General features: G+C 36.0%; 2 protein-coding genes across 2 annotated transcripts; both read right to left on the reverse strand.

Annotated features, from left to right (window-relative positions):
• Positions 1 to 659: 659 nt before the first annotated feature.
• Positions 660 to 1,825, reverse strand: LOC117076743 (olfactory receptor 5K3). The gene has a single exon (XM_033200576.1). The coding sequence runs from the start codon at positions 1,629 to 1,631 to the stop codon at positions 660 to 662; it is 972 nt and encodes a 323-aa protein (XP_033056467.1). The 5' UTR covers positions 1,632 to 1,825.
• Positions 1,826 to 33,143: 31,318 nt separating this feature from the next.
• LOC117078351 (olfactory receptor 5K4) lies at positions 33,144 to 34,142 on the reverse strand. Its single transcript, XM_033201919.1, is given in 1 exon segment — positions 33,144 to 34,142. A coding segment is annotated over 1 exon segment (999 nt).
• Positions 34,143 to 72,089: the final 37,947 nt, after the last annotated feature.

A 72,089-nucleotide genomic window follows, 5' to 3' on the forward strand; every position in this document is an offset into this window, starting at 1 on the left:
GGATTACAGGCACAAGCCCAGATTACCACGCCAAGCCCAGAAATACATTTTTTAAATTATGACATTACATAAAGGGAAAAGAAATCAATGCAGTTACTGTGTTTCATAGAACTTGAGAATGTAAAATGACTAATGACTAGCACTAAATATGAAAATACTATTGATTAGAGAATACATATTCTGCATAAATAATTTTTCAAGCAATCTCTTGAAAGAACTCAAAAAAAGTTAGAATCAAATTCAAACAGACAATTTACTTCTCACAGATGATTCTGCTTAAAAAGGGACTAATGTTTGAGAACTTGGAATGTGCCTGAGTTTGTAAAATTGTGCTTTAGGATTCCAGAAATTTGCCAACAATAGTAAATGCACACTACCGTTATATATACTGACATTTATTCCTAGTATTTGTTGGATTTTCGGAAAATTATAACTAATTACACTCTGACACAATCTGAGACTTCATGAATAATTTAGTTCACTTTTGATGAATGCTAGTAGCTTAGATTTTGAAATATATTTTACAGGAATTTCTCCTTTCTGAATATTTTGAACTCATATATCATTATTTTAAAATAATTTAATATTTTATATTCAAAGTGACCTTGTCCACTTCCTCACTATCCCTTGATTTAAAATAAAGTATTATCAAGTTGAAATCAGTTTTCCAGAGGGGATGACACTTGTTTCAGAATGTTACAAAATTTTCTCTTCTTCACAATTTTTTTCATAACATTTATTACTTCCTTATTTCTTAGACTATAAATAAAAGGATTTAATAAAGGAATAACTAAAGTATAAAATATAGCAACAGGTATATCTTTATCTCCTTCATTAACTGCACCTGGTCGAGCATACATGAAGAGAAGGGAACCATAGAATATTGACACAGAGAGAAAGTGAGATGCACAAGTAGATAAAGCTTTGCCTCTTCCCTCCTTGGATTTCATTGTAAATATTGTGAAAAGGATGTAGAAATAAGAGACTAAGACTATAGTAATAGTAAAGATTTGAATGGACCCTGCCAAGATAAATAACACCAATTCATTGATGTAAGGGTCAACACAAGAAAGTCTATATAATGGAAGAACATCACAGAAAAAGTGATTGATTTGATGAGACCCACAGAAAGTTAACCTCAACAGAAACCCTACTTCAATCATGGGATGCAGGTTTCCAGCTATGTAGGCTCCTGCAGTCATCTGAATGCAGAGTGTCTTGGACATCATGGTGTGGTACTGCAGTGGGTTGCATATGGCCACATAGCGGTCATAGGCCATTGCCGCCAGAAGAAAGCAGTCTGTAGTTTCAGCAAGACAGAGAAAATAAAATTGTGCCATACATTCATACAGTGTAATCCTTTTGTCCTCAGAAAAGAAGTTCTCTAACATCTTGGGAGTAATAGCAGAGGAACAGCAGGAATCCAGCAGAGCCAGGTTGCCCAGAAAGATGTACATTGGTGTGTGAAGACGATGCTCTATATAAATCAGTGCCACCAAACCAGTGTTACCCACCATAGTGATCAGATAGATGGCAAAGAACACCACAAACAGAAGGGTCTTCAGCTTTGGATGATATGTAAATCCTGTGAGGATGAACTCAGCTGTCAAGGAATGATTCTTCTCATTCATCTCCACCTTGTCTGTTGAGAGATGAATGAGGGGTTATAATATTGTAATTGATTGTAATTGAGAGCATATTACTGTTCCTTCAATTTTTTTTTCCTTTTTACAACAGGTAGAGGAATTTCTTTGTCATATTTCCCCTGCTGTTTCTAAATACATCCTCATGTACTTCTAGGGGACATTTGTTCTTTTAAAGTGTCAGTGTTGGCCGGGCGCGGTGGCTCAAGCCTGTAATCCCAGCACTTTGGGAGGCCGAGACTGGCGGATCACGAGGTCAGGAGATCGAGACCATCCTGGCTAACACGGTGAAACCCCGTCTCTACTAAAAATACAAAAAACTAGCCGGGCAAGGTGGTGGGAGCCTGTAGTCCCAGCTACTCAGGAGGCTGAGACAGGAGAATGGCGTAAACCCGGGAGGCGGAGCTTGCAGTGAGCTGAGATCCGGCCGCTGCACTCCAGCCTGGGCGACAGAGCAAGACTCCGTCTCAAAAAAAAAAAAAAAAAAAATACAGTGTCAGTGTCTATGACCTCAAGCTCTGACCCTTAGGATTCACAAGGATATTTTGATAATTCCAGGGAAGATGCTTAAAGTGGAAATGATTAATCTTTATAAATTTATGCAAGGATAGCATAAAAAAGTAGGGGACACATACTGGTTCATTGTTCTCAAATAATTTTACTGTCAGTTTTGTATTGAAGATCCTCCTTAAAACAAATTTTTGATACATATATAATATATATCATATAATATAGAATATATATATATTATATAGGACTATATATACACACGCACACACATATATATCTCCAAGAAAATAATTGTTATATATTCTTCCAGCAGACTGAATGTCTAAAAAAAGCATATAACAGATATGTTAAATTTATATCTTAGGACTGCATAAAATTCGCTAAAACTGAGGAGGAAAATATTTATCTTTAAAGAAAATTATCTTGGAAATTTAAAGAAATAAACATCCACAGATTATCACTTCTCTCATCCCTTTCCCCAGTGTCACACCCATTTTCATCAACATTGACTCTGTCCATTCTATTATTCCTGTTGATTTTTTCTTAAATGCCTAAATCCTTCCTCCTTTTGATAAGGAATACTTTTTATATAATACTACTTAAAGATTTAACTATTGCCACAGGCCACACAGATTTCTATTTTCTGAATGGTAGAGCCTCTCTTATATACTCAACACAATTCAGAATTTCTTGCCTGTATATACGTTGCTTTTTAAAAATAAAAATCTATACAATTTTCTTATATTGTAAGCATTTTGAGATTAGTTGTGATTTACACTTCTGTGAAAAGAGCTGTAAAATACTATGGGGGAAAAGGTAGTATTAATTTCAATATTAGCTCCACCCTGATGACCTGGAAAGAGTAAAGTTGCTGTATGAATTCTACCAATGATCCTTAATGATTCTTTCGTTTCTGCAGACTATTAACTTTAAAGAAAAGTACAAAGAAATATATAAAATCATTACATAAAAATTTAGATGTCTTTTATCTAAATTGACTCTTTTCTACCATTTTTCTGTTTCTTCAGAAAATTATATAAGATTTTCTGAAGTATACTATAGCAGATTAAAAGCTACTAAGTAAAAGCAAACTTACCTTTATACTATAGCTTTCTAACACTTAGGAACAAAAAGAAAATCCTTTAAATCTTAATAGGATTTTTGAAGTCAAATTTCGTTTTGCTTTGAAAGGCTATTTCCTTTCCCTACATAGTGACTCATTAGGACGTACTGACTGATAATTCAACTCATATAAGTTCTATGGTCAAAATACACTTATATTTTTATAATCAAAATATTAAAACATAATGAAAATTAAAAAGCATGGGCTATTTTATTAATTTGTTTTGAAATAATAAATGTAAGCCATGTAGTCAGTTGTTAGCAATAACTTTCTATGCACATGCCTAAATTATTTAACAGAATTTCTTCATAACTTTACCTATGTGTTTTGAAATTCTATCTTACAATCAGAAAGTCAGACAAATTGCAGTACTGTGTTTCATGCTAGTTCTTCATAGCATTCGATTTTGAAAAGCGGTAGAAAGATTAGAAAAAAGCTGAAATTTAAGAATAATAAAAGCTACTAAATAATTCAGAGGTACTAAATAATTCAGAGATGTATGGTTGCTAAAATTAGAAGTAAAAATAAGTTAGCACACTTCTCTTACCTAGATTTTCCTGAGAAGAGCTTTGTAACAGCGCATTGTTTCCTTTATGATGTAGTTTTCATAAAATTAAAGAATATAAACCTTGGCCTCTAAAACATTTGGGATTAAAAGAATGAAAATCTAGGAGACTACTAGTAGGTCAGTGTTGATAATTATATCTGTTACACTGCAAAGTTAATGTTTTCCACCAAATCCTAAAGGGATTTCTCTGCACTGACATCAGTGTATTTCTGTGGACTAAGTCCTAGAAATTAATTAAAGATGCCCTGTGAGATAATGAGGTAAAAACAAATGACCTTCACTAAAGTCTGTTTGATGATCATCTTGCTGATTCATATGAAACCGATCTCATTTTTACAATTTTATTCACTGTTCTGAACATACAAGATAAAACAGGCAGAAAATACTCTCAGGCTGGTTTGACCTGTTACTGGGGGAAGTGTGACTAATATGCTTCGTAGAAAAAATTCATATTTAAAGAGGATCCAAGAAAGTGTAGAAAGTGCAGCCGAGGTCATCAACTTCTTCACTCTGTGAGGTGAATTTGTTGCCACATCCTACAATGCCCTCAGAGAAACTTTGATATTATTATGATTTGGTTCCCCATATGAATTACTGAAATTGCTCTACTGTCTTTTCTGCTCATACCAGCTGTCCTTTACCCTGTTGTTTCCTTCTTCACACTTTACTCTTCAATATACTATGTATTTGTTAGGACATTTATAATCGGTCACTCCTGTCCCATCACTATCATTAGCATATAGGCTTAAAGGGAAGGGGTTTCTTTGACACATTCAATCCTGTATTTGAAATATCTTCAATAGTGTCTGGAATTCTTTTTTTTTGAGTCTCGCTCTGTCTCCCAGGCTGGAGTGCAGTGGTGCGATCTCGGCTCACTGCCAGCTCCACCTCCCGGGTTCAAGTCATTCTCCTGCGTCAGCCTCCTGAGTAGCTGGGACTACAGGCGCCGGCCACCAAGGCTGGCTAATTTTTTGTTTTGTTAGTAGAGACAGGGTTTCACAGTGTTAGCCAGGATGGTCTTGATCTCCTGACCTCGTGATCCGCCCGCCTTGGCCTCCCAAAGTGCTGGGATTACAGGCGTGAGCCACCGTGCCTGGCTGTGTCTGGCACTCTAGTGCTAATTGAGCACTTGTTGAATGAAAGGGAGAAAAAATAATACTGTACTGCTCAAGAATTTGTAAAATTCTCCATTACTTTTCAAACCAAATCAATTTTTCTTATTTTGGTGTTCTAGATATCCCACCATTTTCTGTATCAACTTGTTTTCTCCTCCTCATCGCAGCAAACTTGGCCATGTGCTCCCTTCCCTGTTCCTTGTGCATTTGCTTCAATTAATTTGCTAGTAATGTTTCTCTTATCTAAAACAGCTTCTCCCTCTTTTCCATCTCAATAGTTGAGTTCAAAGAAGATCTTGCAGCTTTCCTAATCTTTGAAATCAAATTGATTTTTCCTCTTCTTGAAATACACAATACTTACCTGCTTTACAATATATTTCTCACTTAATAAGGTGTGAGGAGTATGTCCCATGATTGTGTAAATCTTGATTAAATATCTTCAAGTCACAGACCAATTTATAAATCTTTTGGGCACTTCGTAGCAAACTGAGCTAGATCCTCATATCCTCAATTCATACTTACTACCTTGATTGCTAAACTTTCAGTTTTATTTTCCCTTTATTAAGTATTTACAACATACAGTGTACTGGAAAAAAGACAACTGGCATAGGGGGACTAGGGTGTGAACAGGGTGGGGATAAGAACTTCTTAGATAAAAATGGCTCCTGACAAGAAGCTCATAATCTAGTTGGGAAGAAAGACACATAGATTGCTAACTAGAGGATAATTCAGACTGTGATATAAAAAAGGATAAATACTTTTTTTGTTTGTTTGTTTTTATTTTTATTTTTTTGAGATGAAGCCTTGCTCTGTCTCCCAGGCTGGATTGCTGTAGTGTGATCTCAGCTCACTGCAACCTCTGCCTCTTGGGTTTAAGCAATTCTCCTGCCTCAGCCTCCCAAATAGATGGGACTACAGCCATATGCCACCACACCTAGCTAATTTTTCTGTATTTTTAGTAGAGACAGGATTTCACCATGTTGGCCGGGCTGTTCTTGAACTCTTGACCTCAAATGATCCACCTGCCTCAGCTTCCCAAAGTGCTGGGATTACAGGTGTGAACCATCATGCCCAACCAAAAAAAGGGTAAATAAGTTTTATAAAAATACAAAGAAGAAAGTGCATAGTGACCCAAGGAATAAAGAAAGATTTCTCAATGGAAGTGTCATTTGAGATAAACTTTGCAAAATAAGTAGGATTATAATAGGCAGAGAGAATGAAGAAGAGCAGGAGGTGAGGGAATCATATCACAAAAGTCTGGAATTTTGAAAGCACAAGAGCTAATCAAAAAATGGTTTGTAAACTAGGGTGACTGAATCTTACAAGTATGTTATATAGAAGGGCTCATAAGCAATACAAGGGGAATGGGGAGTTAGATTAGAAGTTGTTCTACTTAGATCCCTCAAATTTATGGTTTCTGCCCTCACCATTTCACTAAATTTTTTCTCTGAGTAAGGTCACAATGAACTCTAAATGTCACCTTCAAAGAACATCTACCTATCTTCCTAACCAAGCTGTAGTGTTTGGTGCTATTGGAAGTCTCTTCACCTCTGGCTTCTGTGATCATACTCACCCGTTCTATCTTCCTTACTTTCTCATCTCAGTCTTTGATGCTGGGCCATATTTCTCTCTTTCCCCTTAATGATACTTCTATTCCGCTCTGTTGTATTCTTGGCCCACCACTTTTATTCTAGAATTCTCCCTAGATTGTCTCATTTACTCTTATTTTTTAACTGTTGTATACGCTTGTGGCTTCACTAGAGGGGGGATTTACAACCATTTTTATTGTACATTCATATCAGTAAAATCATTTGGAGTACACCTTAAATATATACATTCTTATGTAAATATTAAATAGATGTCACTGTACTAAATTATTATGTATAGTACAGCACCAAAAATACAAATTCAGAAAGTACAAGATTAAATAAAATAATTAAATTTTAAAATTTTATTTAGTAATGATACAAAATATTGTTTAATAAACACTATTATTAAAGTAATAATTTTATATTCAGCAAAATAAGTGTGATGATATGTGGCTTATTATTCTTAAAATCTTAGTCCAAAAGTGTAATGCAGTAATTTAAGGACTTACTTAAAAATTTTCCAAACTTTTCTTAATGTCTGACACAGTCGTAAAAATCCTACTCATAGACACCTCTGTCTAAATGGGAGAATAATGACAGTTTTGAGTGGGTTCCAGGACAGAAATGGGCTCTCCACGGTTCAAGCTGTGGCTTAAGCAGTCCTTACATTTGGGCAATATGACTTGGCAGACCTATGGTAGTAGAGATATATGAGGTCGAAAGAGATGTGGAATTCATGGAAAACTTTAAAAATTTAAATTGAGTCACATTCGTCCTTTTGAGTCTATTTGAACAAATTGCAATTTATGAATCTGGCATCATTCAACCAAGGATTGTGGTTGGGGCTCTACTGGGGACACTCAAAAGAGAAGTTTTATAGGATGAATAGAGAAGGAAAGAAAAAAAAAAAGAGATCAGTTTGTTACAGCAATATAATTGCCTTATTTGAATTACCTACGTGGACAATTCCTAGTTATGTAATTAGAGGTTATTTGATGGTTTCTGATTGGTTGAACTTAAGTTTTCCTTTCTCTAAGTTAGTCACTTAATGACAAACACATTCACATTAGATTTTGGTTTGCTTCCCTGGGAACCCAGGTCTCAGGGTCAACCTTAGGCTAAAGGCATCTTATTAAAATATTTTAATAAGCCCTCCCTTCTGATCAACCTCTTATTTATTAATGATTGGCAAAACTTGGGTGTGTGTGTGACTGTCACAATTGTGGCTGGTTGGCCTTTGTTTCAGCATGGAATTCATAAGTCATGATGTCAGGTTCATTGAGTAAACTTTTCTTGTGTTGTTTATCTTGTTTCTTGTTCTCACTATAACAAGATAATCCGGTATATTGTTGATGGTTATGAGCATGCATTTAATGTTCCTGAGAGGACACAGCATACCAGGGAGATTATAATGGTTACTATTAGGAGAATAATGCACAGCAACTAAAGCATGTTTCTTAGCCAAGCCCCCAAAGAACCAAACCAACTACCATCAAATACATCAAAGAATGAACTAGTGGAGGATTTAGCCTGTCTTAACTAGATGGCTTGTTTATTAATTTTTTTGTAATTGAATTTTTACAAAACCAGATGTGTTTATCCAGGTATAACAAGAAATATTAGACATTGCAGAGACGCCTCCTTGTTTAGCCAACAAATAATCTAAAGCAATTAAAAAACAACTTGAGCTAGAGACTTTAGAGATTTTTGTTTGTCAGCTATAGCCTTCGTTGTGGAATCAGTTGTACTACCTAATGTGAAAGACAAATTTTATTTATACTACTTGAAGCCATGGAAACACCCAGCAGGATTGATACCTGCTGATAAGTTCGTTTTTTATCTGTAGGTTAAATTTAGAGGAGTGGACCAATGCTTACTTTCTGATATGTTATGATGTGACAGTTCACTAGTCTGCATTGGTTTTTCATTCTCCATTTGTTAAGCCATGGAGTGGCCCATGCATATGATTGCTTATTAAAACTTACACAGATAAAAATGTGTACCCTGAAAGTGCTACTAGGAATTATTTATGGAGCCATTTGTTGGAAAAAGATGTTGGCAATTTTTAACCAAGGACTGATACTGAATTGTTACTTATTGAGAGGCTATCAAAATGCATCTCAATAGGTATTTTTGCAAAGAGTTTTATTTAAGCTTTCCTTTCTGTTGCGTATCTCCCTTAGACTATTGTCAGAGGATCTGGTATTTCAATTCTGGGTTATGACAACAAGTAAGAGTTCCTCTGGTACCAAAAACAGGCAGACACTATAAAAAAGTAGAAACGAATACCCCTGACGAAGATAGATTCAAAAATCCTCAACAAAATACTAGCATGACAAGTCTAACAATACGTCAAAAATATAATATACCATGATTAGGTGGGCCATAGCCCAGTGATGCAAAGATGTTTAACATATGCACATCATGGAACATGATACATCATATCAACAGAATAAAAGATAAAAAACATATGATCATTTTAATAGATGCCAAAAAGCATCTGGTAAAATTCAACATTTCTTCGAGATAAAAGTTCTTAGACATACAAGGGACATTACATCAACCTAATAAAGGCCATATGTGACAAATTCACACTTAATACACAGTTAACATTATACTGAATGGGGGAAAGCTGAAAGTCTTTCCTGTAACATCTGGAAAGGATGCCCACTTACACCACCCTTATTCAAATGTTGACAAGGATGCAGAGAAAAGTGAATTCTTTTACACTGTGGTAGAATGTAAATTAGTACATTCACATGAAATGTATGTGAAAAACAGTAGGAAGGCTTCTCAGAAAACAGTATTCCTACTACTGGATATTTCTTTAAAGGAAAAGAAATCAGCATACCAAAGGGATACTTGCACCCCCATGTTTATTGCAGCACTATTCATGATAGCCAAGATATGGATTCAACCTAAATGTCCATCAAGGGATGAATGGGTAAAGCAAATGTGGTACCTATACACAATGGAATACTATTCAGCCACTAAAAAGAAGGAAATCCTATCATTTGCAGCAACATGGATGGAATCAGAGGTCATTATGTTAAGTGAAATAATCCAGATGCAGAAAGACAAATATCACCTGTTCTCACTGATATGTAGAAGTTTAAAAAGTTCATTTTCATGGAAGTAGAGAGTAGAATGATAGCCACCAGAGACTGGGAAGAGTGGGCTGGAGGATAAAGAGAGGTTGGTTAATAGATACAAACATACAGTTAGACAGAAAAAAATGTTCTAGTGTTTTTTAGCACAATAGGGTGACTATAGTTAACAATAATTTTTATACATTTCAAAATAGTTAAAAGAGAAGATGACATGTTTGAATACAAAGAAATGATAAATACTCAAGGTGTTGGGCACCCAAATACCCTGGATTGATCATTACACAGTCTATGTGTGTAGCAAAATATCATATTTACCGCATAAATATGTACAATTATTAAGTATCAAGACATTTTTAAAAAGACTTAATGTGTCTTGAACTCTATAAAGTAGATCAGCAGTGCAATCTAAACAGATGGTCAAATTTGGGATTCTGGTAAAATCAGTTACAGAATGGACTAGAACATTCTTTTCCTCGTGTTTTGATTTGGATTTGGCATGGCAAACACAACATTCAGTTAAAATCTCTGCTATGAACTATAAAATTCCAATTATAGCATTATTTTGCAATGTACACATGGAAAGAAGCGAGAAGCAAAAGAGACAAGGAGACTGAGCTTCACGAGGGGCTAGGGAAGAGGTTTTTGATCCATGATCTTTAAAAATCTGTTCACCTCAAAGATGCCATCTTCTTTCGGGTCAGTTTTACGTTGAGATCTCCAGGCGGCATACAGTTCCAACAATCTCAAGGAACCCTTTTGAGTCGAGAGACTGGAACCCAAGTCTTGAGGTTCTGAAGCTTTACCGAAGTATGAGTGATGATAAGAACTTGTTATGGTTCATTCCAATGAGACTCAAGAGCAGTCTTTATTTGGTATCATTTGTAAAAGACCCAGTCTTCAGATTCTATATTGTGGAAGGCCTGGTCATCAGTCAATGGTCACAGAAAGCTTCCTTTACTTGGTGGAAATGTTCTTGGCCATAATGCATCAAGATGTTGCAATACCTACTCATACAGAGTTTAGAAGTATAAGAGACACATAAGGTTCTATAACTAAGGGCATAGGTCTTCCTGTTACTATTGTATAAGCTGTTAGCATGTGCTTTTCAGTACAGATCTGATTGCAACTAAGGCCAGTGGTAAAAGTTTTGGCCAAGGCAATCCAGATTATTTTGTTAGTTTAGGCAACTTAGATTTAAGATATAATTTTTTCATTCAATTTTTCCAGAAGACTAGGGATGATAAGGACAATGGTAGTGCCATCGTACTTGTAAAACTTTATTTCATTGTTTAATAATTTTTCCAGAAAAAGAGTGCCCTTATTGCTGGAAATTTCTCCAGGAATGCTCCATAAAGGCTATGTATTCCCCATAGTAATTTAATTTGCTACTGTTATGGAGCTGGTCTTTCTGCATGGAAAGGCTCAACTCATCCTGAGAACAAAATACAATTAAAAGACTGTATTGATAAACCATTGAGAGTGTCAACTGCATGAAATCCATCTGTAGATGTTGCACGGGTCTAGTGGGGGGTAGAGATGTTCCATCTGTAACTGGACTTTGGTTATAAACCAATTTTTCAATCCAAAAGCTATTATCACCTCACCAATACTCTTTTCACAATTTGGACCATTTTCTCCACACTATGGAGAGTTAAGGAGTATAGAGCTTTTAATAGCAGTAGTTTTAAAGACTTTGGGAGAACGAAGCAGTGGTTCAGGCTCTCAGTGAGTTCCTATATAATATTTAAATTTCTTCCTTTTAAGAGCCAGTTTTGTTTGTTTTGCTGATTCAGGTTCATAGCATTGTTTATTAAAGAAATTATCATAGAATTTGGATCATTTTGTGGAGTTCATTCGAATTGCTTTTCATTCAAACATCTCAGTGGTATCAGTACTAGTTTATTTAGTATGAAAGACTTCTAGGACATTTTCTCCTTATTCAGGTTCAGTTTTATGGGTGTGGCCTTCCATTTTAATAATAGCCATTTATGAAGGCAGCAAAATAGCAGAAAGACACTGATCTACTTGCCGTGCATTTTTGATGGAGGTTCCACCAGAGGTGAGAAACCCTCTTTCTTTTCATAGTATACTAAACTTATAAACCACACCAAACTATATCTCCTATCTGTAGAAATGGTGACTGATTTGCTCTTAGATATTTGACAGGCCCAAGTGAGAACTTACAGCTCTGCTGTTTGGGCTGATTTAAAGTGGGGAGACAGTTACATTTTCTATTAGTTCATGTTGAGTTGTCACAGCATACCCTGCTTGGTATTTTCCTTTTGCATTTTTGGCATAAGATCCATATTTTGTTTATGGATTAACGCAGGATTGTTTGATAAAATGTCTTGTAAATCAATGCAAGAGGTCAACAACTGCAATACCATATTTATACAATTATGGTCTTCATCATTGTCAGAAAAGGGTAACAGGGTAACAAGGTTAAATTGATTACAGCACTGAAGCAGATAATAGAAGATGACGGGAGCAAGTTTCATAAGATGTTAGTCTGCTCATAGAAAAATGTCATAAGAGCGTTAGTAGTTAACAGTTGTCAACCGAGTCCCTTGCTGGGAAACAGCCTGAGCTGAAGAGAGCTGTCTTATCAAAGTTGCATCTCTTCCTTGGGGACAGCTTGCAACCAATGACTATTCATGGGAGGTATAAATTCCAGAACTCCTACCCCTAATGCAAAGGGTCTCTGAAGGGACATCCAAAATCCTCACTTCCCCGCAGTAGCGGCTAAGGCTTTTGTTGTGACTACATTGAACTATTTTTTCCTTAATAAATATAAGGCTGAGGATAGTCCTCAACAAGTTTTTACATGTACATCTCCATCTCAGAGTCTGTTTCAGAGAGTCTGCAGATTAAACAATTTGCTACACCCAAAAGAGAAAATTGCAAGATCAGAAGATGCAAATTTATAACCCTCATATATAATCCATATATTAAAATATATCAAGTCGCTGTACCGGCAAAAGATACTGTCCCAAATTAATGGCTTTCAAAATATATTATTCCCTTATCCCTGATAGAATAAGCTATCACTATGATCCTAAGAAAAAAGGCATATCAAAACAAACAGAAAAATAACAGACTACATCCACACAAAAATAATATTAAAATAGAAAATAAAAATCAAAGTATTCCATTTGATAAAATTTTTTTAAAGAATCTAACCATAGAGAGAAAAACTGACAAATGCCATGAACTGAATTCATTGTACTTAAGCATGTACTTCCTGATATGTAAAATAATCTTTTATGTAATTTAAAAAATTAGAACAGAGATGGACAAGAAGAAATATATAAAGTGAGAACTGGCTAAATGTAAAGGATCAGTTGGAGAAACAGATGCAATTATTTAAAAAACTAATACTAAATTTTAAGATTTTCAAGGAGTAAGAGATTCTACAATTTATGTAAGGGTTGTTGAAGAGAGAAAATAAAACTACTAGGGGAATAAAAATAAACACAAAAAGTAGTAAAAATAATTAAAGTCAACCTGATCAGCCTATGAGATTAGCAAAGGTAATACACAACACATAAAACTGGAGTTTCCAAAAAAGAAGAAAATGGAGAAGAAATAATATTTTAAATGGTAATCTAAGAAACTTTGGGAAATAACAGAAGACGTGAATCTGCCTATTGAAATACACTTGTCATAAATCATCCAGAACAGTGAGCTCAAATATATATCCTAACAAAAGTGTTAGACTTTGAGATAAAGAAAAATCATCTGCACCTTCACATGGAAATACAAACTCACTTCCAAGGAAAGAAAATCAAATTGGTATCCGACTTCCTAACAGTAACATGCAAAGTAAGATAACTGCGGATCGATATTTTCAATGAACTCAAACACAATGTGTGTGCCAAGAGTTTTACACCTAGCAAAGCTATACTTTCCAATGTATACATATGGAAATGGAAAATAGCATTAGAGCATCACAGTTATAATTATTGCAAACAAGATCAGCCAGTGGAAAAAATTTTGAGAAACAGGATATCTATATAGTTTCAATGTATCTCCCCAATACGTTCATTAAATATTGATGTGCTGTTATAATTTTTTCACAAATTATTTGATAGTTCTATTTCTAGGTGATAGAGCATAGTTCCTATCTCCTTGAGTGCAGCCTGGAATTAGTGTCTTATATGTAATGAATGAAGTAGCAGACCCTTCTTTAACCAAGTGATACAGGCTAACAACACCGGTAATAAATCATGTTGATATCATGTACCCTCTGATATGGTACAGTGAGAAAGACACTTCCATTCTGTGATATTCTTCCCCTAAATCCCCAGTGAAAGACTAATCATGAACAAATATCAGACAAACCAAAACTAAAGGACAGTGTATGAAATATGTAGCCAGTACTCTTCAAAAGTGTTAAAGGCATGAATGACAAGAAAAGACAGAGAAACTGTCATAGTTTGGAGGAATTCAAGAAGAGTTGACAACTTTGGCTTCCTAATATGATCCCAAAATAGGAAAATGACTTTAGTGGAAAAATCTCAAGTTCAAAATAAAGCCTGTATTTTAGTTAATGGTACTACAACAATATTAACATCTTAATTTTGATAAATGTGTCATGATTATATAAGATGTTCAAATTAAGGAACTTGGATGAAGTCTAAATAAAAGCTCTCCATACCATCTTTGTGACTCCTCTGTAAATCTTAAAACTCTGTAAGTCATTCATCATAATAAAAAAGTAAATGAAAAGTAAAAACAAAATAAAAAGAGGTAAAGAGAGGAAGCTAAAATAGAACAATCTCAGTGATTATCATATAAGTACTAGTGGTAGTTAAAAATATTATTCAAAGCAGAGACACCAAAAATAGCATTATAAGTGCAGACACAGAAGACTGAGTATGTAATAAAGGTGTTAATATAAAGATAGCTAAAACAAAAATATCAACTGTCTGAAATACTAGGAGAAATAAAAATCATATAAAACAAGATACAAATAAACAGTAAATATAACATCATTGATAAATATTAAATGAGATAATATGATAGAATTTGGACCAAACATGTCAGTCACTGAAGTTAATAAAAATGAATTCAACTAAACTATTACAAGAAAGATATTTTCAGACTTGCTTGGAAAGAAAAAAACCCTTGTACAGCTGTATACTTTGTACAAGAGATGTGGCTAAAACAAAGGAGAGTCAAAAAGTTACAAATAAAGTGATGATTGAGATGTATCAGATAAAGTATTGAAAAGAACCTCTGTATCTATGGATATAAAAACACTTGAATAAATGCACTGTGGAGTACTATGTGAATGTTAAAAAGGAAAATATTAATACATACTGATATGTAACAATTTACAGGTTATGTTGTAAAGTAAAAAATAAAAATAAAGAGCAAAAACCAAAATCAAGGCACAATATATGTTTGGATGCACACACACACACACACACACACACACAAGAGTCTTATGAGTAAAAAAGAAGGGGAAATAAGAGTGTATATATTTGTGTTTGGAATGTTTGTTTCTTTTTAAAAAAAAAAGAAACAGAAATTGCAAACCAGAAAACTGTGAAAATTATTACCTATTGGCCCCTGCAAAAATATCTAATATCCCATTGTGAGGCAGAAAAAAAATACACATGAGTAGCCAAGACATTTTTTCTTTTTTTTTTTGAGACAGAGTCTCACTTTGTCAGCCTTGACATCTGCACCAGACAACAAGAAATCTATCAGAGACTACTAAGGTCATATCAGAAGGACTGAGAAACCAACATGGTATTTCGGATTTGAGCTCCTATCAGTCAAAGAATAATAATTATAGTTTATTAAGTTGATAATGTGTGTTAAAATCTATGCATTCATAGTGATAATTTTGAAAATATTAATAATCTTCATAGGCTATTAGGCAACACTTATTATTCTGAAACCTGACAGGTTTATTTATTCTGCTTTTTAATGTGGATTGTATCTATTTGGTGCTCTCAGGTTTATATTCATTGAGAAAATAAAACTGTGAATTTGTAAAGAGTAAGAGAGAAAGACAGGAGAAAAAGAGGAAAAGGAAAGACATGGAAAAGGAAAGAAAGAGTAAAAAAAGTAAAGACAAAACAGGAAAAAGTAGAGTTAGGCAGGGAAGGAGGACAGATGCAAGGAATCCAACACAATCTAGAAAAATTAATTTTTTAAATGCCAAAGATATTCATTCTGAGATGCCATTAAGCCTGGGATAAAGAAAATCTCCTTAATGTTTCCAGAGAGATAATCAAGAAATGGGAATGAGAATAACATGCAATTTCTCAAAAGCAACACATCATGCTAGACTAGGAAAGTGCCTTCAGAGTGCAGAAGAAAAATTATTTCAAATTTAGATTTCCACACAAATTAAAATATAAATCGTGTGTAAATAAAGACTCCCAAAGAGCCCGTCAAGATTTCTTAGTAAAATGATGGAATGAACCATGAAGAGGAAGGTGGAGAGTTTGGGAACAGAATATCTAACAGGGAAATCAGCAAAAGGGAAGTCTCTGCTGGAAGGCTGAGCATTGGGTCTAGAATGCAACCTGTCTGGACTGGAGCAAGAGGACTGATAATGAAGAAGGGGAGGTCATATTGAGCACCTTTTCTTTTCTTTTCTTTTTTCTCTTTTCTTTCTCTTTTCTTTCCTCCTTTCCTTTTTCTTTCCCCCTTTCTTTTCTATTCCTTTCCCCTTTCCTCCTTGCTTTCTTTCCCTTTCCCCTTCCCTTTCTTTCCTTGTCCCCTTCCCTCCCCTCTCCTCCCCTCCCCTCCCTCTCCTCCTCTCCTCTGCTCCCCTCCTCTTCCTCTCCTCCCCTCCCCTTCCTCTCTCCTCCCCTTCCTCTGCTCCCCTCCCTTTCCTCTCCTCCCCTCCTCTTCCCCTCCTCCCCCTCCCCTTCCTTTCTCCTTCCCCTCCCCTCCCCACACCTCCTCTCCCCTCCCCACGCCTCTCCTCCCCTCCCCTCCCCTCCCCTTCCTTTTGACCATGAGAATGCAGGTATTTCTTTACGATTTTAATTTTATTTCCTTTGAATAAATACCCAGAAGTGGGATTACTGGGTCATTCGGTAGTTCTATTTGTAATGTTGTAAGGAAATTTTTACTGTTTTACATAATGGCTGTACCGATTTTTATTTTCACTAACCCTGTGCAAAGGTTCTCCTTTCTCCTCATCTTCATCAACACTTGTTATCTTTTGTCTTTTTTATAATAGCAATTTTAACAGGTGTTAGGTGATGTCTCACTGTGGTTTTGATTTGCATTTCATTGACAGTTAGTGATATTGACAGACCACCCTTCCCTTCCCCCTTCCCTTTCCTTTCTTTTCCCTTCCCTTCCCGTTCCCCTTTCCCTGCCTTTCCTTTTTCCTCCTTTATTCCCTTCCTTCCTTCCTTCCTTCCTTCCTTCCTTTTCTTTCTTTCTTTCTTTCTTTCTTTCTTTCTTTCTTTCTTTCTTTCTTCTTTCTTTCTTTCCTTCCTTCCTTCCTTCCTCCTTCCTTCCTTCCTTCCTTCCTTCCTTTCTTTTCTTTCTTTTCTTTCTTTTTTCTCTTTTCTTTCTTTCTTCTTCTTTCTTCTCTTTCTTTCTTCTTTTTCTTTTTGAAATAGGCTCTTGCTCTGTCACCCAGGTTGAAGCAAAGTGGTGTAATTACAACTCATTGAAGCCTCAAACTCCTGGACTCAAGGGATCCTCCTGTCTCAGGCTATTGAATAGCTTGAGTAGCTGGAACTACAGGCACATCCAACCACACGCACTAATTTTTAAAATTTATTGTAGAGATGGGGTCTCACCATGTTGTCCAGGATGATCTTGAACTCCTAGCCTCAAGTAATGCTCCCCACTTGACCTCCCAAAGTGTTGGGATTATAGGTGTGAGCCACCACCCCCTGCACGAGCACCTTTTCATACACCTGGTGGACATTTGTATGTCCTCTTTGGAAAAATATCTTTGAAGGTCATTTTCCTATTTTTAAATTGGCTTGTTTATTTCCCATTGACTCGTATAATTACATATATATTTTCGACAATCTCTTGCTGAATCATGGTAGGCAAGTATTTTCTTCCACTTGGTAGTTTGCCTTTTCATTTTGTTAATCTTTTCTTTTTCTTTTTTTCCTTTTTTTTTTTTTTTGTGCTGTACAGACAGTTTTTAGTTTGATGTGTTCTGTTTGTTCACTTTATTTTCTTGCTAGAGATTTTGGTGTGATTTTTAAAAATAATCAAGGAGCTTATTTGTTATGTTTAAGGAGTTTTACAGTTTCAGGTTTTACATGTAAGTCTTTAATCCATTTTGGGCTGATTTTTGTGTATGATGTAACCTAAGAGTCCAATTTTATTCTTTTGCATGTGCATATCTACTTTTCCAAGCACTGATCATTGTATAGATTATCCTTTCCCCAGTGCATATTCTTCATGCCCGTGTGAAGATTTTTGATTATATATATATGCATGGTCTTATCTGTAGGCTTCTATTCTTTTCCATTGGTCTATGAGTCTATTTCTTTAATAATAAAAATAATGCTAGGGGATTCACATTTCCTGATTTCAAAATGAATAAACATCTATAATAACCAAAACAGTTTGGCACTGGTGTAAGGATGGAAGTATAAATCTGTGGGGAAAGAATAGTCTCCTCAGCTAATTGTGTGGAACAGGAGGGAATCTACATGTAAAAAATGAGTTTGGACCCTTATTTGTGAACACACAAAAATCAAATTTAAAATGGAGTAAAATTCCTAAGTGTAAAAGCTAAAACTATCATGTGTTAGAAGAAACACAGATATAAATATCTGTGGCCTTGGATTTTGCAACATTTTCTTAAATATGACACCAAGAACATAAGTGACATATCAAAAATGGACTAGACTTCATCAAAATTAGAAATTTTATCTCAGAGAATGCCATCAAGAAAATAAAAGACAACCAATGGAATAGGATAAAATATATGAAATTCATATGTTTGATAAGGGAATTATACCTATAATGAATAAACAACTCTTACCACTTAATAATAAAATCACAAGTTACTCCTTTATAAAAATGTCAAAGGATCTGAGTAATTGTTTTGCCAAAGAAGAGGTGTGAATAGCTACTAGTGCATGACAAGATGCTCAACATTATTAGCCATCAAGGAAATGCAAATCAAAACCACAATGAGATACCACTTACATAAACTCTAATGGCTATAATAAGAAAGACAATAACAGATGTCAAAGATGTGGCAAAATTGGAAGAATCATATATTGCTATTGGGAATATACAACACTGCAGCTACTTTGGAAAGCAGTCAAACATTTCCTCAAGAAGTAAACTGAGTGGACATATGACCCAGCAATTTACTTCTAGTATATACCCAAGGGAAATGAAAACACTCGCTCATACACAAAATTCTACACAAATGTTCAGAGTAGCATTATTCATAATTAAAAATATTATTCTAAAGTTTATATGAGAAAACAAAAGACTAGCATAGCCAACACAACACTGAAGAAGAACAAGGTTGGAACACTCACACTACCTGATCTCAAGACTTCTATAGAGCTAAGGTAATCAATACAGCATGGTATTATTAAAAGAATATACACAAGTTTAAGATAACAGAATAGACAGACCATAATAGGCCCACATACTTATAGTCAACTAATCTTTGACAGACTAACAAAGGCATTTCAATAAAGGGTGATCTTTACACAAATAGTGCTGGAACACTTGGATGTTCATATTCAAATAACATAAGCCTAGACATACACCATACATATTTCACAAGTGCTGACTCAAAGTGGATTATAAGTCTAAAATGTAAAACTAGGACTATAAAACTTCCAGAAGAAAACATAGGGGAAAATTTAGGTGCCCTTCAGTATGCTCATGAATTTTAGATACAACACCAACAGCATAATCTATAAAAGGAAAAAAGAGGCCGGGCGCGGTGGCTCAAGCGTGTAATCCCAGCACTTTGGGAGGCCGAGACGGGCGGATCACAAGGTCAGGAGATCGAGACCATCCTGGCTAACCCGGTGAAACCCCGTCTCTACTAAAAAATACAAAAAACTAGCCGGGCGAGGTGATGGGTGCCTGTAGTCCCAGCTACTCAGGAGGCTGAGACAGGAGAATGGCGTAAACCCAGGAGGCGGAACTTGCAGTGAGCTGAGATCCGGCCACTGCACTCCAGCCTGGGTGACAGAGCGAGACTCCGTCTCAAAAAAAAAAGAAAAAAGAAAAAAGAAAAAAATGGGTAAGTTTAAGTTATATTAAAATTTAAGACATCTTATCTGAGAAAGACACTTTTATGAGTATCAAAAGATAAGCCACAGACTCTATGTAAACTTTAACAAACACATTTCTGATGAAGGGTTTGTATACATAATATAAAGTTCAACAATAAGCAAAGAAACAATCCAATTTAAAAAAGGGTAAAAGATCTCAACAAATATCTGACCAAAGAAGGTATAAAGAAGGCAAATAAGAACATGAAAAGATGTTCAACATTATTTTTCATTAGGTAATTGCAAATTAAAACAATAAGTAGATACTTAGAATGGTTACAATAAAAAATTAAATATCAATTATTGTCAAGAATGTGGAGCAGCAAGAAGACACATATGTTCACTCTGCCAGCTGAGAGCATCTAGGAGCAATCATACTGTAGGAGGAGTCAGCACATCTATCACCCAGATCTGGTTTCTAGTACCATCCTCCAATTACAAAAATCCAGGGCTTCTCAAAGAAATTACTGATTATGGGAATACTGCAGGAAATATACGAGATATACTAGCAGTCAATAAAAAAGTGCTAAAAATAAATCAACAAAAACACATCCCATATACACAATTATGAGTGTTTGTCAAAAGCACACAGGAGGCGAGGGAAATAGCTTCAGTGGCCAAAGCTAGAATGATTTGAGCTACACAATCAATAAACTAAAAGTAGAAGGAGGTAGAGCAAGATGACCAAATAGAGTCCTCCAGTAACTGTCTCTCCACACGAACACTAAATTAAACAACTATCCACACAAGGAAGTACCTTCATAGGAACAAAAAATTGAGGGAGTGACCTCAGTACCTGGTTTAAACATAGTATTAAGAAAGGAGGCACTGAAGAACTTAGGAAGTAAAGACCTGCATTGTCTATACCACCCCTCCCTCAACGGCAGGCAGCATAGCATGGGAGAGAGAATCTGTGTGCTTGGGGGAGGGAGAGGGAAGTGATTGTGGAACTTTGCACTGGAATTCAGTGCTGCCCTGTCATAGTGGAACACAGCACAGGGCAGAATTCTGCCAGCTCACACAGAAGAAGCATTCTGACAAGCCCGGAACTAGAGGGAGATTCCCTGCTTCAGCGGTAAAAACTTAAGTTTGGGCTTCACCATGTGCTTGCTATGGTGGTCTGAAGTCTAGAAAAATTTGAGTGCTAGTCAGGCCACAAGATCTACAGTTTAGGGTAAGCTCTGGTGATAGACTTGTCTTGGAGGCAGTGGACATATGGTGTAACCAAGTGTGACACTAGCTGTAGTGGTCAAGGGCTCACCTGTACTACCTCTCCCCGACTCCAGAAAGTGCAGGTTCCAAGACAGACTCCTGCTTGGCGGATGGAGAGGAAAAGATGTGGAGGACTATGGCCTACAACATGGATAGCAGCTCAGCTCCAGTGAAATAAAGCACCAGGCAGATTCCGGAAGCCGTGATTTCTAGGGCTCTGCTCCTGAATGACATTTCTAGACCCACCCTAGGCCAGAAGAAAATTCACTGTCCTGATGGGATGAACCCAGTCCTGGCGGAATTCACCACCTGCTGACTAATGTGGTCTAGAGCCTTGAATAAATATCAGCTGAAGGCAGGTAGTAGTGGTTGCAGACCCAGGTGCAACCCTGCACAGTGCCAGTGTGCTGGCCACAAGGGTGCACCCATCACCCCTCCTCCAACTCTAGGTAGCCCAGTGTGAAGAGGTACTCCTTCTGATTGCAGAAAATAGAGAGAAGAGAGCAAGAGATGTTTCCTGGTAACCCAGCGGATGCTCCCTTATCTTACCTGCAAACCCCCAAAATGTGAGACAGGTCTCAGTTAATTTAGAAAGTTTATTTTTCCAAGGTTGAGGATGCACCCGTGACACAGCCTCAGGAAATTCTGATGACATGTACCCAAGATGGTCGGGGCACAGCTTGGTTTTATATATTTTAGGGAGACATAAGACAGCAATCAATATGTAAGAGTACATTAGTTCCATCCAGTAAGGCTGATACAGCTCAAAGCAAGCCCCCCACCCCCACCCGTGAACATTTTAGTTCTCCATAAGTCCCGACAGTTTTTCCTCTATTCTGATGTCACAATCTCCAAAGTCATCAGAAACCTGCATTTAAGAGCACCTGTTGGAGTTTTATAGCTGATTATAAAACTACCTTCTAAAGAGGACCAAAGCAAGACAATCATGTCAAGAGAACTCCAAGAATAATTGTCCATGGATAAAAAAAGTTGTAAGGTAGCCATAGTCAAAAGACACAATTGACAAGGAAATTTGTTACCTTTGTGGTTCACAATAATTTTAACATAATAATTATGATTATTACTGATAATGTACACTAAGTTACATCAGAATTACAGGAGTTTCCCATAAATTTTGGAACACATACTAATAACATATTTATACAAATACAGCCCAAAGAAAACCAAACACCATTTCATATTTGACAATGCTTCCTGTATAATTTTTATACCCAGTAAGCCAAACTATGTCATTTTTTTGGACTTTAAGGAACCTAATGTCTTAAAAGATTAATTAGGTTACAAAAATACATAATTTATAATTTTATTTTGGAAAGTTTGTCAAATATAAAAGGTTTTAAACACTGGATATTACAAAATAAGATTACAGGTCATTGTAAAGTAATTTAATCAAAGTGATATTCAAGGATTTCCAAAAAAGTGAAAACTTTCATTCTTTGAGCAAGAAGGCTTAATTTTCTAACTAAAAATTCTAATTAAAAACCGCATGAAGCCAATTACATTTGTTTTTCAAAATTTTCTAAACAACCAATAAAATTTAATTTTGATTATAAAATATAACTTCCATAAGCCTGTTATAACCTTTATTAAGGAGTTGGTTAGTGCTGCAAGAAAACCTTGTTCATCTGACATGGGAGTCCATATACTGGTTTTGCATCAGTGTGCCTTCTGTACTAATGATTGGTTTACAGAGAAATGGAACTTATTTTATCTTTCAAAATCGGTTCTTACAATCGTATGCTCCCACTTCCTCTGCAATAGTCCCTGGCCTGGGCCTTGAGGAATTAAATAGCTTAAATTATTTTGCCTTGTGTCTCAGGAATGCAGTTTATTTTGACTGGCATCTTCTACAGAGCCTGAAGATGAGGCTTTAATTGCTGTCAGTGTTTAAGATTTAGCAGGACTCTGTTTCCTTTTTAGACCCAGGAGTTAAAGCCCTGTAACTCAATGTTAAATTGGCTTAAAAGCACATGCAGGAAAATACATGGATGTAATAACCTTAATTTTAAAATTTTATCTCAGTTTTTGTTTTCCTAAGCAAAGCAAAACTGACCATACAACACTTTTTCTTATATAAAATTATTTTTCCTTAAGCATGCCTATAAGATTAAGAACATAGCCACAAAAGGATAAATCTAAGAGTTACTGGCCTTAAAGATGATGTAGAGAGAGAGATGGGGTAGAAAGTTTATTTAAAAAATAATAGCGAAAACTTTTCAAACTTAGAGAAAGACATGAATATCTAGGTACAACAAGGTTAAGGAACCTCAAAAGATTCATCCTAAATAAGACTACCTTAAGGCAGATGACAATCAAATTCTCAAAGATCTAGGATAAAGCAAAGACCTTAAAAACAGCAAGAGAAAAGAAGCAAATAAAATATAGAAGAGCTTTGATACATCTGGCATCAAGCCTCTCATAGGAAAGCTTACAGACTAGAAAGGAGTGGGATGGAATATTTAAAGTGATGAAAAAAAATTCCAACTTAGAATATTATGTTCATTAAATTATCATTCAAACATGAAGGAGAAATAAACCCTTTCCTAGACAAACAAAAGCTAAAATATTTTATCAATGCCAGACCTGTCTTATAAGAAATTTTAAAAGGAGTTCTTCAATCTAAACAAAAAGTACATTAACAAGCAACAATAAATCATCTGAAGGTATAAAACTCACAGGTAATAGTAACACATAGAAATACAGAATTCTCTAACACTGTAATTGTAATATGTAAAACTACGTATATCTGTAGTGGGAAGACTAAAAGACAAATCAATTAAAAAAAAACTACAACAACTTTTAAAGAGATAGACTAGATAAAAAGATATAAATAGAGATAACAAAAAGTCAAAAGGTGGGGGAAATGGAATTTAAGACGAATTATTTTTCTTTTTGTTTTTTGTTTGTAATCACAGTTAATTTGTCATGAGTTTGAAATAATTGGTTATAGAATGTTACTTGCAAGCCTCCTGGTAACATCCAAAAATACCTATAAAGGATATGAAAAAAATAAAAGCAAGAAATGTAAACATGTCACCTGAGAAAAATCACTTTTACACAAAGCAAAATAAGAATAAATAAATAAAAATGAGAGGACCAAAAAAACCCCCAAAAAACAAATAATAAAATAACCGTGTAATTCTTACTATTAATAATAAAATTGAGTATAAATAGTCTAAATTCTTCCAGAAAAAGATGTGACTGAATAAATAATAAAAAAAAAACCCAAAGCCCAACCATATGCTGCCTATGAGAAATTCACTGCACCTGTAAAGATACACATAGACTAAAATTTAAGAAATGGAAAAAGATATTTTATGAAATAGGATCCAATAAAAGCAGGAGTAGCTATATTTACATCAGATAAAATACATTTGAAGACAAAATCTATAAACAGAGACAAAGAAGGCTATTATTTAATGAGAAAAGGGTTAATTCATCAAGAGGATAAAACAATTGTAAATATATATGCACCCAATGCTGGAACATTAGAAGCAACAAAGAAGATATCATTCAAGCTAAAGACAGATATAATAATAGCTGGGACTTCAACGCCCTACCCACAGAATTGGACACACCATCTAAACATAAAATTAGCAAAGAAGTATCAGATTCAACTGCACTGTAGATCAAAAGGACTTAATAGACATTTACAGAATATTTTATCTAACAGCTTGCAGAATACATATTCTTCTCCTCAACACATGGAACATTCTCAGCTTAGACCACATGTTAGGCCAAAAAACAAGTCTCAATTTTTTTTAAAGAAATCATATTAAGTATATATTCTGACCACAATGGAATAAGACTAGAAATCAGTAAAAAGAGGAACTTTGGAAACTATACGAACAAATGAAAATGAAACAATGTGGTCCTAAACAACCATTGAGTGAATGAAGGAATTAAAAGGAAACAACTTAATGATGCATCTTAAAGACCTAGAAAAGCAACAGAAAATCAAACCAAAAATTATTAGAAGAAAAGAAATAAGATTGGAGCAAAATAAATGAATTTGACAATAAAAGAATAAAAAAGATTAATGAAACAAAAATTATCTTTTTTCTAAACTCCCAAGGATGTGAAGAAAAGACAATATTGACTCAAAGTCTACCTCTATCCAGAAGAGCTGAATGAATTTGGACAAGATACTCAGGATTTCAAGATATGAGATTTCTGCTGAGGAAATGTATAAGAATTAAGGCCCAATCGGTAGTTGATACATATAAAAAGTCTAGTAGTGCCTAGCAGATAGGTGTATAAGTTAGTTTTCTTTCATGTTTGTACTCTTAAGTGATGAATAAATATTTTTGTTTAGCTATTAGGAATTTCACTACTTTCTGCCTCACTTGTGCATGGCAAGCATCTCTGTCTTTCTGTGAATGTTTATGAACACAACAACAACATTCATTGAAATCACTGCATATTGGTAGAATTTCTAACAAATAAGACAAGAAATAATACTAGGGTGAAAAACAACTTCATTTAATCAATATAGTCAGAAAAATGCACTGTCATATATGATGAGCAATTAAGCAAACTACATGAAAAATTTAAATCCATAAGCATTTCAGTATAAATAGACTTATTTTCAACCAGAGATAGAAAAATCTCCATTGTATAGATACTCTATTTCTGAGAACTTGAGAGAAAAATTTTTAAAATTTTAATTAAAACATTTAAATTTAAAAATTAAAATTTCCAACACTAAATATAAAAATTTTCTTCATTAAAACATAAAAATCCCATGTGAATCCATATTCAATATAATCTTTTGAATGAATTCAAAGGAAGTTGAGAATAATATTTAAACATATGATTTACTTCTCACATATAGTGTTGATTTAAAAGGGATTAATAGTTTCAAACTTAGAATATGATTGATTTTGCAAGATTCCAGAAAATTTTCACAAATTTTGAATGGAATTAACTTATATATGCTGACTTCCATTCCAGTATTTGTTGAAAATTATAACTACTTACAATGTGACAACTATTTCCTAGGGTAAGTAATTGCACTCTGAATCCATTTGTAACCTCAAAGTAAGTATTTAGAAGCAAGATGGTGGAATAAGAGGCTTCCTTGATCATCATCCTTTCCCAAGGACACAAATTTAACAACTATCTAACAAAAAAGCACCTTCATTAGAACAAAAAATCAGGTGAGTATACACAGTACCTGGTTTTAACTTCATGCCACTGAAAGAGGCACTGAAGAGATAGAAAAAACACTCTTGAAGTGCCAATGCTACCCCTCCCCCCTCCACACCCCTCTCAAGGCAGTGGCCTGGTACAGAGAACATTGTTGTGTCTTGGGGAGAAGAGTGAAACTATTGGTAGGCATTGAACTCAGTGATGACCTGTTATAATAGAAAGCAAAACCAAATCAACTCAGCTGATGCCTGCCCACAGAGAGAGCATTTAAACGAGCACTAGCCAGAGGGGACTCGTGGATCCCAGTGGTCAGAACTTGAGTTCCCACAAGCCTTGCCACCACAGGCTAAAGTGCTATGGGGACCTTAATAAACTTGAAAGGATGTCTAGGTCACAAGGACTGAAACTTGAAGGCAAGTTCTAGTGCTGAACTTGGCCCAGAGCCAGTGGAATGGGCGGCGTCACACAACCTACTCAGACACCAGTCAGGATGGATAAGGGAGTGCTGACATCATCACCCCTCCAGTAACCCCAGGCAGCACAGCTCATGGCTCTAAAAGAGACTCCTTTCTTCCACTTGAGGAGAGGAGAGGGAAGAGTAAGTGGGACTTTGTCTTGCATCTTAAATACCAATCCAGCCACAACAAGTTAGTGCACTGGTTAGAGTCATGAGACCCTTTTTCCAGGGCCTGGTTCCTGGATGACATTCCTAGACACATCCTGGGCCAGAAGGGAATCCACTGCCTTTAAAGGAAGGATCCATCCCTGGTAGCATTCATCATCAACAAACTGAAGCGCAGTTGGGCCTAAATGCCAGCAGTGATACAAAGGTACACATCAAAGGCCTTGGGTGAGACTGTGAGACTTGCAGACTTCAGGTGAGACTCAATACATTTCCAGCTGTGGCAGCTATGGCAAGAGTTTTTCTGCTTGAGAAAAGCTGAGAGAAAAGTAAGGGGATTTGTCTTGCAGCTTAAGTGCCAGCTTGGTCACAGTGGAGCAAAGCATGAAGTGGACTCTTGGGGTCCCTGATTCTAGAACTTGGTTCTTGAATGGCATTTCCGGACCTGCCCTGGGCCAGAGAGGAGCCCAATGACCAGAAGGGTGAGTCCCAGACTAAGCAGCATTTACCACAAGGTGACTTAAAAGCCCTTGGTCCTTAAGAGAATATCAACAGTAGTCTGGCAGTATTCCCCATGGGCCTGTGGTGGTGGTAGCCACAGGGTGAGGCTCCTCTGCCTTTAAAAAGGGGACGGAAGAGTGAGAAGAACTGTATGTTGTGATCTGAGCGCCAGTTTAGCATCAGAACAACAGAATACCAGGTAGACTTCTAAAGTTGTTGACTCCAGTCCCTGACCTTTGAACAGCACCTCTCAACCCTCCCAGGGCCAGCACCTCTAAAACTCTGTAAGAGCCTAGGGGAACTCATCACCCTGAAGGGAAAGACACAGGCCTGGCTGGGGCTGCCATCTGCTGATTGTAGAACCCCAGGACCTTGAGCAAACAAAAGTGGTAGCCAAGGGGTTGTTACATCAGGCCTTGGGTGAGACCCAGAGCTGTGCCGGCTTTAGGTCTGACTCAGCACAGTCCTAGTGGTGATGGTCACAGGGGTTCTTGTGTCACCCTATCCCCAACTTCAAGTTCAGAACTGAGAAGGAGAGAGACTCCATCTGTTTGAGGAAAGCAAGGGAAGAGAACAAGAGTCTCTGCTTAGTAATTCAGAGAATTCTTCTGGATATTGTCCAAGACCATCAAGGTGGTGTCTCTACAAGTCTGCAAGAACCACAGCATTAGTGGGCTTAGGGTGTCCTCTAAAGCAGATAAAACTTATATCAAAACATCCATGTCCTCATGGATATCTGTAAAGCCTTTTCAAGGAGTACTGGTACCAAGAAGCCCAGACTTGTAAAGACTACAATATACCTAACTCTTCAATGCCCAGACACCGACAAACATCTAGTAGCATAAACACCATCCGGGAAATCATGACCCCACCAAATGAACAAAATAAGGCACCAGGGACCAGTCCTGGAGAAACAGAGATATGTGACCTTTCAGATGAGAATTCAAAGTAGCTGTGTTGAGGAAACACAAAGAAATGCAGGATAATGCAGAGAAGGAATTCAGAATTCTATCAGAAAAATTTAACAAACAGATTCAAATAATTTTAAAAAGCAGAAATTCTGAAGCTGAAAAATGCAATTGGCATGCTAAAAATGCATTAGAATCCTTTAACAGCAGAACTGATCAAGCAGAAGAAAGAATTAGTGAGCTTGAAGACAGGCCATTTAAAAATGTACAGAGGAGAGAAAAGTAAAAAAAATAAAAATAATGAAGTACACCAACAGGATCTGGAAAACAACTTCAAAAGGGCAAATCTAAGAGTTATTGACTTAAAAAGGAATAGAGAAAGAGATGGGGTGGATAGTTTATTCAAAAGGATAATAACAGAGAACATCTCAAACCTAGGGGAAAATATCAATATCTAATTACAAGAAGGTTATAGAACACCAAGCAGATTTAAATCAAACAAGATTACCTCAAAGCACTGAATAATCACATTCCCAAAGGTCAAGGATTAAAACAAAAGATCCTTAAAAGCAGCAAGCAAAAAGAAATGATAACATACAATGGAGATCCAGTAGGTGGTGCAACAGACTTTTCAGAGGAAATCTTAGGACCAGGAGAGAGTAGCATGACATATTTGAAGTGCTGAAGAAAAAATAATTTTACCCTGGAATAGTGTGTCCAGTAAAAATATCCTTCAAACATGAAGGAGAAATAAAAACTTTTCCAGAAAACAAAAACTGAGTTCATAATGGCAACTTTTAAAGTATTAATGTTTTTACAGTCATTAGGGAAACATTTATGATTCTGAAAACTGGTAATTTATTTATTCTCCTCCTTCTATGTAAATTGTATCTGTCTTGTACACTCAGAATTGCCTTAATTAAGGAAGTAAAGCTTTGAATTTTTAGGGAGGAAAAAAAGGGAGGGAGGAAGGGAGGAAAGAAAAGAGGGAGAGAAGACAAGGCAAGGGAAATGAAAAGACAGCTAAGCAGGGAAGAACGAGTGAAACAAGACTCCACCACTATCTAGAAAAACTGATGGCAACATTGCTAAATTTTGTCATTCTGATACTTGATAAAGTCAGAGATAAGGAAAACATTCTAAATATTTCCAGGTAAACAATAGAATGGGAATCAGAATAACATGCAATTTCTCCAAAGCAACAGATCATGCTAGAATATAAAGGAAACATAACTTCAGAGTTCAGAAGAAAAAATATTTATAACTTAGAATTTTAAATAAATCAAATTATTATCATATGTGGAAAAAAATTGCCAAATAACAGTCAGCAAAAAGAGGGAATGAACAATTAAGAGAAAGATGGAGAACTTGAATACTGAGTTATTTAACACAAGAAATCAAAAAATAAAAGTCTCAGTAGGACGGCTGAACATTGGGTCTAGAGACCAAATTGTCCAGACTGGAGCAGGAGGGTGGAGGCTACCAGAAAAGAAGTCTCCAGGGTAAAAAAAGAACTCATGATTATTTAATATGGTTGATCAATTTAATGGATACATAATGGATGTGAATTAGCAAATAGGAATATGAAGTTTTTATTAACTTTAAAAAAATTTACAGGTGTAAAGAAAATGAAATGTAAGCATGGTAAACTAGTTCTTCTATTTGCATGTCTCTCATAAAAAGTGGTTATTGAACTATAAAAGATTTTGTTGGGGCCGAGCACAGTGGCTCACGCCTGTAATGGCACTTTGGGAGGCTGAGGCAGGCAGATCACGAGGTCAGGAGTTCAAGACCAGCTTGGTCAACATGGTGAAACTCCCATCTCTAGAAACAAATACAAAAAATTAGCTGGGCACAGTGGTGCGTGCCTGTAGTCCCAGCTACTCAGGAGACTGAGGCAGGAGAATCACTTGAACCTGGGAGGCAGAGGTTGCAATGAGCCGATATCATGCCACTGCACTCCAGCCTGGCCAACAGAGTGACATTCCATCTCAAAAAAAAAAAAAAAAAAAAGTTATGTTATATCATCAAGGCTAAAGAGAATGGGAGGTGTTTAATAAATAACTTAATATTCATTTATCATAATGGAAAATTGATTAATATGACTAAAACTGATACTAAGAAATATAAGGATAAATTTTCAGAGAAATCATTTAAAAAATTAGAAGGTTGTTGTGGATGAAACACCTAAGTCATGGTGGGCAAGAAACTGTAGTTTCTGGAATTCACCTTTTAGTACTATTTTTAAATCATATTATAAACATATATTAGAAAACAAATATAAAGGAGCAAAAGCACAGAGACGAGTTTGAAGCTATTGATATTGTTCAGGTGAGAGATGAAATTATGTACAGGTGGTGTAAGTGGAGAGATTTGGCACATTTAAGATATACTTCAGAGACTAAGTTGACAGATATCATGAAAGCTTGGTTGTGATAGGAGAGAGAGTTGTATGGGGTTCTCTTAATTTCTGCCTTTCCCAACTGGTTAGAGGATGTGACCATCATAATGGAGAAGACCAGGGGAGGACCACGTTTAGTGGGAAATTCAAGACTTGTCCTTTCATCATGTTGAATTTGAGATGTCTTTGCAACATTCAAGTAATTATGTGAAGTAGGCAGTTGCACATATGAGTCTGGAGAGTAGGGCGGATATCAGAGCTGGAAATATACATTCTGAGCCATCTTCATATTGATGAAATTAAAAGCCAAAAAAAGATGAGGTCACATAGAAAGAAAGAATAGAGTGAACAGATATTTTATGTATAAGTATTGTATAACCCTAACAATAGACTTTAGGTAGAAGCAGAAGAGTCTTCCCCAAATATGGCTTATAGCTTTTTAGTTTGGTTGCCTTTAAAATGCCCATCTTCCCTCCTGAGACAGAAGTGTAGGAACTAGAACAGTCTTGTTTTTGTCGTACAAACGGGCTAGAAATAGACCTCTCTGTGTATGCATGTACAGGTGAATGTATGGATGTAAATGTACAAAAAGGAGGAATAAGGAATCAGTAAATGAAGAGTTTGTCAATAAATGCTTCTGGGACTACTGGTTAGCCATAAATCAAATTTTAATTCTCACTTTATAACATTATAAAATAAATTCCAGTTGGATACTGTATGTTAAAAATCAAACTATGAAAAATGAAGGAAATATAAATTTTGTCTATAAATATATATCTAAATGACAGGGAGATATAAATTTTAACACAAATGGAAGAGATAGTTACTCAGTTGACCCAGGACTATTAAACAATCCTTTATTTCCTTGTTACTTGTGGTGCTCTTCTTATTTTATATAGGAGCTTACTTTTGAACAATCTGATTTGTTCTTTTGGTTTGTTTATTGATTCTTGATTTAAAACCAAACTGTTATCATTACTGGAATTTTATCATATATTTTAATATATAACACACAAAGTCTATTTTTTTATTTTCTAGAAAAATATAGAATAGGAAAAAAATTTAAATTCATTTTTCCAGGTTCCCAAAGAAGTTCTCCTGAGTGTTTATTTGAATTGAATTAGTTTGTAAATAATTTTTAGAGAAATGGCCAAATAAAGTTATACTTTTAATATGCCATATACTAAATAAATTCCAGGAAGAATCAAGAGTCAAGTTGCAAAAATTTAGAATATTAAAAAAGGAAGGAGGAGGAAAATGAGGAGGAGGAAAATGAGGAGGAGGAAAATGAGGAGAAGGAGAAGAAGAGAAATAAGAAAAGGAGAAAAAGAGATATTGGTTAATAGTAGACTTTGGATTAAAAAAGAAATTCTGGATGAAATGCATGAAAGAGATCATGGAAAAAATAAGTAAATATGTGTGTATTAAATTAAAATGTTTATAAATATCAGAACTACTAACACTATCAACCCACAGAGGAATTATTTGCAACAAATAGTTGTGATGTCTTTTCTCTGAAAACAATGATATAAATAAGAAATAAAACAAAGCAAAAATGACAATTCATAAAAGTAAAAATGGTCAATAAACACATAAAATATTGGTACAGTTTACCATTACTCAAAAATAAAACAATGTCATTATCAATATGTTTTAAAATGTTTAATGAGTGTTTAACATGTAACCTGTGGTTTTATAATACATAGCAAAAAACATGGTTGATGCCTTCAAGAATGAAAAGGACCTTAATTATGCTTCTGGTTAAAGCAGACCTTAACCTACTCTGTCCAATTTGTTATAAGTCGCTGTTAATTATTCTGCAAAATAGAATACTTTGTGGGTGAGCCTCTTTGTGTGTGTGTATGTGTATGTCTGTGTCTGTGTATGCCTGTGTATGTGTGTGTGTGTTCCTTTTCATTTTATTTTTTTCACTCTTGGAATCTTATCTACATAAAACTTCATTATCTTAAATATAAATTACTGCAGTTAGTTTGCTTCTAGTCTTTTCCACTCTAAAGTAATACATATGTGTCTGTCAGGTCAGTTTTCTGAAATAAAACTACCATTTCACTTTTCTGCCAGGAAATTTTAAATGTTTCAAACATTCTACATATGATTGGATATAATGTCTTCCATTAACTAGGAAACATAATCAAAGAAGACTCTTCTACACATTTAAACATTTAACTTTCATGCTATGTTGATTAATTGAGGTCTAAGATAATACTCTCTGACAATTCCATGAGAGTCATGAAAGGTAGTAATAACAGTTACCAGTGAGTTTCCCCTGATTCATTCTGGTTGTGGAATTTGGATAAAGATTTGTCAAATAATTTTGAAATTCCATTGATATATTTTTTAAACAAACATAGCCTAATGATATAGAGGCTTACATTTTGTGTAAAATAACATATTAATTTTTCTGTCCCTGTTTATGAAAGCATTTTAATAAATTTAAAAATCAATTTGCTATAGAGCAAGTTTGTTCAAGAATGTTATAATTCTTCATAATTTTTTTAAGAACGTTTATCACCTCCTTATTTCTCAGACTATAAATAAAAGGGTTTAGTAATGGGATTACTATTGTATAAAATATTGCCACTGGTATATCTTTATCTCCTTCTTCAAATGGTCGAATATACATGAGAAGACAAATGTAAAATATTGAGACAGAGAGAAAGTGGGATGCACAGGTAGAAAATGCTTTACCTCTTCCCTCCTTGGATTTCATTTTGAAAATAGTCAAAAGGATGCATAGATAAGAGATCAAGACAGTAGCAATGGTAAAGATTTGAATTGGTATTGAAAAGATATATATCATTAGTTCATTAATAGAAGGATCAGTACAGGAGAGTCTATACAGTGGAAGAATATCACAAAAAAAGTGGTCAATTTTATTAGACCTGCAGAAAGTTAACCTTGATAGAAGCCCTACATGAATCATGGAATGCAGGTTTCCAGCTATGAAGGCCCCTGTGGTCATCTGAATGCAGAGTGTCTCGGACATCATGGTGTGGTACTGCAGTGGGTGGCATATGGCCACATAGCGGTCATAGGCCATTGCTGCCAGAAGAAAGCAGTTTGTGGTTTCAGCAAGACAGAGAAAATAAAATTGTGCCATACATTCATACAGGGAAATAATTCTATCCTCAGAAAAGAAATTCTCTAACATCTTGGGGGTAACAGCACAGGAACAGCAGGAATCCATCAGAGCCAGGTTGCCCAGAAAGATGTACATTGGTGTGTGAAGATGGCGCTCTACATAAATTAATGCCACCAGACCAAGATTCCCGACCATGGTGACCAGATAGATGGCAGAGAACACCACAAACAGAAGCATCTTCAGCTCCGGATAATTTGTAAATCCTATGAGGATAAACTCAGCTGCTAAGGAGTGATTTTCCTTAGCCATTCCTGACTTCTCTGCAGAGACATAAATTGTAAAGAAATTTAATTGAGATTCTAAAGCAGAATGTTTCTAATTTTCTCCCTGTAACTTCCCTGTATAAAAAAGGGAAGAAAGTCTTCTTCAAATCATCCTGTGCCTGAGAAAAAATATATCATGGATTGTGCACACAGGGCTTGTCTGAAAATATCTGTGTGAATTCCTAGAGCAGGAAAGCTTTATCTACATGAATTATCCTATGGTGATGTAAAAGTTATGGTCAGTACATATAATTTTCCATTTCCAAAATTAAAAGACATTCTCTTATGGTATCTTTTCCTCCAGGAAAAAAATAAACAAGTTTTAAATCATATCCTATTGGATCAATGTGATGCTTAAAATGAATTACTCTTTAGGCATTTTAAATGTCTACATTTTAAAAACTGCACACAAACACAGTGAGTTTGAAGAATGCTTTTGCTAGCTTAGTAACCCTTTCCAGATAAGGTCACCAATGCATATTTTTAGAAATATCAGGCTGGGCGTGGTGGCTTATGCCTGTAATCCCAGCACTTGGGGAGGCTGAGGCAGGAGGACCACGAGGTCAGGAGTTTGGGACAAGCCTGACCAACATGGTGAAATCCCATCTCTATTAAAAATACAAAAATTAGCTGGGTGTGTTGGTGCCCACCTGTAATCTCAGCTACTCACAAGGCTGATGCAGGAGAATCACTTGAACCTTGCGTTCAAGGTAGAGCTTCCAGTGAGTCGAGATCTTGCCACTGCACTCCAGCCTGGGCAACAGAGCAAGACTCCATCTCAAGAAAAAAAAAAAGAAGAAGAAGAAAAGAAAAAAAAAAAAGAAATATCTACTCATCCTTTTAGAGAGGATAAGAATATGAAGCATCTATAGGTGTTCTTAATAATTGTATTGGATAACATTTTTATGTTCACTTCAACATATTCTAGATACTATTCCAGTCTTGGTATGACAAATTTCTCAAGGAGCTATTACTCTTAATTACTCACTTATCCTAATACTTTCTGTATCTAGTTTTAAGAGTTTTACATGCATGTCTAACATTGTAAGATTTGGTTGCAAAGCCTCCACTCATAGTGTGAATATTCTTTATGGTAAATATCTATTTTGTCTTCACTCAAACATCTCTCATAGAAACTAATGTCTTCATTTTTGGTGAGTTCCATGGAGGCTCTCCATTTATTTACTTAAGCTTTAAATTTATTTAAATTTACAAACTCATTATCTACTCTTAACTGGCTATATATTTATTTGAGTTTATTGATCACCTGAATTTATTATATAGTCATTGTAATTCGGCAACTATAACATTAAAATATTTCAATTGCAGAAAAAATATGAGTTTTAAGGAATAATAAAGTTAACTCTCTTTTCTTCTAGAAGTTTCTAAAAGTCTTTAGCCACAGCATACTCCAAATAGACAATTTTGGAGAAAAGCCTACAATAGTTAATTCAAAGTGCATTTTTTTTTTTTTTTTTTTTTGAGATGAAATTTCACTCTTGTTGCCCAGGCTGGAGTGCAGTGGTGCAATCTCAGCTCACTGCAACCTCCACCTCCCGGGTTCAAGCAATTCTCCTGCCTCAGGCTCCTGAGTAGTTGGGATTACAGGCCTGAGCCACCATGCCCGGTTAATTTTGTATTTTTAGTAGAGACGGGGTTTCACCATGTTGGTCAGGCTGGTCTTGAACTCCTGACCTCAGGTGATCCACCCGCCTCGGCCTCCCAAAGTGTTGGGATTCCAGGCATGAGCCACTGCTCCTGGCCAATGCGTTGCTTTAGAAACATATTTTGGTTAGGTTTTCTCTGTTTCTTACTTTTGCTTACACCAAATTTAGAATTCTGGTTTTCTATTCACTCACATAATATAATGAGGTTTTCTGGAGTTTTGTCACTAGAGGCTTGTAATCAAAAGAATACAATAAAATGTCCTTTATATTTTAGGTAAATAACTCTTTTTAAAAATCCTTCAGAATTATATTTTGAAAAAAACTTTGTAAAAATATAAAATACTGCTCTTTATCATTATTTTAGTAATACCTAATGGAAAATCAACAGAAAATATTTATCATGTGGACTATGGAAAAATGGATTTTGTTATCAATAATTATTATTTTATATAGATGATATATCAGAATATAATGAGTAAAAACTCATTTTCTCTTCTCCAGTGTAAAATATAATTCTCAACTGAATAAAAAATTAATTCTACTATACATCCCAGAATTATTGTACAGGTCATTGTCAGCCTTATCTGTATATTTGCTGATAAAATTATGGTACTTTGAACAAAGAATAGGTCAGACGTATCCACTTACTGTGCGTCCTTATGGCTTTCTATAATGTCTTCACTTTAGAGACAAAGAAAGTTATTAAGTGGCTAAAATTTAAAAACAATGAAAATACTGAATATACATTTTTAGAAAATGTATATCCTGCATTTTAATACTATAATGTAAGTAAGTTAGAAATCAGTCCACGTATTTTGAGTTCACTGAGAAACATTTTATAGTAGCTGACTGGTCACCTGATGTTTTTTCTTTGTAGGGAAATTAAGAATAAAAATATTAGATTTTAAATCATTAGGGAATAAATTATAAAAATCTGGGACACTCCTACCAATAGGTCAGTGACAATAATTATGTGTCAGGCAAAGTTAAAGTTTTCTGTTCTAAAGGGAATTCCTCAGCCTTGGCATCAGAGTGTTTCAACAGCATGTAAAGATGGATGCATTTTGAGATTCGGAAGTCAAATCAAAATGGCTATCACTAAAAACAGCTTAAGTTTCATCTTGATTTTTTACATACTCGGAATCTCTTTCTTTCTCTTACACACACACACACACACACACACACCCCTACCTTGATTACCTGAAAACTATGATGGAGAGAAAAAGATTTACATTGATCACTTGGGGTAGAAGTTAAACAGAGATTTGAAGAGAGATTTGTATTTGCGGACAAGAGGCAAAATGTGGCAGGATCATCCAGGGTTGTGTTCCTTTCTTTTGCTCCCAAAATTAATCTGGCCAAATCTTGTATATTCATCCTCTGAAATAAATCTGACATTATGTTCTTTAGTTTCGCTTATGTGTCATAAGGTAACTTTAAAAAACCTAATTGAGGTATGAATAATGTACAAAAAGCTGTACACATATAATGTATACAACTAGACAAATTGGGACATAAGTATAGACCCACGAAACTATTACCAGAATCAATGCTGTCATCATAAGAACTTACTTGTTAACTGGCCTCCTAGCCCCATCTTTTCTCTAGTGTGTAGATATGCTCTTATGCATTAGAAATGTTTTTGGTTCCTCATTAGTCTTCAAACCAAGTTTTTGTCCTTTATCTTGGTATTCCAAAGGCTCCATACACAGGGCTTATATCACTTAAGACTTTATTTTCTACCATTCACCTTTAAAAATCCATCTCCAGAGACATGCCCATCACTTACTTACCTATTCCTTGATGCGCTAGAGTTTAACCTTGACCTCAGAATATTTACTCAGAATCTACTCTTCACATGAAATGCCCTCTTTAATTTATTCTTCTATCCAAATCCTACTCAATTTTTATGAGATCTGATTCCCATTATGAAGGCATCTTCAACTTTCTGATCTGCAAGATAATGACCGTTTGCGTGATGCAAAGAGTTCTTAATTGTGCTTCACTCCTATGCTCATTCAGCTGTTTTTCATGTGCAAGTTTTGTTTATTCTCAGATAGATTAATTTTCTTTTTCTTTTTTCTTTTTTTTTTTTTTGAGATGGAGTCTCACTCTGTCGCCCAGGCTGGAGTGCAGTGGCGCGATCTCGGCTCACTGCAAGCTCTGCCTCCCGGGTTCACGCCATTCTCCTGCCTCAGCCTCCCGAGTAGCTGGGACTACAGGCGCCCGCCACCTCGCCCGGCTAATTTTTTGTATTTTTAGTAGAGACGGAGTTTCACCGTGTTAGCCAGGATGGTCTCGATCTCCTGACCTCGTGATCCGCCCGCCTCAGCTTCCTAAAGTGCTGGGATTACAGGGTGAGCCAAGATTAATTTTCTTTTAGGTTTTCCACACTGCAAACCCCTCATAGTTCCAGATGATGTAGGCCCTAGGTGAATGCTTATTGAATTGCTTGCATAAATTTCAAGTAAATTAACTTCAACATTACAGAGTGACTACAACAAAGAAGTCATGGAGTCAGACTTTGGGCAAGGAGGGGTATGTGGTAGGAGTGAGGTTGGGCAGAAACCTGAATAGATAAATAAGAAATAATCCTGCCCTCAGGGAGCTCCCAATCTAGAGGGTAAAATCACTTATACAACGATATAATACAGAAACTCAGGCTGAGTTAAGTATTACAAACTTAACTATAAACAAGGTATATGGGAACACAAAGAAGGACTTAGAGAACTACGGGACGACCTTATACAAAAATGACATTTCTCATGATTCCTGAAGGATAAATTAAGTTTCAATAGGCAAGAAGATTGTGTGGCAAAGAATTACAGGTTGAAGGAGCAGCATGATTAAAAGTAAAAGCATGGAAACTTGAAAGCACAAAGCATATTTAGTGAATGGAGAGTGAACCAGAGTAGCCAGAGTCTGGGCTCATGACAGGAAGGAGTTGGAGGTTCTCATCGCCACTCTCTCACTAGGATCACTACTCAACTCCTAATTACCACACCTAAAGCATTTTTAAAATTATTATCTTAATTAATTAATTTTATGATTTGGCACCATTGACCACACTCTGAAGCATATTTGCTTTTCAGGCTTCTGTGATTTAACACATGTTTCTTGCCACATCTCTGGCTATTCTTTCTCCCTGTTTTCTCTTAGATCCTCTTTTATTCCTTTCCTCACACACACAAATTCCTTAAAATAAAAGTACACCCTTGGGTACTTTTACAAAAGTATGGCACTTTGTCACCCAGGCTGGAGTACAGTGGCGGGATCTCAGCTCACTGCAAGCTCCGCCTCCCGGGTTCACGCCATTCTCCTGCCTCAGCCTCCCGAGTAGCTGGGACTACAGGCGCCGGCCACCACGCCCGGCTATTTTTTGTATTTTTTAGTAGAGACGGGGTTTCACTGTGTTAGCCAGGATGGTCTCGATTTCCTGACCTCGTGATCCGCCCGTCTCGGCCTCCCAAAGTGCTGGGATTACAGGCTTGAGCCACCGCGCCCGGCCAGCACTTTGTTTTAAATACTAGTCACTAATTTAGAAAAGGCTTGCCTGATGTTTAGCCAGTAAATTACCATATACTCTGATGTCAATCAGTTGTTTTGTAAGCAAATTAAAAAGTGCTGAAGTTTTAAATGTGAAAAATAAGTTCAAATTTATCTTAAAATATGTGGAATATGTTTATGAAGGTGGAAACATTTTGTTTCCAAATTTTTTTAAAAATAAGCAAACATGAGAGTTTTCAGTATGTTATATAACTTTGCCCAGAGTATTATATGAGGATATATAGAAATATCCTAAACACGTTTTCAAGATTTTATCTGTGTTGCATGATTTCATATTGATAGTAGTTACAGTTCACTTAGTTAAATATCAAGCTGACATTAAAGGACAAAATAAAGGTTTTAGTCATTTAAAAATATGTGTTGAATAGCTACTTATCATCAGAGAATGGATTAGCACATTTAGAAAACCTATCTTTTATTAGAAGAAAAATATATAATTCATCCTAAATCCAGCAATTCTTTTAAGTGTTGACATGATTCCCAGGGAACCTCTGTGTGGCATGTGGTCACTCACTATAAGATATCATAAAGTTTCTAGTATTTAAAGATCCTATTTATTTTTTAAAACTAATCATATCAGTGACATGCATTTTATACTCTCCTGGTGTCAGTTTCTTTGCTGTAATACCTTGCCTATCAATGATGAAAGTAGTTATTTTCAAATGGAGTGATACCTCTACTTGTTCTATTCATTGATTCATCATGAAAGTTTTTTAATAATAAATAAACACATTTTACTTTGTTGCCACATTGCTTTTCTGCATTATTTCCACTATTTTTTAGTACAGTGTAGGTATTTTTACCGAGTAAGGAAGAATAAGCATTTCTCCAGTGATAAACTGCTTTAATTTTCACTTTTAACTGAATAACATGAGTTGTAACCATTTTAACTTAAAAATTTTAATTGATACATAATGTTTTTACATAGTTATGGGATACATGTGATATTTTCTTACATGCATAAAAAATACTTAATGATCAAGTCAAGATTTTTAGGCTATCCATCACCCTGAGCATTTATTTCAATGTGTTAAGAACACTTCAAGTCCTCATTTCTAGCTATTTTGAAATATGTAATACATTGTTGTCAACTATAGCCACCGTATTCTACTATTGAACATTAGAACTTATTCATTCTATCTAACCATATATTAGTATCCTTTAATCAACCTCTCTTCATCCCCTGCATTCCCCAATCTTTCCAGACTCTGATGACTACCATACTCTCTAGCTTTATCATATCAATGTTTTTTAGCTCCCACATATGAATAAGCACATGCAGTATTTCTTTTTCTGTGTCTGGTTTATTTTACTCAACATAATGAGCTCCAGTTCCATCCGTGTTACTGCAAAGAATAGAATTTCTTTCCCTTTTATGACCAAATAGTATTCCACTGTATAAATATACCACATTTTATTTAACCATTCAGCCATTAATGGACACTTAGGTTGATTCCATAGCTATTGTTAATAGTGCTGCAATACAAATGAGGGCATTGATATCCCTCTGATATACTGATTTTCTTTCTTTTGTAAAAATTCCCAGTAGTGGGATTCCTGGATTGTATGGTAATTATATTTTTAGTTTTTTGAGAAACCTCCATACTGTTTTCCATTATGGAAAACAGTTCTAATTTACATTCCCACTGACAGTGTATAAGACTTCCCTTTCTCTATATTTTTGCCAGTATCTGTTATTTTTGTCTTTTTGATGATGATTCTAGCTGGGATAAGATTATATCTCACTGTGGTTTTGATTTGAATTTCCTTGATGATCAGTGATGTTGAGTATTTCTTTTATATACCTCTTGGCCATTTGTACATCTCGTTTTAAGGATGTATTCAAATTCTTTGCCCATTTTTTAATGGGATTTTTTTGTAGGGTTGTTTGAGTTTCTTGAATATTCTGGATATTATTTCTTTGTTGGATAGTTTGCAAATATATTCTCCCATTCAACAGGTTATCTCTTCACTTTGTTGATTGGTTCCTTTGCTATGCAGAAGCTTTTTACTTGATGTGACTCATTTGTCTATTTTTGATTTTGTTGTCTGTGCTTTTGGGGTTTTGGCCATAAATCTTAACGTAGACCTCTGTCCTGGAGTGTTTTTACTTTGCTTTCTTCTATGTGTTACCTTTAAGTTTTTAATCAATTTTGAGTTGGCTTTTGTATATGATGAGAGATAGGGGTCTAGTTTCATTCCTCCGAATATGGATATCCAGTTTTCCCAGGACCGTTTATTGAAGAGGGTGTCCTTTTCCTAATGTATGTTCTTGGCACCTTTACTGCAAATCAATTGGCTGTAAATACATGAGTTTAATTCTGGTTCTCTAGTTGGTTCCATTCATCTATACATCTGTTTTTTATACCAATACCATGTTCTTTGGTTATGATAGCCTTGTAATATATTTTGAAGTCTGGTAATGTGATGCCTCCAGTTTTTACATTCTTTGCTCTCAGGATTGCTTTGGCTATTGGGACTCTCTTTTGGTTCCATACAAACTTTAGAATTTTTTTTCTATTTTTGTGAAAAATGTCATTGGTATTTTGATAGGAATTGCATTTAAGCTATGGATTGCTTTGGTTGTATGGTAATTTTTAACAATATTAGTTTTTTTAACCCATGAGCATGAGCATCTTTTCATTTGTTTGTGTCCTCTTTAATTTCTTTCATCAGTATTTTTTAGTTTTCTTTGTAGAAATCTTTTGCCTCCTTGGTTAAATGTATTCTTAGGTATTTTATGTTTCTTATAAGTATTGTTTATGAGATTCCCCTCTTGATTTCTTTTTCAGTTAGTTTGTTATTGGTGTATAGAAATGCTGCTAATTTTTGTCTGTTGAGTTTGTATCCTACAACTTTACCAAACTCATTGATCAGATCTAAGTGCTTTTTGGTGAAGTCTTCAGGGTTTTCTAAATATGAGATCCTGTCATCTACAAAGAAGGCCAATTTGACATCCTCTTTACAGTATGGATGCCTTGTATCTCCTTCTCTTGCCTTATTGTTCTGGCTAGGACTTCTAGTACTATGGGTTTTTAAACATTTTTAATTTTACTTTTTATTTTAAGTTCCAGGGTTCATGTGCTGGGCTTAGTATTATGTTAAATAGGAGTGCAGAAAATGAGCATCCTTATCTTGTTGCAGTTCTTAGGGGAAAGGCTTTCAGCTTTTTCCCATTCAGTATGATGTTAGCTGTGGGCTTGTCATATATGGCCTCTCCAGACAAAGCTGTTTGACTTGCTTCCCTCTCCTTTGGTACCTCATGTCTTTCCTCCTGTCACTTCTCTGCTGAATTCCAGCATTATGTCTCAGATATACTATTTGAAATGTAATTATCTACTCACTATTTTAGTTCTTTATTTTAAAGGAGGCTGCTGAGCGGTGCCTCCAGTCAGTCATTATGAAGTCCCTCCTGGGCTTCTTAACATTTTATCATTTAGTTAAATTAAATGTGTAAAATCATTAAATGAGTAGGGCATAATGATAATTGGCATTTATCAAACAGTTGTATTTCTCTAGGCACTCTTGTAAGAAATTAAGTTTACTAACTCATTAACCTTTATAATAGTCTGTATAGTAGGTTATATTCGAGTTCTGTAGATGAGGAAGGAAATGCACAGAGATGTTAAGAAACTACCTCAAGTTCCTTACCTACTAAGTGAAAAAAACTGTATTTGAACCCAGTGGGTTTTATTCCAGAGTCCAGAGTCTGTGCTCTTAAGCACTATAATATATTTTTTTTGTTAAATAGAATTCTGATTCTGAACCTACAGTAACCTTTCTAGGAAACCAACCTCTTGTCTACAATAAACAGCCTAGGAAGTCACCCAGCCATAAGTCAGACTGGCAGGAAACCAGATTACCATTTTTAGTAACAATTCAGGAAGCTACACAATAACTTCTGTAACGATCAGCTGGAAATGATCAGGATTGATTAATAAATGTCAGCTTTCTAATTTTTGTTTTCACTTCCAATTTAGGATGATCCGGACAATACCAAATATGCACCCCTCATCAGTCACATTACATATGCTGTCCCAATCTAGGTAGCATGGCTACAGCTTCCCCATGGCAACAGCCTCAAATCAAGGCACATATGAAATCTTCCTTTTTCTCCACTCCTCTGTCTGCATTTGAGTCTCTAGCAAGACACAAGTGATAGTGGCTGACTCTCTTGCTATAGCAAGCTATGAATATATAGCCTTTGTCTTCCTCATTTATTCAGTTTTTTAAATTACTTCCGTAGGACAATCACTAATGCTAGGAGACATCAGGAATCTACTTTGTATCTGGCCTAGGCAATACCCAGAGAATAAGTCCCATGACTAAATTTGGTTAACTAAAAATAATCAGTTGGACCTTATCTTAATTGATAAATGGTAACACTTTTCCTACATTTTCCACGTAGGCATCAATTACTGTCTTGCCTGGCCAGTAAATAGTTGAGACCTTTCTCTTATTTAGAACTCTTACAGCCAAGTCATGCTAGTCTCTACGTGTGTTGCATATGTCCTGGTAAATTATCACTTCAGGCCTCAGTAAAATATGAGTAACCAGAAGATTTGTTTTATATACATGGAAAGGCCAGGCAATATCAACAAAATAAACATTTTGCACTGGAAAGCATTGAAAGGCCATCTGATTACAGAAAGATATTGTTGTGGGTGTATTCTCAGAGGATAAACAAGTAACCCTTCGGTAGCGATTGCAGTCTGAATTTAATCAGTGAGTCTGATTTCTAAAATTATGCAAAAAAAAAATTGTCTCTGTTGAAGCATGTAGATGCCTTGGAGTTAATTCTTATTAGAAAGCACATGGGCTGGTAAACAAATCTGACAGATGAATAGATTAACAGCCACGGCAAATTTTAAAGAATGCAATTAATGAGTCCAAAGAGTTTAAAGAAATAAGGCAGCTTAGGGAAGATGAAAAAGCACTAGGAATTATTTTTGAGGCTTTACCGAGTTATAATTTATGAATAGTAAATTCATCCATCTTAAAAGCACAATTTGGTAAGTTTTAGAAACTGTGCGCAGTTGTGCCACTACCATAGTCAAACTTTAGGACATTTTAATAATCTCAAAAAGTTCTCAAGTGCCTCTTCGCCGTCAATCTCTGCCCCTAAGCTGGTTCCAGGCATCCATTAATCATGTCTGTCACTATATTTTTGCCTTTTCTAGAATTTTATAAAAATGGAAACATACGGTTTATAGTCGCTTGCATCTGGCTACTTTTATTTAGCCTAATCCTTTAAAATTCATCCATATTGCGGAATGTATCTGTAGCTTATTGCTTTTCGTTGCCGAGTATGACTATCCTTTATCAACCAGATTTGCTGGAGCTGGCCCCAGGAACACGTCTCCTTTTCTAGATGGCACCATGTTAAGCTTTGTCAGTAGAGGGCGCTGGAGGACAATACAGCACAATGGGGCTTCTCTAGTTTTCTCGCACTTCCTCTTCTTTTGCTCCAGTAACCGAACTACCTGTGGCACGCACGAGGAATACTCAGTGACACTCACCCTCCAACAAATGTTGTTGCTAAAATCAACTCCAATAGGCTTACCAATTGACAATCCTGGCCCACAGCGTCTTCTTTGCTTGCCTTTGCTTGCCTCAGCCAGCTAACTTTAGAAGAGCTCTGGCACAAGGGGGCCCAGCAAACTTCGCCATAGAGTAATCTGCAGGACCTGCTTTCTCCAATAAGGTCTGGATCTCAACGGTGGGAAGAAAGTTTTGCTTCTAAGTTTGTCTCTTCTTTGGGCACTTTTTCTCGACCGTAGACTGTTCTTTAGCGTTCTCTTTTAACTCCGTCCTATCTCCTGACTTCTCCTCTTGTTTTCTCGCTGAAAACTTAGTGATTCAGATTTGGTGCCGGGATCTGTCCAAGATGATAGACTCCTGAATATGGGATCATGGAACAGATTTGGCCCTTGGTCTAGAGCTGTGTGCTGACACTGAGATCTTTAATAATGGCTGGTTTTTGTTTTGTTTTGTTTCATTTTGTTTTGTTTTGTTTTGATTTTTGAGACAGGGCCACACTCTGTTGCCCAGGCTGGAGTGCACTGGCACAATCCTGGCTCACTGCAGCCTCCACTTCCTGGGTTCAAGCAATTCTCCTGCTTCAGCCTCCCGAGTAGCTGGGATTACAGGCATGCACCACCACACCTGGCTAATTTTTTTTTAACATTAATAAGGTACTTATTATTATTATTATTATTATACTTTAAGTTCTAGGGTACATGTGCACAACGTGCAGGTTTGTTACATATGTATACATGTGCCATGTTGGTGTGCTGCACCATCAACTCGTCAGCATCCATCAACTCGTCATTTACATCGGTTATAACTCCCAATGCCGTCCCTCCTGCTCCTCTCTCCCCATAATAGGCCCCGGTGTGTGATGTTCCCCTTTCCATGTCCAAGTGATCTCATTGTTCAGTTCCCACCTATGAGTGAGAACATGAGGTGTTTGGTTTTCTGTTCTTGCGAAAGTTTGCTGAGAATGACGGTTTCCAGCTGCACCCATGTCCTTACAAAGGACACGAACTCATCCTTTTTATATGGCTGCATAGTATTCCATGGTGTATATGTGCCACATTTTCTTAATCCAGTCTGTCACTGATGGACATTTGGGCTGATTCCAAGTCTTTGCTATTGTGAATAGTGCCGCAATAAACATATGTGTGCATGTGTCTTTATAGCAGCATGATTTATAATCCTTTGGGTATATACCCAGTAATGGGATGGCTGGGTCATATGGTATTTCTAGTTCTAGATCCTTGAGGAATCGCCATACCATTTTCCACAATGGTTGAACTAGTTTACAGTCCCACCAACAGTGTAAAAGTGTTCCTATTTCTCCACATCCTCTCCAGCACCTGTTGTTTCCTGACTTTTTAATGATTGCCATTCTAATTGGTGTGAGATGGTATCTCATTTTGGTTTTGATTTGCATTTCTCTGATGGCCAGTGATGACAAGCATTTTTTCATGTGTCTATTGGCTGTATGAATGTCTTCTTTTGAGAAATGTCTGTTCATATCCTTTGCCCACTTTTTGATGGGGTTGTTTGTTTTTTTCTTGTAAATTTGATTGAGTTCTTTGTAGGTTCTGGATATTAGCCCTTTGAAAGATGAGTACATTGCAAAAATTTTCTCCCATTCTATAGGTTGCCTGTTCACTCTGATGGTAGTTTCTTTTGCTGTGCAGAAGCTCTTTAGTTTAATTAGATCCCATTTGTCAATTTTGGCTTTTGTTGCGGTTGCTTTTGGTGTTTTAGACATGAAGTCCTTACCCATGCCTATGTCCTGAATGGTATTACCTAGGTTTTCTTCTAGGGTTTTTATGATATTAGGTCTAACATTTAAGTCTCTAATCCATCTTGAATTAATTTTTGTATAAGGAGTAAGAAAAGGATCCAGTTTCAGCTTTCTACTTATGGCTAGCCAATTTTCCCAGCACCATTTATTAAATAGGGAATCCTTTCCTCATTTCTTGTTTTTCTCAGGTTTGTCAAAGATCAGATTGCTGTAGATGTGTGGTATCATTTCTGAGGGCTCTGTTCTGTTCCATTGGTCTATATCTCTGTTTTGGTACCAGTATCATGCTGTTTTGGTTACTGTAGCCTTGTAGGGTAGTTTGAAGTCAGGTAGCGTGATGCCTCCAGCTTTGTTCTTTTGACTTAGGATTGTCTTGGCAATGCGGGGTCTTTTTTGGTTCCATATGAACTTTAAAGCAGTTTTTTCCAATTCTGTGAAGAAAGGCATTGGTAGCTTGATGGGGATGGCATTGAATCTATAAATTACCTTGGGCAGCATGGCCGTTTTCACGATATTGATTCTTCCTATCCATGAGCATGGTATGTTCTTCCATCTGTTTGTGTCCTCTTTGATTTCACTGAGCAGTGGTTTGTAGTTCTCCTTGAAGAGGTCCTTGACATCCCTTGTAAGCTGGATTCCTAGGTAATTTACTCTCTTTGAAGCAATTGTGAATGGAAGTTCATTCATGATTTGGCTCTCTTTTTGTCTGTTACTGGTGTATAAGAATGCTTGTGATTTTTGCACATTGATTTTGTATCCTGAGACTTTGCTGAAGTTGCTTATCAGCTTAAGGAGATTTTGGGCTGAGATGATGGGGTTTTCTAAATATACAATCATGTCATCTGCAAACAGGGACAATTTGACTTCTTCTTTTCCTAACTGAATACCCTTGATTTCTTTCTCTTGCCTGATTGCCCTAGCCAGAACTTCCAACACTATGTTGAATAGGAGTGGTGAGAGAGGGCATCCCTGTCTTGTGCCAGTTTTCAAAGGGAATGCTTCCAGTTTTTGCCCATTCAGTATGATATTGGCTGTAGGTTTGTCATAAATAGCTCTTATTATTTTGAGATACATTCCATCAATACCGAATTTATTGAGAGTTTTTAGCATGGAGGGCTGTTGAATTTTGTCAAAGGCCTTTTCTGCATCTATTGAGATAATCACGTGGTTTTTGTCTTTGCTTCTGTTTATATGCTGGATTACGTTTATTGATTTGCGTATGTTGAACCAGCCTTGCATCCCAGGGATGAAGCCCACTTGATCATGGTGGATAAGGTTTTTGATGTGCTGCTGGATTTGGTTTGCCAGTATTTTATTGAGGATTTTTGCATCGATGTTCATCAGGGATATTGGTCTAAAATTCTCTTTTTTTGTTATGTCTCTGCCAGCACACCCAGCTAATTATTGTATTTTTAGTAGAATGGAGTTTCACCATCTTGTCCAGGCTGGTCTCAAACTCTTGACCTAAGGTGATCTGCCTGCTTCAGCTTCCCAAAGTGCTGGGACTAAAGGCATGAGCCACCATGCCCAGCTGATAATGGTTGATAATTTATAGCACAGTAACATCACAGTTAATCAAGCTAAAACCTGTAGTAGCAATTGAAGCATGTGCCTTGGAAACCCAACTGGCCCATAATAACTTCAAGTACTGTGGTGTGGAATAGATTCTGAGTGCACTAGAGTGCTTACAGAAATAAAATGACACATATCGGTCTTTGCCTCTTAACTGAAATCACAGTCTGATGGGATGTCAGCAAGAGGGCACAATAGGAAGCCCTAGACCCTCCTCATGGACACACCGATTCAACAATACACAGACCAGTTTCCTTTGTAAGAAATCCAGAGACTAGTTGAGAGGTTTCTGTAGCCTAGGCAAGCATAAAACTGCCACATTGAAGCCAGTAGGAAGGTTCAAGACAACCTCTTGCCATAATCCCTGCCCCTGGCACAGCACTATGATTAGGGAGAAACCTCCAGCTCCCAGCTTCTCCCTGGGTAAGTAAGATAAGAACTCTACTACATGTTCAATTTTCTGATTTCTCTGGGGGCTGCTTGAGGCACTAACTGTTGGTTTTCTGAAAAGACAACCCAACTGATAAAACTTTAGCCAGACTTACTAAAAGAAGAAAAAGGGAGCACGAAGACAAATAAAATGTAAGTGAAAGAGGAGCTTTAAAACTGATGCCACAGAAATACAGAAAGATCATGAGACTACTGTGAACAATTACACACTGATAAATTGGATAACTTAGAAGGAATGGATAAGTTTCAACAAACATACAACCTACCAAGAATGAGTCATGAAGAAATGAAAAGTCTGTACAGACCTATTACAAATAAAGAAATTGAATCAGTAATCAAAACTGTTTTAACAACAACAACAAACAGAACCAGATGGCTTCACTGATTAATTCTACCAACTGTTTAAAGAATAACTAATGCCAATCCTTCTCAATCTTTTCCAAAAATCAGAGGGAAGGAAACACTTCTAAGCTAACATCAGGCCAGTATTACTCTAATACCAAATCCAGACAGAAACAATACAAGAAAGAAAAGCTGCAGGCCAATGTTGCTGACAAACATTGATGTAAAACTCCTCAACCATACAATAGCAAACTGAATTCAGTAGCGTATTTAAGGGACCATACACTGTGACCAAGTGACATTTATCCCTGGGATGCAAGGATGGTTCAACATACAAAAATCAATTAATGTGATAAACCATACCGATAGAACAAAGAAGAGAAATCACATGATCATCTCAATAGATGGAGAAAAACCATGTGACAAAAGTAAGCATTGTTTTCAGGGTAAAAACTCTCAATAAACTCAGGATAGAAGGAAATTACTTCAACAAAATAAAGAATTATAATGAAAAGTATATGAAAGATCCACAGCTAACATCATACTCAGTGGTGAAAAACTGAAAGCTATTCCTCTAATATTGGGAACAAGAAAAGGATGCCCACTCTCCTCTTCTATTCAATATAGTAGTAGAAGTCCTAGCCAGAGCAATTAGGTGAGGAAAAGAAATAAAAAGCTTCCAAATTAGAAAAGAAGTAAAATTATCTCTGTTTGCAGATGACATAATTATATAGTATAAAACGCCAAAGATTATACCAAAAACCTTTTAGAACTAATAAATGAATTCAGAAAGTTGCAAATGACAAAATCTACATAAAACATCAGCTGTATTTCTCTATACTAACAATGAACTATCTGAAAAGGAAATTAATAAAATAATCTCATTTGCTATAGCATCCAAAATAATAAGACAATTAAATATAAACCTAACTAAGAAGATAAAAGACTTGTACACTCAAAACTACAAAACACTGATAAAAGAAATTAAAGAAGACACAAATAAAAGGAATGACATCTTGTGTTCATAGATTGAATGACATGATATTTTTAAAATATCTATACTATCCACAGTTATTTACAGATTTGATACAATCTCTGTCAAAATCCTAATGGCATTTTTACAGAAATACAAAAATTAATACTAAAATGAAAGCACAAAGGACCAAGAATAACCAAAAAATCATGAGAAAAAAGAACAAAGCTGGAGGCATCACACTTTCTGATTTCAATATATATTACAAACCTACAGCTATTAAAATAGTATGATATTGGCATTAGGAAAGACAAATAGACCAATGCAACAAAATAGAGGGCCTAGAAATGAAACCACACATATAGGCAATGGATCTTCAACAATGGTGCCAAAATACACAACTGGCAGAGAATAGTCTGTTATACATATGGTGTTGGGGAAACTGGATATCCACATGCTTAAGAATAAAATTAAACCGTGTATGAGTGCCGTGGCGTACGCCTGTAATCCCAACAGTTTAGGAGGCCGAGGTGGGCAGATTGCTTGATCCCAGGAGTTAGAGACCAGACTGGGCTACATAGCAAAACCCCATCTTTACCAAAAATACACAACTTAATTGGGCATGGTGGTACGGCCTGTAGTTCCAGCTACGCAGGGGTCTGAGGTGGGAGGATCACTTGAGCTTGGGAGGCGGAGGTTGCAGTGAGCCATGATTGCAACACTGCACACCACCCTGGGTGACAGAGGGATACTCTGTTCAAAAAGAAACTAAAATGAAAGAAAAGAAATTTAACCCTTATCTTAAACCATCCACAAAAATCAACTCAAAATGAATGAAAGACTTAGCTGTAAGACCAGAAACTGTAAAATTCCTAGAAGAAAACCTGGGAAAAGCTTCATGATATTGGTCTTGGCAATGATTTCTTGGCTATGACACCAAAAGTGCAGGCAGCTAAAGCAAAAACAAAAAAGTGAGACTACATCATACTAAAAAACAGTTCCTGCATATTAAAAAAAAAAAAAGCAATTAACAGACTAAAAATTCAACCTACAGAATGGGAGAAAATATTTGTGAACCATATAGGAGATAAGGGATTAATATCCAAGCTATCAGTTGAAGGAATTCCTTCAATTCAAAAACAGAAAGAAAAAAAAAACCAAATAACCTGTTTAAAATATTGAGAAAGAACATACTTCCCCAAAGAGGGCATACAAATGGCCAACAGGTAGATAAAAATGTCCTCAGCTTCAGTAATTATCAAGGAAATGAAAATCAAAACTGCACTATCACCTTACACCTTTTAGGATGACTTTTTAAAAAAAAATTGGCAAGAATGTGGGGAAAAAGGGACCCCTTTTGTGCTGTTGGTGGGAATTTTAAATGGTGCAGCCTCTATGAAAAAAAGGAGGAAGATTCCTCAAAATACTAAATATATTTATTTATTACAATAAAATATAAAATGAAAGGATTTATATGAACTCACTTGGAAAGATGTATTTGATATACTGTTCAGTAAGTAAAGCAAGCTACTGAACATAGCATATGATTCAATTTGGGATTTAAAAGTTTGTGTGTAGATATAATACATATATAAATTATATAAAATTATATCTTTATATACATAGTAAAAAACTTGGAAAAATAAAATGTTAACAGTAATTTTGTCCATGGAGTTAGAAGGAGATGGGGGGATATAAGAGGAGCTGTCTATTTTTACTCTATACCTGTTTATATAATTTGAATTAATTTGAATAGTATAAAATAAGCATGCCATATTTTTGTATTTTTATTTTGTTTATTTTTATAATTTTAACTTTTATTTTTGATTCAGGGGATTCATGTGCAAGTTTGTTATGTGGATATACAGTCCAATGAGGAGGCCTCCAGTTACATCCATATTGCTGCAAATACTTGATTTTGTTCTTCTTTATGGCTGTGTCGTATTCCATGGTATGTATGTACCACATTTTCTTTATCAGCCCATCGTTGGTGGGTACCTAGGTTGATTCTATGCCTTCGCTATTGTGAATAGTGCTGTGATAAACATACGAGTGCATATGCCTTTTTGGTAGAACTGTTTTTTTGTTTTTCTTTTGGAGATATACCCATTTACGGGATTACTGGTCAAACAGTAGGTTCTGTTTTAAGTTGTTTGATAAATCTCCAAATTGCTTTCCACAGTAGCTGAACTAATGTATTCCCACCAACAGTGTATAAGCATTCTCTCTTCTCCACAGCCTCTTATGATTAAGCAATTCAAAGGAAGTATAGCAATGGGCTCATGACCATAAAATTAACTTGTCTTACTCCATTACCTGGAAGCAACGGGCCTCCATGAAAGATTCAATTCCTTCTGAAGACTCGGTTACATAATAAATTGGAGACAACACCCTTAAAGCATGAAATTTTGTCTTACATGATTGATTATATTCTTTTAATTACATTCTGTTATATAGTGCAATTTCCCCATAGCCGGAATACACGAGTCCAGAAATAATTGGATAGAACCACAAATGGGCAGGTCCTCTCACTGTTTTCCCAAATAACCTACTCACAGAATTTTGGAGTCTTGTTCTGGCAACTAAGACTCTGGTATTTTGGAGGTCTTGGTCTCCAAGAAGGAGATGCTTCCATCAAGGATAAAATAATGGTTCCATTGAACTAGAAATTGAGACTGTCGCCTGACCATTTTGGGTTCTTCATGCTACTGAACCAACAAGTAAATTAAAGGGTTAATATACTGACTTGAGTAATTGATCCTGTTTAGTAGAGAAAATTGGATTGCTACTCCACAATGGAGACAGAGATAGCTATTTTGAAACATGGGATTCTCTGGGGCTACTCATAGCATTTCCTTCCTTTTAGTAAATTTTAGTGGAATATTACAGCCACCAAATAAATGAATGGCTATTAAAGACTCAGACCCCTTGGAAATGAAGGTTTACAACACTCCACAAGGAAAAGAATTCCAAATAGCTGAAGTTTTGTTTGATGGCAAGGGAGACTTAGAATGTGTAGTGAAAGGAAAAAGGTCATAGATGTAAACTTTAGCCTCATGACCAATGACAGAAATGAAGACTGGTGTCTTTACCCATTTTCTATGTGTTGTACTAGTTCGTTTTCACGCTGGTGATAAACACGTTGGTGATAAGCCCAGAATGAGCAATTTACAAAAGAAAGAGGTTTAATTGAACTTACAGTTCCATGTGGCTGGGGAAGCCTCAAAATCATGGCAAAAGGAAAAGGAGGAAAAAGTCACATCTTACATGGATGGCGTCAAGCAAAAAATGAGAGAGCTTGTGCAGGGGAATGCCTCTCTTTAAAACCATCAGATCTCATGAGACTTATTTACTATCACGAGAACAGCATGGGAAAGACCTGCTCCCATGATTCAATTACCTCCCATCAAGTTGAACACATGGGAATTAAAGATGAGATTCCGGTGGGGACACAGCCAAACCATATCAGTGTTATACCTGTGTGTTTATTTGTATATGCTAACCATTTTCTTCTCTCTTTTTCTTATTAATCTTTTTTTTTTTTTGCACAAACACATTTCTTTATTAACCAAGGGATGATCCTAATTAATCCAACACACTTTGAAATAGCTACATGTAAAATGTTTGTGATAAAGATAATTGAACACAGTAATGAAAAAAAAAAAAAACAATATGGAGATTTGCTCATTGAACTGAGCTTGGTCATTCTCTTAGTTAATTCCTGTCCTAAGTGATGATGGAATTTTTATTCTACTTTTTCAAACAGTCCATCACTGGTTTCCCATCTTTCAATTTTCTTGTTATTGTGCTTTCCTTCCCATCCCACTCCTGATGCTGAACCAATGCACCATCTGTAAAGTTGCAGACACTCTGAGTTTTTCTCCCATCAGCTGTGGTTTCTTCAGACTTCTCTCCCAGGGTACAAGAAAACTGTTGTTTTCAAAGTGCTCTCAGTTTTTATGGTGAGGTTTTCACCATCACAAGTGATGATACAGTCTGGTTTGGCCATTGCGCCCATTTTTCGCAACGCTATTCCCACTCCTAGCTCCTTCATGTATTCATCAAAGCCTTTGCTATCCACCAGGTGCCATCTTCCTTCCAGCTGCTGAACTGTGGCCCTGGTGGGCGCGGGTGGGCTGACGTGCAGAGCGGGGTCGGCGTCGGCGTGGCAGCGTGCTGTCCTCATTAATCTTTTACATAGAAGTTGTTGAAAGAAAACTTTACCATTTAGTCTTTAGGCAAAAGAATATTCAATTGGTCCATGACTGAATTCGAAGAGTAATTAATACAGCTGGCAACAAACACAATGACTTTTGGGATGGTACCTCTTCTCATATGTTGTCAGGCAGAGAAATAGAGTTGCTTTATTGCTGTACAGTTGTCCAAATGCGCACAGTAAGGTGCATGTGGAAGCTGAATAGCCAAAGTGATAGACTAGGCTTCTCAGTTTCAAATTCTCCCTTAATTTCTCTGCTTTATGATACTAGAGCTGAACCCTGTCAACATTCCTTTCTCAGATGGCAAAATATTAAGTTTTACCAGTAAAATGCACTTTAAATATACTTTAGGAGAAAAGGACTTTTCTTACTGGATGTGATGAACTACTCCTTTTGCTCCCATGGCACACTCTCCAGTGACATGCATGACAGACATGCAATGACACTCCCATCCAGTAACTTGTGTTGTCAACCTTGCCTGTGATGTCCTTCTCACAAGGTACGCTTCTCTGGTCCGCCAGCTCCCTGGAAGAAAGGTTCCTCTCATTCCTGGTCTCAGCCTGCAATTCCTGCCATGCCAGCCTTAATCAAAGGTCGCTGAGAAGCTCCGACCTACACAACCCGGCAAATTTCTTTACCATCAAGTAGGTAGCGAACATACACTTTCCAGAGACACCTGATTCACAGCCTTGAGGAAGATCCTTTCCAAGTTTGTTCCTCCCTTAGGAACTGTACTTCAGCCCTAGGGTATTTTTAGCGTTCTCTTTTATCCCCTCTTAACCTTCTGTTATCAGCTGGGGATACTTTTTAGCAAAAATTCCCTATTAAAATTACTGAGTAGTTCCTCTGTCCTGACTGGATTCTGACTACCACAGTAATATTCCATTGTATGTGTGGCATGCTACAATTTGCTTATCCATGTACCAGTGAAAGGCTATTTCGGTTGTTTTCAATTTGGGGCTATTGTGAATAAAACTACTATCTGCATACAGATGCAAGCTTTTGTGTGGAAATAATCTTTCATTTCTCTTTGTAACACACCAAGAAGTGGGATTGCTGGTTTGTGTGGTGAATGTGTATGTAGTATACATTTTAAATGGCTAGCTGTTTTACAAAGCAGCTGTCATATTTTTGCATTTTCAGAATTATGTGAAGATTCCAGTTTCTCCACATTAGTATCAGCACCTGTTATTATCGAACCTTAATTTTAGCTATTCTGGTGGGTGTACAGTGATATCTAATGGTGGCTCTAATTTTTCATAGTCCTAATGAGCAAGGGATTGAGGATCTTTTCAAGTGCTTTTTGGCTTCTCCTATATCTTCTTTTATGAAGTGTCTGTTCAACTCTTTTGCCCATGTGTTTTTGTTGATTTGGCCGTCTATTATTGCATTATAAAAATTTTCTATATATTCGGGTTACAAATTCATTGTCAGATATATGTTTTGTAATCTGTGACTTGACTTTTTATATTTTTTATATGTTTAACATAATCTTTCAACAAAAATTTTAATTTTGATGAAGTCCAATTTAACCTAACTTAACATTTTTTCTTTTATCATTTATGTTTTTATGTCATATTTAAAATATTTTCTTAATAATATTCCAAAGATATTCTACTTTATTGTCTTCTAAAAGTTTTACAATTTGGGTTCCTATATTTTTTCAATTCATCATCCATTTTTTATTTATTTTTTTACTTGACACATGGTCATTGTACATATTTATGCAGTGCATAGTGGTGTTTTGATATATACAATGTATAGTGATCAGATCAGGGTAACATTATCCATTTTGAATTCATTTTTGGTCATAAGGTGAGTAAAATTTCAAGGCAATTTTTTTTTCCAGCTGAATATTCAGTTATCCCAGTACTATTTGTTGGAATACATATCCTTTCTTTATTGAATTACCATGGCGCCTTTGTTAAAAATCAATTGACAATATGAATGTATATTTTTTGCAGGAAGCTATCCTATTCCATTAAAATACATGTGTGTTTTTACTTATTGCATTAGCAGTGATTATTGTAGCTGTAGAGTAAGTCTTAAAAGCAAATGGTATATAAATTTTATAATCAGTTTTTCTACTTCTGTAAAAAGCCTGTTGGGTATTTGACTAGGATGCATTGAATCTACAGATCAATTTCACAAGATCTGCCATCTCAACAATATTAAGTCTTTCAACATTTTTATTTTGATATTACTTGATTTTCCTAAGCAATTTTTGCATTTTTTAGTGTACCAGATTTTGCACATCTGTTATTAAATATACTATGTCTTCTACTTTTATATGCTATTGTGGACAGTGTTCTATTTTTAATTTCATTTTCTGTTGCTAATATGTAGAAATAGTTGATTTTTATTTATACTGTATTGTGACATTAAATTATTAGTTTTATATATTATATCTTATATAATTTCTACTTAAGCAATCATGCAATATATGAACAAAGATAGTTTTACTTCTTTCTTTCCAATCTACATTTGTTTCTCTTCCTTGCCTTATAGCACTAAGACCTTGAGTACAGTAATGGGTAAAATAATGAGAGTATTTCTGACTTCAGGTAGAAATCATTTGCTCTTTCACTATTAAGTATGGTCTTGGCTGTGTATTTTTTTAATAGGTGAACTTCTTCAGATTGAGCAAATTTTCTTCTATTCTTAGTTTGATAAGAATTTTTATTATAAATATATGTTGAATTTTGTCAAATACTCTTTAATACATCAACTAAGCTATTAATATAGTTTCTTGCCTTTATTCTATTAGTATATTATGTTAATTGATTTGATTTTCAGATATTAAATGTTCTGGCATTTCTGGGATAAGGCTCACTTCATCATGGTCCGTTATACTTTAAATAGCACTGGATTTAATTAGCTAGTACTTTGTAAAAGATTTTTGTGATTATGTCCAATGTAAATATTGGTCTGTAGTTTTTCTTTCCTGTGATGCCTCTGTCTAGCTTTGGCATAAAGATAGTACTAGACTTCAAACCTGATGTATGAATTGAGTAATTGAAAATCATCTATCAATCCAGTTCAAGTATAAAATCCAGCTTAATTAGTTAATTCTGAGATCATGAGATACATTTCAAATTCGACGATTAGCAACCTTACTGATAACAAAGAGACCATATGCTTTGTGTGACTATTCGGAATTTTGCATTAGTACATGGATATATTAATACATATGAGGTCCTTATTAGTTCAGAGACATAAAGGGAGCAAACGTAAATCTATATTTAAATTGAATACAGAACAAAAACTTGCTTTGAGAGCCTCAGAGAGGGCTGTATCTTAAGCAGTACCATAATGGCCATATGATCCTAACACAGCATGGCTTTGTAAGGAAAGTATCCCTGTACGTGCAGACTAGAGTCTTTGGCAAAAGGTTCATGCTGACTCCCAGTGCCCCCCAGCCCTCAGCATTGACTAGTGTGATTCTGCAATCAAATGCTCTACAACTGAGCTGTACCTTTTCATCTAGTGTGATTTTGGATTCATAAGTCTACTGGAGCTAGATACAGTTCCTTCAGGGGTAAATGATTAGTCTGTTAGTGTACTTTGGTGGAGCCAGCTTTCACCACTGAAAGCAATAAAATAATTCTAATACCCCAAGTGCCTGTTTTATAATGGGTAATGCCAATGACACATTCCAGTAAGAGTAGATCACTGACGAAAGGAGAATGGTCATCTCTAGAGGAATATATTGTATCTATGAGGGGTTTGCAGCCTTGTCTTTGGGAATATCAATAGAACCTCTAAAACGGCAGTCAATACCAATTTCTGAAAGGTGTAAATTCTCATTCTCTCTCTGCCAAGGCAAAGCAAGCTGACTTAATTACTAATGCAAGTCTCTAAACTGAGGAACATGATGCCATTTAGAAGTCTACAACCTTTTCCCCATAGATCGTAAAACTAAAACTGGCAGAAAACAGAAATGCAAAAAGAGAATAGACTCCTCCAAAATTTTATGAGGTTTCCACAACCTAGTTATGAGTGAGAAAATTTACAGGAAAGTCTCATTTATGAACATATACATAAAAATACTTAAAAATCAGCAGACTGAATCTTGCATTATACAAAAACTAAAATATGACCAACATGGTTTCTTCCAAGGCTGCTTTGGTGCTTGAAAATATATTACTATACTTTGCCCCATTAATAAATTAAAAGAAAATATGCAAAAAGTATTGGACACATTGGGTAACCTTTATATGATAAAATTATTAATAACTTCTAATAGAAAATAAGTTATTTAATAAAATTAAGTACCAAAGACTTATAGAAAATGTCACCCGGATAGTAAAACTTTGAATTTTTCCTTTTGAGATCAGGTATGACACAAAGACGCCTGCTTTTATCACTTCAGTGTTATACTAAATATTCTAGTCAATTCAAGAAGACAAAAAGAAAAGAAAAATAAGTAAAATGTGTAGGAATCAGAAATGAGGAAAGAAAAATGTAATTTTTGGCAGATGATAAGGCAAGGAATGAGGTTGCAATTTAAAAACACACACAGTTTTAGAGGGCACCAAATGTTCCATGTCTTGATATTTAAGATTATTACATAAGTTTTCACTCCCTAATAATTCATCAAGCTATGTTTTTCTTTATATAATTTTTGTATGAATTATATTTATAATTTTTATTTTTATATTAAATAGAAATTAAATTTTATTTATTGAGGGTGGCTTGGAGATGGCACTGGTATAACCCCTTTTGGATGACCTGAACCTAGGGCTCATTGAAGAAGGGGTCTGTCGGCTGGGCGCGGTGGCTCACGCCTGTAGTCCCAGCACTTTGGGAGGCTGAGGCGGGCAGATTACCTGAGCTCAGGAGTTTGAGACCAGCCTGGCCAACATGGTGAAACCCCATCTCTACTGAAGATACAAAAATTAGCTGGGCGTGGTGGCACACGCCTGTAATCCCAGCTACTCGGGAGGCTGAGGCAGGAGAATTTCTTGAGCCCTAGAGACGGAGGTTGCAGTGAGCCGAGATCGTGCCACTGCACTCCAGCCTGGCTGACAGAGCAAGATTCTGTCTCAAAACAAAAACAAAAACAAAAACAAAGACAAAAACAAAAAACCATAAAGGGTCTGTCAGGTAAATGAACAAAATGCCAACCAAGTAAAAAATACTGTCAGTGAGGAGGGAAGAAGAGGAATATGAATTGAAAAGCTAACCTATCAGGTGCTATGCTCACTACCTAGGTGACAAGCCTCAGCATCACACAATATCCCCAGGTAACAAACCTGCACATGTACCCCCGTATCTAAAATAAAAACTGAAATTTTAAAAAAGTGCTCCAACTTTCTAGAAAGTCATAAAAGAACCTGCTTATGCACCAGAGCATTCAATACCTATATATAATGAAAGATTCCACCACAAGTCCACATACATCTGTCATTAGCCTCTTCTCCGACCTGGAATAGGTGTGTGCTTTCAAGAAGGCTTCAGTGTTGTCAAGAATATTAGAGTGTTCTGACTAGCTTTTACTGGGCTCTATTTGCCAAACTCGACCCTAAATATCTCACAATGGTCACGCTTGTACATCTTCATAACAGAGTTCTACAGCTAATGGTATTATTCTCACCCCCTCCCCATTTACAAATGAAGAAAGAGGCACAGAGAGTTTCTGATTTAGTCAAGGTTATATGGTTAGTAAGTGGCAGAGCCAGACTTCAAAACGCAGGAGTCTAAGCCTAGAGTTTATGTACTTCAGCAGTCTCTTTTGCCATAATTGATAATTGAGGATACTGCTGCCCTGCGCATTTCTTGTATGTAATAAGTTCCGGGAGATTAGGGCATGAGGGGTGTAATTAGATATACTAATGAACTCCTGATACATGTTTCAATTAATGTAATCTGTGATCAGTTTTGGATTCAGATCAGGAAAATGAGACCACTCCTTTGGAGATTTGGTTGGATCCCCTACCGCATCTAAGGGATTTCCAGTAAGGTGTGCAATAGAGCATGGAGCTAGATATTGTGGGGGAAAAGAATAAGTGCTAAGAATTAGAATGAACAGGGTAGAGTTACAAGAAATTTCAGAGAACAGCCATTATCGCTAGCATCTTGCTCTAATGAGCTTGATAGCAGATGAAGGTGTGTGAAGGTGCAGTCAGGTTGGCCTAGTGCCCGAACAGAGAAGAAATCCTCTTTCCTTCATGCCAAGATTGACTCTTGGGTCTCCTCAGTATTACGTTAAACAGCATTCTCATTTGATGACAGCAATGCTACCTCTCCTAAGAAATCCCTACTGATTCCCTAATAATTCTGCTGAGTATTGCATGTAAATTATGAATACATATTTACAATTACAGAAGTTTCCCAATTCCCAGTCTCTAAGCATCAAACTTTTAATAAGGTCTCTAGTGAAGACTCTCAGATTCGTTATGACACTTCGAACAGAGAGTGTTAATTTTCTGTGTATGTCCCGGGTTAATAAGTGAATTACAGTATTAGCCAGGATACTGTCCCCAGTGACTCTCAGGAGATGGATCATTTTTTCAGACTAATGACGATAATCTCAAAAAAAGAAATATTTCAGTTATTTCTGTTGTGAGAAATAAATGAAGATGCCCCTCCCCTTCATTTCATAATAAAATAAGAGAAGAGTCTCTGCGTCCCCTGTATCAGATTTGTTGAAGCCATTTATTTATATTTATAATACATGAAAAATCAGTATTATATATTAGGGACTAGTCTCTAATAGCAAACTTTGAGATAATGAACAGATTGAAAGAAACTGGAAGAAGCCATTATTCTTAATTTCATGAATGAAAGCCTTGATTTCTTTTCACTTTTAATGTAGCAGGGAACGTTAGTGGGTAAAAGGCATTAGAAAGTGACTATAATTCTTTTCTTCCCCTTTAAACCCCTTCTTCCCTTTCCCAGTCTCTAGCTCTAGCACTTGTACTGAATTAAATATTTCTCTTTTCCTCATCTGTCTCTCTCCCTAGTCTTTTTCTTAGTTGCTTTTCTTAGAGCTCTCATGCTCATTCTTTTTTTTCTTCTGGCTGTCTTCAGGTGTGGGACTGAAACCAGGAAGAGTCCACCTTTTATCCTAATCTTCCCAACACGTTCGATCTTTATATTAGGTTTATGCTGGGATTTCTTTTTCTAGATGCTTTGGGTTTATCTTGGACTAGATCAGATTACTTTCAAAGGCAGATTCATCTGATTTAAATGAGAGGAGTAGAAAACTTTCATTGTTTTTCTTTAAATAAGTCCTGCAGTGAGAAAAACAGAAACTAGCTCCTCGATTACAGATTGGCAAATCTGCCATATTAATTAGTATATTCAGCTGCCTGCTTTACAGCTCTATGTAAATGTCTAATAGGCATCTCAATTTTTTTCGGGGCCAAACCTGAGCTTCTCTATAATTGCCACCCCCCTAATATTTCTCCTGTATCTTCTCCATTTAAAAAATAATGGTGATTTCATTTTTCCAGTTTTTTCCACTTTCCAGGTGATTTCATTTTTCCAGATTTCATTTTTCCAGAACAATGCCTGATACGTAGTAAAGACTGACAAAGAATAAATAACCTTGGTTTCCATATCCCAGGACTATGGTTAGAATACAAGCTAACCAGAACCAAACTGAATTTTTAAATAACTGATCATAGGAAAAGATGACCATACTTTGTGGGTGAAGAACAGCTGAAGCCCAGGTCTGAAATGTTAAGACTCCTACACTCATTAATACCTTGTCCAGACCTTAAATGCTATACAAAAGTCAGTGTATGATTTTATTCTGTGTTCTCTGAAGGTATTACTGAATCAACAGTTAGCTTTTAGGCCAAATAAAAGAGATCTCTTATGCTTTCTCATTTATCGTTAATTTTCTTCATTGAGGAGGGAAGATTAATGAAATAGGGATATCCAGAGGGTGATCTACCTATAAGCTTTCTGTGAACATCTATTCTGCCCAAACATGTAAGACTTTTTAATTTTTATATACTTTGCCATTTTCTGACTGTAAAGTACAGAATATTTAAAGAAACAGCAAGAATAATCACCCGTAATTCCACTACCCAGAGGCAACTACTGTTAACCTATTAGCATCTTTCTTTGCAATCTTTCCTTCTATGAGTATTTTAAAATATATAAACTTTAGTTAAATAATATGTTATTTTTCATTGGAAGATATAATTTCTGCTATTTAAAAATATTAGATAATTTATATATTTTTAAAATATACTTTCTCAACATTTTATTCTAAAAATGTTCAAGCATGTCGGGCAATTTTCATGTGTTCATTGGCATTTATGTACCTTTCTTGCTGAAATGGTTTTTCAAACTTGTTGCCCATTTTTCGTCAGAGTGCTTTTTTTGTAATTGCTTTGTAGTAGCTTTTAAAAATATATTTTGTTTACTTGTCTTTTTTCAGATATAGTTTTGCAAGTATTTCTTCCCAATTATTCATTTTCTTAATGAAATTCATTTTCTTAATGGTGTTTTGCTGAACAGAAATTTGCATTTTGATGGTCTATTTTTTATTATTGTTATTACTTTCTGTGTCCTGCCTAAGCACTTTTACCTAATCCTAATTCTTAAAGATAGTCTCTTATTTACATCTAGAAGCAGTGTGGTTTTAGCTTTTAGGTGTAGGTTTCATTCATCTTTTCTTATTATTTGTATACATTTATGGGTTAAAGCTGTGATTTTGTTACATACATAAATTGGGTAGTGGCAAAGTTGAGGCTTTGTGTGTAAAAATCTCCAGGATAGTGCTGAGCGCTGTGGCTCATGCCTGTAATCCCAGCACTTTGGGAGGCCAGGACGGGTGGATCACCTGAGGTCAGGAGTTCCAGACCAGCCTGGCCAACATGGTGCAACTCTGTCTCTACTAAAAATACAAAAAAATAGGCGTGGTGGCAGGCCCCTGTAATCCCAGCTATTCGGGAGGCTGAGGCAGGAGAATCGCTTGAACCGGGTGAGTAGAGTTTGCAGTGAGCTGGATGGTGCCATTGCACTGCAACCTGAGAGATAAGAGCAAAACTCCATTAAAAAAAAAAAAAATCAGGATAATGTACATTGTACCCATTAAATAATTTCTTATCATCCACCTCCCTCCCATTACCCCATACTTCTGAGTATCCTCTGTCACTTGATCTTAGCCAAAAGGCTGAGAAGCAATGAGTACCCACTGTCTATCATATCACACATTCCATGTGTGCACCTTATTTAGCTTCCACTTACCTGTGAGAACATGTAGTGTTTGTATTTCTTTGTCTGAGTTCTTTCACTTAAGGTAATGGTCTCCGGTATCATCCAGATTGCTGCAAAAGACATGATGTCATGCTTTTTTTTTATAGCCAAGTTGTATTCCATTATATATCTACTTATCTATTTATCTACCAACAGATAGATAAATAAATAGATAGATAGGTACCACATTTTATTTATCTACTCATCTATTAATGAACACTTAAGCTGGTTCCATATCTTTGCTATTGTGAACAGTGCTGCAATAAACATACCAGTACAGGTATCTTTTTTATATAATGATTGATTTCCCTTTAGGTAGATACTCAGTAGAGAGATTGCTGGATTGAATAATAGTTCTATTTTTAGTTCCTTGAGAAATCTCCATATGATGTTCCATAAAGGTTGTACTAAATTACATTCTCATGAACAGTGTATAAGTATTCTCTTTTCTCTACATCCTCTCTAACTTGTGCTATTTCTTGTCCTTTCAGTAATAGCCCTTCTGACTGGTATTAGATGACATCTTATTGTGCATTTAATTTTCATTTCTCTGATAATCAGTGATGACGAACACCTTTTCATACACTTGTTTGGCCATTTGTATGTCTTTTGAAAAAAAAAATGTCGATTCATGTCCTTTGCCCACTTTTAATGAGGTTATTTAGGTTGTTTATTGAGTTGAGTTCCTTGTAAATCCTGGATATTAATCTTCTGTCAGATGCATAGTTTGCAAATATTTTCTGCCATTCTGCAGGCTGTTTAGCAACTCTGTTGATTATTTATTTTGCTGTACAGAAACTCTTCAGTTTAAGTAAGTCTCATTTGTTTATTTTTATTTTTGTTGTCTGTACTTTTGAGGCCTTAGTCATAAATTCTTTGACTAGACAAATATCCAAAAGAGTTTTTCCTAAGTTTTCTTCTAGTATTTTTATGGTTTTAGGTCATTAATCCATCTTAAATTGATTTTTATTTATTATGAAAACTAGGGGTCCAATTTCAGGCTTCTCCATGTGATAATTCAATTTTCCTAGGCCATTTATTGGAAAGGGTGGCCTTTTCCCATTATACTGATGATATTATGCTGATTGGTCATAGAAAACAAGAAGTGACAACTGTTCTAGACTTATTGGTAAGACATTTGTGTGCCAGAGGGTAGGATATAAATCCACCAAAAATTCAACGGCCTTCTATCTTTGTGAAATTTCTAGGTTCTTATATTCACCTGCACTGTGAGAGAAAGATGGAATATTCCATACTTTGCTTTCAAATGTTACAAGAGTACATTCAATTAAAAGAATCTGATTCATGTATAAAACTCTAGTTATCAAATAGTCTGTATAAATAAATTTGTTAGCTTTGTAGCAACTCCTTATAGGAAAAAAGGTGAGGGGGAAGAGGGAAAGAAAAAAAGGAAGGAGAAAGAAAGAAAGAACAAACAAATACATCAGTCTACAAACTTTACTTCTTTGTTTAAAAGCACTGACTAGTAAAAAAGATAAGAGGTAGATTCCTTTGGGAGAAATAACTAAGTTGACTTTTGTTATTTATTATTCTTTAGTGAGGATAATGAGTTTGAGATTCTTCCCTGAGAAAGAATTGGCATAACGAATTAAAATTTCCTTGCATGCTTTAAAAAACAATCTCCAATTTAATGTATGCCACAGAGAATGGAATGCAGTGAAATATTTCAAATGAAAGAAGCACACACAAGTAACACACCCAACTCAATTATTTTATTTTTAAAAATATTTCTTACATACTTTAAAATATGATGTATTTTGCTGTGATTAAGTGGAGTGTTCCATAAAACTTGATGTCATTTCATCAAGTTGACTAATAATATAGCCACTCTAGTTTGTTTTCTCTCTTTTTCTTTCTTCTTTCTTTCTTTTTCTTTCTTTCTTTTTCTTTCTTTCTTTCTCTCTCTCTCTCTCTTCCTTCCTTCCTTCCTTCCTTCCTTCCTTCCTTCCTTCCTTCCTTTCTTTCTTCCTTCCTTTCTTTCCTTCTTTCTTTCTTTCTTTCTTTCTTTCTTTTCTTTCTTTCTTTCTAGTGTTTAGATAACATAATTTTTCTCATCCTTTTACTTTCAACCTATTTAGGTCTTTGTATTTAAAGTGGGCTTCTTGTACGTAGCACCCAGTTGTGCCTTGTTTTCTTGTCCAATATTAATAACTCAGACACTTTGAAGTCTCTTTAACACTGTGGATGGTTAATTTTATGTGTGAACATGACTGGGCCATGCAATGTTGAGATATCTGATTAAACATTATTTCTAGGTGTGTCTGTGAAAGTGTTTACAGAAGACGCATTTGCATTGGTGGACTAAGTAAAGCCCTTGGCTCTCCCCAGTGTGGGTGAGCATTGTGTCATTCATTGAAGGGCTAAATGGAACAAAAAGGCAGAAGAAGGTTGAATTCATTCTGCCTGACTGTTTGAGTTGAGACTATTTTCTCTTGCCCTTGATGCTCCTGGTTTCAGGCCATCAGACTTGGACTAAAATTGACACCATTGCTCTCTAACTCTCAGGCCTTTGAACTACACCACTGACTTTCCTGGGCCTCCAGCTTGCAGAGAGCAGATCATTGGATGTTTTAGCTTCCATAATTGCATTAGCCAATACCTTACAAGAAAACTATCTATCTATCTATGTATCTATGTATCTATGTATCTATCTATCTATCTATCTATCTATCTATCTATCTATCATACCTCTATCAATCTATCCATCCTATTAGTTTTGTTTCTCTGGAGAGAAACCTGATACAGGTTTTGGTAGCAACAGTTGCTTTAGAAGAACACAATTTTAAGGGTGAGTTTTTGGAATTGCTTTAGGAGTTCTAAACTTGGCTCTCTAATTTGATTAAATTTACAGATGCTAATGACTTTATATGTAGTAGTGAGGAGAGTATTGATAGACCATGATGTGAACCAGTAATAAAGATACACAAAATATAATATGCATTGGATATTGCTAATGAACCCTTCATAAGAAGCAAGGATCTGGGTGACTTTATATGTAATACATTCAAACATTTTTAGAAAATGAAAAAATACAATGACGTTGGTTGTTTTCTCCTAATGCCACTGGAGAGTGGTAAAAGAAAAGGACGAGATCAAGGATTCCAGTCCCTAGTTCAAGCACCATATGAAAGAGCAGAGGCCCTGTGTGTGCCCTGAAGGAGACCCTTATCTTCTATAGCTACAGGATTGAGGTTGCTAAAGTCTATATGAAGAAGAGTAATTCCTAGGTTGTCTTCCAGGATTTGTATAGTTTGATGTCTTACACTTAAATCCTTAATCCATTTTGAGTTAATTTTTGCATATGGTGAAAGGTAAGGTTCCAGTTTCAATCTTCTGCATATGGTTGGCCCAGCACCATTTATTGAACAGGGATCTTTTCTCCATTGCTTTTTTTCAACCTTGTCAAAGATCATACAGTTGTAGGTAGGTGTGTGGCTAATTTTCTGAGTTTTCTATTCTGTTCCATGGATCTATGTCTCTGTTTTTGTAACAGAACCATACTGTTTTGGTTTTATAGTATAATTTGAAGTTGAGGAATGTGATGCATCCAGCTTTATTCCCTTTGCTTAGGATTACTTTGGCTACTTGAGCTATTTTTTTGTTCCACATGAATTTTAGAGTAGTTTTTTCTAATTCTGTAAAGAATGACATTAGTAGCTTCATAAGAATAACATTGAATGTGTAAATTGCTTTGGGCAGTAAGGTCATTTTTATAATATTGATTCCTCCACTACATGGACATGGAGTGCTTTTCCATTTATTTATTTCATCTCTGATTTCTTTCAGCAGTGTTTTGTAGTTCTTGCAGCGATCTTTCACCTTCTTGGTTAGCTGTATTCCAGGGCATTTCATTTTCTGTATGGCTATTATAAGTGAAATTGTGTTCTTGATTTTATTGAACACAAGTGAAATCAATAACACAACATTATTGGTGTATAGAAATGCTATGATTTTTGTACATTGATTTTGTATCCTGAAACTTTACTAAAGTCATTTTATCAATTCTAGAAGCCTTTTGGCAGAGTCTTTAGGATTTTCTAGGTATAGAATTGCATCATCAGCAAAAAGATTGACTTCTTTTCCTATTTGGATACCTTTTATTTCTTTCTCTTGCCTGATTGCTCTGGCTAGGGCTTCCAATACTAAGATGAATAGGAATGGTGAGAGTGAGCATTCTTGTCTTGTTCCAGTTTTTAAGGGGAATGGTTCAGCTTTTGCACCTGCAGTATGATGTTGCCTATTAGTTTCTCATAGATGGCTCTTATTATTTTGTGGTATGTTCCTTTGATGCCAAGTATGCTGAGGGTTTTTATTATGAAGAGATGTTGGATTTTATTAAAAACTTTTTCTGCATTTATTTAGATGATCATATGGTTTTTGCTTTTTATTCTGTTTATGTGGTGAATTGCATTTATTGATTGGCATATGTTGAGCCAACTTTGCATTCCAGGAATAAAGCCTACTTAATTGTGTTGTATTAACTTTCTGATATGCTGCTGGATTTGGCTTGCTAGTGTTTTGTTGAGAATTTTCGTGTCTATGTTCTTGAGAGATGCTGGTGTGAAGCTTTGATTTTTCATTGTGTCTCTGCCAGGTTTTGGTATCAGGCTGATGCTGGGTTCATAGAATGAGTTAGGGAGGAGCCTCTCCTCCTCCATTTTTCAAAATAGTTTCAGTAGAATTGGTATTAGTTCTTTGTACATCTGATAAATTTTGCTGTGAATCTATCTGGTCCAGGACTTTTTTTTGGTTGGTAGATTCTTTATTACCGGTTCAATAGTGGAAGTTGTTATTTGCCTATTCAGGGTTTCAGTCTTTTCTGATTCAATCTTCAGTGATTGTGTGCTTCCAGGAATTTACTCATTTCCTCTAGATTTTCTAATTTGCATGCACAGAGTTGTTTATAGCAGTCTCTGAGGGCCTTTTGTATATCTGTGGGATTAGTTGTAACATCACCTTTGTTGTTTCTGATTGTACTTACTTGGATCTTCTCTTTCTTTTTCTTTGTTAATCTAGTTAGGGGTCTATCAATCTTATTTATTCATCTGAAGAATGGACTCTCGGTTTCATTGACCTTTTGCATGGATTTTTGTATCCCAGTTTCATTAAGTTCTATAATTTCACTTATTTATTTTCTTGTGCTGGTTTTGGAATTGGTTTGTTCTTGTTTTTCTAGTTTCTTTAGGTGCAAAGTTAGACTGTTATATTTGAGATCTTTCTGATTTCTTGATGAAGGTGTTTAAGGCTGTAAACTTTTTGAATGGATCCCAGAGATTTTGGTAAGTTGTGTCCCTATTTTCATTTATTTTAAAGAACTTCTTATTTCTGCTCTAATTTTGATGTTCACCTAAGAGTTTTTCAGGAGTAAGTTAATTTCCATATATTTGTGTAGTTTTGAGAGAGATCTTTATAGTACTGATTTATATTTTTATTGCACTGTTGTCCAAGAGTGCACTTTTTCACTTTTTTGGTTTATTGAGGTTTGCTTTATGACAGAGTAATATGGTTGATCCTAGAATATGTTCCATGTGCAGATGAGAAGAATGTATATTCTGTGTTTTTTGAGTGAAGTATTCTATAGATGTCTATTAGGTCTAATCGGTCAAGTTTTAAGTCCAGAGTTTTTTTGCTTGCGTTTTGCTTGATGATCTAACACTTTCAGTGGGGGTGTTGACATCTCCCACTATTATTGTGTGATTGTCTAAGCCTTTTTGTAGGCCAAGGAGAAGTTTCTTATGAATCTGCGTGCTCCAATGTTGGGTGCATACATATTTAGACTACGTAAGGTTTCTTGTTGGTTTGTACCTTTTATCATTTTACAATGCCCTTCATTCTCTTTCTTAATTTTTATTGGTTTAAAGTCTGTTTTATGTGATATAAGAATAGCAACTCCTGGTCTTTTTTTGTTTGTTTGTTTTCTGTTTGCATGGTAGATCTTACTCTGCCCTTTTAATCTGAGCCTGTGGGTGTCATTATGTGTGAGATGGGTCTCTTGAAGACAAGAAATGGTTGGATTTTGACTTTTAATTCAAGCTGCTACTCTGTGTCTTTTCCGTGGGATGTTTAGCACATTTACATTCAAGGTTAGTGTTGGTATGTGTGATTTTGAACCTATCATTGTGTTGTTAGCTGATTGCTATTTAAACTTTATTGTGCAGTTGTTTTATAGTGCCTGTGGACTATGTGTTTAAATATGCTTTTGTGGTAACAAGTGTCATCCTTTCAAATCCATGTTTAGCACACCCTTAAGGATCTCTTGTAAGGCTGGTCTAGTTTAAATATATTACCTCGACATTTGCTTGTCAGAGAAGATTTTATTTCTCTTCACTTATGAAGCTTAGTTTGTCAGCATATGAAATTCTTGGTTAGAATTTCTTTTCTTTACAGACACTGAGAATAGGTCCTCAGAGTCTTCTGGCTTGTAAGGTTTCTACCGAGAGGTCCGCTGCTAGCCTGATGCTGTCCCTTCTGTAGGTGACCTTCTACTTATCTCTAGCTGCCTTTAAGATGATTTCTTTTGCATTGATTTTAGTGAATCTGATAACTGTGTGTCTTGGGGATTGTCACCTTGTACAGTATATGGCTGGGATTCTCTGTATTTCTTGGATTTGCATGTTGACCTCTCTGGTGAGATTATGGACTATCTCCTCAAGTATATTTTTCAAGTTGCTTATTCTCCCTCCTTCTCTCAGGAATGCTGATGAGTTGTAGATTTGGTCTATTACGTAAACCACCTGTCTTGGAGGTTTTGTTCATTTTTCTTAATTCTTTTTGCTTTATTTTTGTCTGACTGAGTTGATTCAAAGACCCAGTCTTTGAGCTCTGAGATTCTTTCCTCAACTGGATCTGTTTCGCTGGCAATACTTTCAATTATATTATGAAATTCTCCTAGTGAATTTTTCAGCTCCAGAAGTTTACTCTGAGTCCTTCTTAAAACGGGGATTTCATCCTTCAGCTCTTGAATCATTTTACTGGATTCCTTGGCGTCTTTGGATTGAGTTTCAGTGTTCTCTCAATCTAGATGAGCTTCCTCGCCATTCAGATTATGAATTCAATGTATGTCATCCAATGTATGTCATTTCAGACAATTCAGGCTAGTTAAGAATCATTGCTGGGGAGATAGTAAGGTCATTTGGAGGTAAGGGGACATTCTGGCTTTTTGAATTGCCAGAGTTCATGTACTAACTGTTTATCCTCTGGAAGTGGTGATATTCCTTTAATTTTGGTATAAACCGAGTATAGTTAGTGGTTTAGTTTCTGGAAGTTTTCAGAGGGCTAAGGCTCTGAATAAGATCTCTGTTGTTAAATTCTTGCTCTTGGTTTCTCTGGGAGGGAGAATTAGTAATGATTTTTGGTGGTGTAGTTAGGGATGTGATCCAGCAGATGGCGCCTGAAGGCAATGGACAGTAAATAGGCTCTTAGTCATGCAGTTCCTTTGTGTATCTTCACGGTTTTTTAAAATCTGTTCTGTGGTGCAAGGGGAGAGCTGTGATCCCCTCGCCAGGTCTGCTCGTGGGCCTTGGGGAGTCACCTCCAATTGCTGGCACTGTGCCTATGATTTTTTGTTGTTGTTGTCATTGTTAAGTCTTTCAGGCCACGGGGTTCCTTTAGGGAGAGGCCAGGTAGGGAGATAGGCCCCACCCTTACCGGACCAGCTCTGTGGAGGCAGACACAGCTAGGTCCCACACCAGCCGTCGAATCTATGCAACTCAGTCCTCTCAGTCTGAGAGTGTGTGATCCTCCCCCATTCCAGTGCAAAGCCCAGATTCCACCTTGGCACTCCTGAGCCACAGGCCACATCCTTGGGGTGCTTGGAACGGTTGTCAGCTCCCTCCTTCGGATGCTCAGGGTTGGATTCCAGGTGTGGTGCAGGATGGCAATGGCTCCCAGCTGGAACGCACTCAGGTGGAGCAAAGCATCCAGACTGGGTAGCGGAGGTTGCCGTTTGTACCTGCTCCTTCAGGGCGGCCAGGCAGGGGCTCTGGGAGTCTGGTGCTCAGTCAGGCCTGCAGAACAGATGTGTCCCAGGCCCATGGGGAAGCAGGCCTTGCTCTCTCCCAGTGCTTACCTGGGGCTAGACTTTCTCGGAGGCAGACAGGCAGCCCTGGCTGGTGGGCTTTTATGACTGGACTCTGCTGGAGCTAACCTGTGCTCTGCTACATCTAATCTCTGAGAGATCCCGCTTGCCAGCTCACACAACCTAGGGGTGTGGGTCCCCTGTAGTAGGATCCCAGAGGTTTGTGGTGAGAGTGGTCAGTCCTCTAGTCCCCTCACTTACCCCTTCCTCCGGTGCTGTTCAGGGCTGGGAACCAGTTATAATGTTCAGGCATCCCATGAGGAGTTCCCAGCTCCCTCCCTCTTCAGCCTCAGCAACTGCAGCTTTTCTGTATCCATATTTGGCATTTTCTCTGCAAATAATCTGTTCAAATTATGTTGGTGTAGTTGAAATCATTGTCTCTTCTGGTGGGAGCAGCACTTCGGCTGCATCTAGTTGGCCACCTTGGTAAAACCTAAATTTAAAAAAATTAAATACCTTTTACTGTGCCAAATAGGCTTCAGGAAAGGGAAACTGGAATCAGGGACAGTAAAA

This window comes from Trachypithecus francoisi, unplaced genomic scaffold (genome assembly GCF_009764315.1).
Source record: "Trachypithecus francoisi isolate TF-2019V2 unplaced genomic scaffold, Tfra_2.0 Lachesis_group0, whole genome shotgun sequence".
Lineage (NCBI taxonomy): Eukaryota > Metazoa > Chordata > Mammalia > Primates > Cercopithecidae > Trachypithecus > Trachypithecus francoisi.

Bases quoted from the DNA above. Each gene is read 5' to 3' on its own strand.
- LOC117076743 (XM_033200576.1), bottom strand. From the start codon at position 1,631: ATGAATGAGAAGAATCATTCCTTGACAGCTGAGTTCATCCTCACAGGA.